At 48.9% G+C, this 65,106-nt stretch overlaps 2 protein-coding genes across 3 annotated transcripts; one reads left to right on the top strand and one right to left on the bottom strand.

The window, feature by feature from the left end:
- The first annotated feature begins 2,198 nt into the window (after positions 1-2,198).
- LOC135260945 (serine/threonine-protein kinase pim-1-like) lies at positions 2,199-7,001 on the top strand. The gene is made up of 9 exons (XM_064346700.1): positions 2,199-2,425; positions 2,761-2,805; positions 3,430-3,811; positions 3,958-4,137; positions 4,233-4,340; positions 4,572-4,664; positions 4,912-5,124; positions 5,471-5,812; positions 6,031-7,001. The coding sequence occupies exons 1-9, from the start codon at positions 2,231-2,233 to the stop codon at positions 6,120-6,122; spliced, it is 1,650 nt and encodes a 549-aa protein (XP_064202770.1). The 5' UTR covers positions 2,199-2,230; the 3' UTR covers positions 6,123-7,001.
- A 5,384-nt stretch (positions 7,002-12,385) lies between these two features.
- On the bottom strand, positions 12,386-63,359 carry LOC135260944 (CTD small phosphatase-like protein). 2 transcript variants are annotated; one of them, XM_064346697.1, is made up of 8 exons: positions 62,779-63,359; positions 29,921-30,078; positions 26,884-26,916; positions 20,851-20,952; positions 19,095-19,151; positions 17,839-17,931; positions 15,882-16,067; positions 12,386-13,679 (listed from the first exon to the last, which is right to left on the bottom strand). In XM_064346697.1, the coding sequence occupies exons 1-8, from the start codon at positions 62,852-62,854 to the stop codon at positions 13,554-13,556; spliced, it is 831 nt and encodes a 276-aa protein (XP_064202767.1). In that variant the 5' UTR covers positions 62,855-63,359; the 3' UTR covers positions 12,386-13,553. The 2 variants fall into 2 exon arrangements, with proteins under 2 accessions (XP_064202767.1, XP_064202768.1); XM_064346698.1 differs by lacking the exon at positions 26,884-26,916 and having other exon boundaries at positions 62,779-63,358.
- Positions 63,360-65,106: the final 1,747 nt, after the last annotated feature.

Genomic DNA, 65,106 nt, shown 5'->3' with positions numbered 1-65,106 from the left:
CCTTACTAGAACAACATAAATTGGTTAAGAGTAAACTAATACAATTTAAAAATTAAATAAATAAATTAGAGAGAGAATCCAAAACCGATCTGGCTCAGGAGGATATGCAAAGCATTACAGTCATCTTGTACAATACCAGTCAGACTGGCTGAAGTCATAACAGCTGCCACAGATGACGTTTATTTGCTCCTGCTATTACAAGTATTTTGAAACAGCAGTAGCCTATCCATCGCCTCAGCAGTGATTACAGGGCTACAGGACTGCAATTTGCAAATCGTATTGGTCATCTCACGCGGGAAGTGGGGTGGTGAAGTTGCCGCAAGCAAGTTCATTGGCCACAACTTCAAGGGCCTGTTCAACTACAACAGCAGATAAAAAAAAGTTAATTATTATTATTATTTTTAAACTCGGGTATTTTGGCCGTAGCTGGCCTGTGCGATTGTGCCGGATGGAGTTAAAACATTTAGTTTTGTAAACGTCAATTAGCCTATCACATTTGTCTTTGCAGATGACGCGTGGGCATGTGCTCAAATTTTAGCAGCTTCATCATGTCGCAAAAGTAAATTTCAGAAGAATTTTTCAAGAGCTCCATAGAATCAAAATTACGATGGACAAATAGTGATTCAATATCCTTCCGTTCTGTTCCTGTCTTTGACCCTATTTCAGCTGTAAATAAGACTGCAGCTTTGGGAAGTAGACCTACATCCATCTACCTTATTCTAAGCATGTGGGGCATGCTGCTCGATCTGCAAGAGGTAGTGCACCTAGTAGCGAGTTGTGTTGTAGCCTACGAGGCGGTGTGTGACGACGTAAGCAATATCGAGGATATACCGCGCCAATGGCCCACGTTTGGAGACGCTAGATGAGCACCATCAGCACCCGAGTGTTTGAGGTGACACCTGGCCAAAAATATCAAGCAAGGAAGGAAAGAACTGTCTATGACCTTCGCTGCGAGGCACTTTTTTATGCTTACGAGGCAGTGACATGACGCCTGCGGAGTGTGGTGAACCGGTTTCATTATTTTGTCACCACGCGTTCTGTAAAGCGTGTATAGTATAATGGTGAAAAACGTGATTTTTACACAGCACGTCATTCTGTACGTGGAAGCCGCTGCCAATTTCAGCACCCCCAACATAAAATTCCTTCCAGTGCAGCTGGTCCTCCTCCCTTCTGGAAAACTAACCTAGCTAACATAACACGTTTCAGCACACGGGAATACCATCTAATTAGGATAGGAAATGAAATTATGCTGGAACCCTGGTGTTGTGACGTCGGTTGACACAACCGGTAGCAAAGGGCAGGTAGTCAAGCAACGGTGTAGGCTACTGTTACGTAACAGAAAACATTCTGTGAATTGTATAAAGCCAAAGATTTTGATCGACCAGTCGTACTGTGCGAATTCCTTATTGCTTCAATAATGGATGAGCTATGGATAAGAAACGATCTGAGTTACGGAGAGATCGACATTCCCATCTCCACGACAAACTGGAGATGCAGGCGGCAAGGTTAGGATCTCAGTGGTTAGGATGGAATCATCCGTTAGGTGGCGTTGGGCACAACAGGTGTATGGTGCAACATGCTGAGCACCTGCTACTTTTTTTTCCTCCTACCAAATATATTAGCAGTCCAATTGTGACCCACTGAGGTAAAAGTAAAAATTAGGCCAATTGGCTGGTAGTGACTATCCAGCTGCAAACTAGTTAAGTAGTTCCTGAAATGGTTTAAGCAGTAAAAAAAAAAAAAAGTTCAGGCTGAAGTAGCATTTTCCAGCCTCTGATCATATAGCAATGAGCATTCAGTTTTATTGTGGAAAAGATTTTGTGACAAGTGTCTACAGTGCAGACTACACCGACTGTGTGAACGTTCATTTTGCTTCCACCATAGGAAATAGTTCCAACCTAACATAAAGATTTTGAACAGTCTGCATGCACATAACCTCTGAAGCATAATACTGTCTGGTGAACATGTATTGAGCACAAGAACAGAATGTCTAGGGCCTGGCTACTAGCCACTATAAAGCCAGCAGAAACATCTGTAAATATTAAAAATTAAAAATTACCTTCACAGCACACTGGTTCGGAGGAAAATTTGATTATTTATATATCTTCATGTAATTATTTATTTCCACATTTAATCATTTCAGGATTGTAGACATGTGTGAACTGAGAAATAATTTTAATCTTGTCAAAATTGCTCATCAAAGCCGGTATTTACAAAAGTTTAATCACAAATGCATTGCTCAACAGCTGAAAAAACGGAATTTAATGGTAAGTTTACCTACGGCATTAAGGTACTGTCAATGGTTTTCTTGCATACTCTTTATGTTGCAGGACATGTGGAGGATTACTACACAAAAGGATCACTACTGGGAGAGGGAGGATGCGGATCAGTATATGCTGGGACTCGCATCTCTGATGGACTGCCAGTAAGATGCCAACTTCTCCACTGCTTCTTGACCGATCCTATTCTCCTCTAGTAACATATTTCCAGTTAGTTCTTAGTATCCCTCGTATCCCCATTTATACTGACTTCCAGACTTGTTTTATGCATCATCCTTTGCCTTATTTCAAAAGGTATAATTTTAATATGAATATATAATATTATTTAACTGTGTAACATCAACATTAGCAAAACTTTTATATGGAATATATAAGCATATCTGCTGTCTTTTAGGTGTTTATGACAGTAAAACCACAAAGCATGAAGCAGTTTGTAAAGATTGCATTTGCACCTCTCATCTCCTTATCTTGGTTTCTTCAGGTTGCCCTAAAATATGTGGCGAAAGTAGAAGAAGACCTGCTTCTAGTGAGTAACACTTCAGCAGTTACATTTCTTCAACTTTTACCCTGTTGGCTGTCCATGATCACAATGACTCATTTGTCACAAAATAGGTTTTCCCTTGTATACGCTGTGCTGTAATGTCCTCAAATGTGTGCTGTGATGGACAATCTGCAGTATCAGTTCTCATTATTCACTGTTGCGCCACCTTACCACACACCCTGACTGCCCAGAATAACCTCAAAACACACCCAGCTCATACAACTTCCCAATATATATCCTCCTGAGACCCAGCAGAAAACAAGTTAAAGTATTTACATTTTTCACATAATACAAATGGCCTGGATGACAAAAAAACACATGGCTGTGAAAATATTTTCAAAAATGTTATTGATTTTATTTTTATTGAATGTCCTTGTAGTACATGGTTCTTGACATTGAGACCATAGACTCATGTCCCCTACAGGGAACAAAAAAGAATTGCTGGATGATATGAACTTAATTATAACCACATCCAGGTCATAGAACTGGCCCGTATAACCTCATTATATCCACACCCAGCTCATAGCCAGCTGCCCATTTGAACCTCATTATACACATACCCAGCTCATGCCCATTCTAGCCAACCTGCTTGACTTCCTCTCTCTACAGCCTGGACAGGAAGTCAGAACACCTCGGGAGGTGAGGCTAATGGGCCTTGTGAATGAGAACACGGGTCATCCTAACATCCTGCGGCTCTACGAGTGGTTCGATGCCCCAGACTGCTACGTGATGGTTCTAGAGCGGCCTGACCCCTGTAAGGACCTGGTGGACTTCTGCTACACCCAGAACAAAAAAGTGATGGATGAACAGCAGGCCCGGGCAGTGATAGACCAGCTGCTTCACGCCCTCCTGCACTGCCAGCATGCAGGAGTGTTCCATCGGGATGTGAAACCAAACAACATCCTGATAAACACGGAGACCCTGCGTGTCATCCTCATTGATTTTGGGTGTGGAACTTCCTGGAAGGACACGCCTTTCAGTTCCTTCGCAGGTCAGTGAGAGGTTCAGTTTACAGGGTTTGGAACTTGGGGAGTAAATTGACCATGATAGGCTTCATTTCCATAGCATGAATGAAACATTCATATTGCTGCTGCCATACCATAGGTGTCTGTACACTCCTCTCTGTCTATTCCTTAGGCACCACTGACTTCTCACCTCCAGAGTTGTTTGAGGAGGGGCTGTACCAGGCTGGGCCCTTCACAGTGTGGTCCCTCGGGGTCACAGTGTTTGACATCGTTTGTGGCTACCTGCCATTTAACCCGGACGATGGCCATGAGAGCATGAGCAGGGTCCACTTCCCTACAGGGCTGTCCTCAGGTGAGCTGAGTCAGTAGGAAACAGCAGGACTGTGTGTGTGATGTCACAGATTTTACCCTCCTTTTATCTGCTCTGTCGGGTTTTGCCGTTTACAGAAATCAAGGACTTCATGAGCAGGTGTTTGGCACCAGAGGTGAACGAACGAGCGACGCTAGAAGAGCTCCAGCGTCACCCGTGGCTCCACCCCACCTGCTTACAACAAGGTAGCCAAATTCTTGACCTCAGAACTCACTATAGATTGAAATAAGGGCCTCTTTGTACTGATTTTTAAAAAAACATGTGGACTATACTATTTTCCTGTTCCATTATCTGAAAAGATCTGCATTAAAATCCCATTATTTGCAGTGCACAGCTGTACTGGACTGATAAACAGCCAGATGGGTCTCAGTGTTTTATTGCACCATGTGACCTGACTGTATGATCTCTTTCGGTAGGATTCAGGAAGAGGAAGATGAGGAGGGAGGAAGATGGAGAGCAGAAAAGGAGCTCCTCTGACTCTCTCATTCCCGCAAAGTGCCTCCGGAAAGGTCAGGGTCACAGCAATGCTGTCCAAGAGTGGGACTTAGGCTCTACTGCACAGCTGTACAGCTGAAGCACATGGATATCCAGACTGGGACTCTGCATGGCTTTATAGAAGCTGACACATTCAAACAAGTCAGAAATACAATACTGAGGGGCCCTGAAGCCTAAATGGCCTACCCATTGCTCTCAGTGTAGTGCTGCTTGTATGATGGCTGTAGTTCTGCAGAGGCTAATAATGCGTCTGTTCCCCAGATCAAGATGAATGCCTTCAGCTTCTGGCATCACCTACTCCAGGAGGAGAAGGCCAAGGCCATGAAGGAAAGGGCCTGAGTGAACATGGTCCCCAGGCCCCCGTACTCAGCCTTGGCCAGACAGAGGATGACCATCTGAGCCACGGCCAAAGCAGTGAGCAGTTCCTATCTGCCTGCTCCTCTTTGCGGTCGTATTACAGCTGTCAATCCACAGGTAAGATCTATCATGTGCTACTGCATCATCAATGTGGGTGTGGTCTTTCACCAACCACTCCCATTCACATTTAAAACAACTTAAATATTCAACCTATGGCTTTTAAAGAAGCAGCAATGCGACTTATATTCAATGCGATGAACCTAGGGCCGCAATTAGGTTTTGCAATATATTGCCAAAAACGGGGAAGATATTACACTGACTTAGTTTTTGAAAAAAAAAAAAAAAGAATTCCAAAACTCTTCAAAGGGTATAGAGAAAGGAAAAGAACGTAAACTGCGTGTTGAGTTGAGAAAGAAAAACATTGCTGATCTCAAGTGTCCTTCTCCCTGTGTTTTATCTCAAGAGAGGAGAGGCATGAATGAGGAGACAGGCGTGAAGAGCCATCGGGAGAACCAGGAAATGGCAGCAAACTGCCTTACGAAAGGTCTAAACTCAAAAAATAGGATGCTTCCTGATGATATATGCTGTGTGATATGTGCTGTGCGTGTGTATAATAAGGAACGGAATGAGACTAAAGCACTGGAGGTCTCAAGACTGTCCTGTGTTCCGTCTCCTACAGCCTCAGAAAAGCCCCAGAAGGCTGGCGTGAGGAAGAGGAAGATGGGGTGTGAAGAGCAGGCAGTGGTGCATGGAAAGAACCTGGGTCCCTACAGCGGGACCAGACCTGCAAAGTGCCCACGGAAAGGTTAGTCACAGCAATGCTGTGGAAGAGAGGGAATTACACGCTGCTGCACAGCCTGTACAGCTGAAGTTCAGTAGGGACTAATAATGCATCTGTTCCACAGATCAAGATGAAGACAAGAAAATGAACATACTGTTGCATCAGTGTAACATGGTTTAGAAGCATGGGGATCAGATATCTTTAAGTTTGGCACTAACTTTAGTCCGTTTCTTTTGCTCCAGATTTGCAGGATATGGGCCAGATGATGCACTACTCTGCCTCGATGCCTCGGGCCTCCAGGACCATGAACCCAATGTCCTCCTGGGGTGGATAATATAACGTTGAGGCAGACTGGCACAAACAAAAACTAAGCAGCTTGGTCACTTTTCATCGCTGTTTAACTTTTGGTTTGACACCGACACATGGATATGTCACAGTCTGCTTGAACCCCATATTATCCTCCACCTTCCCAGCCTGCCTTAACCCTGTTTTAGCCCCGCCCCACCTCAGATGCAGTAAGTGCCAAAGTGCATGGTGTGCCCCACTGCAGTCTGCAGCCACATACACAAGCCACCATGCGGCAGGAAAGCTTGTGGACCGCACGTTTGTAAGCCTTGTTGTAGTACACATTGTACATTAAAAATATTCAGAATAATTATCCAAGGGACATACAATTAAAATGACAATAAGAAGTCAAATAAAACCTGGGGAAGTTTGGTGACTCTCCCTCAGGCAATATCTGTGGTGCTTTGTGCAGCAGCAGTTCTGACTTCCTGCTTTTCCAGGTGGATGAAGTTTCTGTGCTGCAGTCCCATCAAGCCAGGGAGGCTGTGCAGGAAACTGACCAGTGGAGGAAAGCCACAGTGCAGCCGGGTCCAGAGAGCTAAGCCCAGGCCTAGTTAAATCAAAGACAATGAGTTCCATTAGTGCTTATGACCAGCACGGCAGAGGTAAAGCACTATAACATACACAGGCCCCATGCACACATACATTCACACGCTTTGCTGTTTCTGTCTTCTGCAACTTTGTATGCTCCCACAATGCCAGCTATCCCTCTGCAGTTCAGCAGCTGAACTGCGCAGTCAGTTTAGCATGTAGTGTTCCTGTTGGCCATCTTTAATTTCAGGCTAACATGGCTTTTTATAGCACAAACGAAAAATTGAACGCAGACATTTCTAGAGGGGATTTGAGTCATTCCAAACCGTACCTAAAAGCTGTGCAGTTGCTCCTGAGAAGACGCACCCTTATTTCCCATAGGGTGTCGTGTGCAGGTGCCTTTCCACCCCTCTATGGTCCCCCAGGAATCCACAGGATTCCACGGGTCGAGGATCTGTGGGTCCTGTGGAGGGAGAGAATGGGGGATGCCTGTTTGTTATACCTATCAGTCTTTCTGTCCTCCAATTAGGAAACTGTAAAGCAAACTCTTAGGAGAGATGCCATCAGTCCAGTAAAGCTAACCTTCTCCTGGTCTCCCTGCCCAGGAAACAACACAACCTCTGTCAGTGTAGTTGACAGTGTGGCCATGTGGGGGCGCAGTGTGTAACATTTCCCACAGGTAGCTCTCCTGTAAGAAGGTGGCTCTGCAGGTCCCTGTCCACCCCTTCCAGATCCGCCATGATTCATTCCACACCTGTGGGTCAGGGAACTGTGGGTCCTGTTCCACTGTGTAAACAGGAGCAACTGTTACTACAGCCCTGATCAGACGTGATCCTCATCAGGTGCGTTTGTGTAGCATTAATGGTATCATAAAGACCGGAGTCATCTTCTTTCCTTACAGAACAGGCAGCTGTATACTTCTTAGCAGTAAAAGACTGGTATTTGTTATTTCAGGTAGCAATGTAATTATCATTCAAGTTCAGACATACAAGACCCCTTTAATCCCAGTGAAACACAGATGAGTGTCTGGATGAGCACTGATGTGTTTTTCTTCTTCTTCAGCAGTGTGAAGGAAGAGCACTTTCAGCACCCCGTTCTTCTGTTCAAGAGAACCTGCCATTGCTGACTACATCATCTTCATACGACTTGTCAATATAGAAATAATTCAGTCCAATAAAAAAATTAATAAAATAGAACTGAGGTGTAATCTTTGATTGCTAAATATAATAAAAACAGCGGAGTGCTCTATTTGTTCTGAATCTGTTGTGCAGTTTAACAGTGACAGGCTTATACATGGGCAAATAATAACCTGTGATATATGTTCTGAGAAGGACTCGCAACTCAAAATGTAATAATGAGGTGGGCTTCCTTAAATGACCTAATTGTGAGCTGAATTGCCTCAAGGATGCTTCCTTTGCTGTTTGTGCAGAGGAGACCAGGGATACAGAACAGACATGTTCCTATAGTCATGCAGAGCAAGTTTGTCAGATCAAAATATATTGTCCTTTTCTCAAAGGTGAATATCTAAAAATGAGATATCTGACAGGGTATTGGAGTACTTCCAAATCTCACCTATCCAGGACACATGAAACCACAAGTCATTTTTCAGAGTTGTGATGAAAATAATCCTGCCATGATGAACTGTGCTCCATTAGGGATCAGGAGAGAAATATTTGGCTATTAATTAAGTTTGTTTTTAGTCTGTGGGGAGACTAGTTCAGACAAAGCCAGTGGTACATTAACACTATGCTTTATTCTGGAATGTTCTAGCCTCAGAGATTGAGAATCTAATCTGGGGACTAGAGATTACCACTCACAAGGTGTCCACCAGATGGCAGTGTGAGATCTAACCGATCAAAAACGTTTAATTAATATTTTGCTCTTAATTATAACTCGACTTATATACAAATTAGACTTTTTTCCTTCTCAGTTTGACAAGCTCAGTAATCAACCCAGTAATTGAACAAAGTGGGAATTATGGGTGAAAAATAGGCTTTAAACGCTATCTCGTACAATATATTATATACGCGACCATCTGGAAATAATTCACTTTGATAAGAGTTAACCACAGAGACATAAACAGGACAGAATTCACTGTTCAGATGAAGAGAGAAGCATTGAAATAAAGGCTCACTTTCAAGGCAATATTTAAATTCTGCACTTATGCTGGCTATGTGAATTTAATAAAATATTAATAAAATGGACAAAACAGTGCTTTATGGAGGGACTCACCACAAATGAACCTGTTCTTTTATCTGATCCACTGATTTCTGCCATTTTCCCATCACTACTGATCAAGTGCTTAGTGTATCTGTAATTGTACTGAATTTTGAATATTGGGGACAGCCTTTTTAAAAACATATTATTGTTTCTTGCTATCTGTAATCAGTTTGTTTCACCAAACCTGATCCACAGCATTACATGCCAGAATGCAAGAATTAACTAGTCTGTCACCAGGTAACCGTTGCTGGGCAACAACTATTGCGTGTAAGCTGATTGGTGCTTGTTGGTGCTGTCAGGACAGCCTGTGTGTACAGTATTTGTAAAGGAATGGAGCAGGTGCTGTGACAATACCTTCCCACTAAGCCTAAGCCTTCAAGCAAAACACTGAAACACCAACATATATATATTTACAAATGTAGATCTATAGAAAATGTAGAATCTATTTTCTGCAGTATGCTGTCCTAAAATTGGCTGAATGCACTAATTTTATGTAAACATTACAAGGCCACAGGCCACAGATTTAGCTGACATTTAAGCTAAAAAATGGCATTTTTGTAAAATATGGTTTCAAACAGCTTAAGTAGAAAATAAAATGCAGAACTGGTCATATTACATATTCCCTCCACCTCTTATCAGAAATGCAGCTTCAGAGGAAGTGGTCTGTTCTTTTCGGTGTCAAGAGTCTCCAGAAACCTCTCTTAGGGCCAGTGGCATTTTATGTGGGACAATATGACTTTATTCTGAGACAAACTAACCCCCACAGCACACAGGCTATTCTGAGAGTCGAACAGAACACAACCTCACCCTCTCATCAAGTTATTACTCACAGAATTGTCTCCTGATTTCTGCAGCTACAGCAGTATAATGGTTGTGATAAAAGCATTTTTAAGGTGTACTTGACGGAGTCTATAAACTCAATTCAAACTATTCTGTTTCATTTGAAATGGTTGCATTAAACTTGGCAAGACCAAGACCAAGTTATTTTGTAAACATGCACTGATATAATACACCATACATACAGAATAGTGGACTATTTTGAGTTGCAGATTATTATCAATTGCTGTACAGGCCTTTCTTCTACATGGCCAAGACCAGTTGATTCAAGGGAAGAAATTTTTAATGAGAGAGAAAGCCAATAACTCACTTAAAACATTCATGACATGAGTGGGGAGAAAAGGCGCTTACCTTTCATGAGTCGGGACCTCTTCCAGCAAATAGACCCTCCTGTTAAAAATAAGACACTGCCGCAATGATATTCTCCATATAGACCTTATGAATATTTCAGATTTTTTGAGGGATTTACATTACAGGGGATAAATATGGAGAAACTTATGAAGGGGTATGTACTACTGCACAGAAATACAAAAAGCTCACTGACAGACTGTGATTCTCAGCCACTAATTATCCTCACTGAACTCCATAACATTTAGTTTAAAACCAAATAAACAGCATCAAAAATTCAGAAATGTCACGTACTTGAGGGCTAAAATTTGCCAAGAGCAACTGCCATTCAATAGATTTAGCCAGTCAGCTCAGTTCTCATAATCAACCACAATCAGTAAAAAGAATAAGAAATGAAATCATTCATTTGAAATTATGGACAAACCAAATCATCGCAAAATCTAACACCCATCCATCAATCCTTTGATACTTACTTCTGTACCTTCATTTCTCAGTCATCAGTTATAAACGTTCATTTTATTCACTGTTATACAAACTGACTATAGCTAAACCAGAGAAAAGGGGACCGTCATCAGTAATGCTGATACCAATACATATCCACTTGACTTTCTTTTCTTATCTTATCTCAGATCAATAAGTGCAGTGTGTCACAGTGTAAACATTAGCATGCAATGCAATGAAACCACAGCAAAGCAGGGCCATACACTTGATACACTCGTATCCCGCTCAAACTCATAGTTTAGTGTTTATTTCAGCAGTGTATGCAGTACAGTAAAAGGTTATTTGTCACAGAAAACTCTAAAATGTTCATTTCTTTTAAAAAGGTGCTTTAAATATGACATGTCTCTGAAAGATTTATGCAACAAACCAAGTAACATTTCACTGAAAATAACGCTGCAAAACAGCAGCACAGTGAAGCTCTCCCACATGCCTGGCTCTGTGTGTGTGTGTGTGTGTGTGTGTGTGTGTGTGTGCGCGCGCATCACACGTTTTTAACATTTCACAATCCTCAACACACCAAAATGTACCTTACCCCCTGGATAATACACATGCACACATGCGCACTCACACACACATACATACACATGCACACTCACATACAGACACACTGTATTCACACATACACAAACACACACACTCTCTCTCACACACTCGATCGTATTCAGACACTCATGCGCACACATATGAAATGTGATTCCAGTAAGTACCCGCTGTTTTACAGAGCCTGGAGAGAGAGCCTTACTGCGCTCACTGCAGAAAAAACACGGGTCAAAAACACGGGCATGACACCTCATTTTTTTGTTTTTCCTTTTTTCAAAACCATATACTGAGAACAGAAAGCGAAAACAGAAAGGAAACCAGAGCTGCAGGATAACTGATACAGGAGACGGGTGGGGAGGCGCGGGGGGCGGTCGCCAGGGCGTGGTCGCACCGGGGGGTGGGACTCTCAGACCGGGGTGTGACTCCGAGCCCAGTGGGGCGGGACTCTGAGCCTGGGGGCGTGACTCCGAGCCCGGCGGTGGTACTCTGAGCCTGGGGGCGGGACTCCGAGTCTGGGGGCGTGACTCCGAGCCCAGAGGGTGGGACTCCGAGCCCGGGGGTGGGACTCCGAGCCCAGAGGGTGGGACTCCGAGCCCAGGGGTGGGACTCTGAGCCTGGGGGCGGGACTCCGAGCCCGGGGGTGGGACTCTGAGCCTGGGGGCGGGACTCCGAGCCCAGAGGGTGGGACTCTGAGATCGGGGCGGGACTCTGAGCCTGGGGGCGGGACTTCGAGCCGGGGTGGACTCGAGCGGCGGACTCTGAGTCCGGGGGCGTGTTCCGCGCGCGACTGCGGCTCGTCCTGACGTAGGCACGGTGGTGAAGAACAGCTCCGGTGGCCTGTGGCCGACTCCATGCGGTGACTGTACTGCAGCAGCAGCACGGTGCGCTTAAAACAAGGTTCTAATTATAACGCTAAAAACCCCACACTGTCAGTCCATCCCCCCAACCCCCCAGCCATGACTAATCTGAAAGGAAAGAAAAAGAATGCAGTTTCCATAAAATGAAGGGTCATTTTAGCCAGGTTGGAAAGGACACATTTGCAATTGTGTTCTGTGGCTGAACTTGGGGAAGGCTGTTAAAGCTTCATGTTTACTACTAAAAACAAAACACTAAAATCAGTCTGGCGGAAAGGATTATCCAATTAAGAGTGTGTGGTTTTCACCTGACGTACCCAAAACCAAAACAGGAAAAAAGCACCAGATGAGCCCAGAAACTCTTAAAAGAAGTAAAAACACTAAAAGTTAAAAGGGTAATAAAAACATAAAAAGACACGTGTGGGCATTTAAATTTAATTTTAAGGTGTCCACGGAGAAAGAGCGTAATGCACATGCTTGCATTCCCAATTTAAATAGCGAAATAAACTAAACACACATTCAATTCAATGAGAAGCACTCAGCACCTGGCACGGAAAATCCAGTGTATGGCATCTTTTCAAATTAAAATTGGCACTCGGTCACTGAAGGGTTAAAGATATTTCACCCAGGCTAAATACAAGAGATTTTCATTGGGAGCCTGCAGTTAAGATAACCAGCAATATAATTTCACAATTGCAAATGCATTCTTCCCCTTCATCAAAGCCTACAAGGACGCTAAACACAATGCTATGTATAATGAACTAAATAAAGAAAAATCACTTCTATATAATGGCATGAGCTATAGCCAACTGAAAGAAAGACCATTTAAAATATTAAGGAGACATGTACCCAGCGTCCAATGATATTTAAAAAAATCACCAGCATAAATAACAGTGCTTTCTTATAAAGTTTCATATTTGCTTGTTTTAAAGCATATATACTCATTAAAAGACTGCAGTTCTCTGGAAATATGCTGCGTACAAAATGGAAGTTTGTTTTTCTTGTAAAAACAACATTCGAAAAGGCACTTCAATTCAGTAAAGAAAGAAAAAAACAGTACTTTAAACTACTGAAGATCAAGAACAGACTGCCTGCATAGCAACAATGTAAGGATCGAAACAACAAAAAAAAAAGATTCAACATTTTCCTCCTTTTCAAAAAAAAAAAAAAATGAACAGAAAAAAGGTTGTTTTTGGTAAATATAAAGAGCTTAACAGGATTGTGTCTCTTGGATAAAAAATTAAAGTTCCTTTTCTTTCAACTTCTTTCTCTCCAAATTACAAATATATATGCATTTTTTCTTTTCTTTTTCTGGCCAATAGGACGCACCCAGGTCAGGATCCATAAAATGTTAAGCGCACTGCAATCATTCTGTCCAATCACGGTGCAGTCAGAAGAGGCGGCGAGAAGGGCAGGGAGGGCGCTGCCGTTCTCCAGAGCGCCGCTCCGCAGCGCCCTCTACAGGCCGAGGCAGGAGAGGACCTGAGCCGTGCTGGAGAGGGGGCAGGGCTGAGGGGGCGGGGTCAGGCCGAAGGAGGTGCGGTAAAAACCAGCCGGAGGCGGGGCGAGGGAGGGATTTTGGGGCTCCGCTACCTGCCCCTCAGATTCTGTAGCACGCTGTAAACGTCCTCTTCCCTGCTCAGGCCCTCGAAGAACGGGAGGAGATCCAGCAGCTCCGTGTCCGTCATGTCATCAAACCACGACTGCACAGGGACCTGGGGGGCAAGGACAGAGGGCGGGAGTAACCCGTTAAAGCGTGAGATCACAAATGTGTTCTTAACTGAACATTCTAATGCCCATGTCACAGTCACTACTGGTAACTGGAAGCAATGGAGTTCCAGAACATTCTAAAAAAGCCTACTCGTCCGAGGGTTAAGCCCCCTGCTGGGTGGCAAGAGTGAGGCATCGGCTCATAAACCCACTCCCGGGGTTTCATAAAAAACCTGCTGAGCTGTTCCCCTTAAAGACATGAGGCCAGTGCTCTAACTGTGGAGCTGTGGAACTGTGTAATGACCATGTACCCCGTAGCAAAGCTCAAGTGACACTGCTCAGAACAGAGCTCACCACCAGTGCAGCCTGATTCAGCCTTATTCCTGCTCCTAAAGATAATGCCTGCCCCTCACTGCAGGTCTCCCCCACACTGGCAGAAGGGAATAGGCCCGGTCAACGACTACGCCTGCTGACAGTGCTTTGAGAAATGGGGGCATATTGTTATTTAGCATTCGTTCAAGGGTGAGTTGCTTGTTCCTCACTTTGTCGACACTACATGGCAAAAGTATGACATCCCAAGTTTCACAACTCATCCAAAATTATGGGCATTAATGTGTGTTTGTCCACCCTTTGCTGCTATAACAACAGAAAGGTAACAACTCTTCTGGAAAGGCTTTATACTCGATCTTGGAGCACTGCTGCAGGGATTTGCTTCCACTCAGCCAGAAAAGCATTAGTGAGGCCAGCACTGATTAGGCCTGGCTCGCAGTTGTCTTTTCAATTGATCCCAAAGGTTTTGGATGGGGTTGAGCTCAGGGCTCTGTGTTGGCCAGTGAAGTTCTTCCACACCGTTTTCAACAAAACCATTTCCATATGGACCTCGCTGTATTCCCGGGGGCACTGTCATGCTGAAACAGACAAGGGCCACCCCCAAACTGGTGCCACAAAGTTGTAAGCACAGAATCGCCTAGAATGGCGACAAGATTTGCCTTCACTGGAACAAAGGGGCCTAGCCCAAGCCATGAAAAACAGCCCCAGACCAAGGGGTGTCCGCATTACTTTTGGTCATATTGTGTACGTGTGATCTATTGAGAATGAAACTCAGAAGCTTGCACACTTTGTGTAACTCGTGACTGCATCAGGCCGGGCGTGGGGAGGGGGAGGGGGGTAGTGGCCGGCTGGACGCTGATACAGGGAGCTGTGGGTGGATGTGATGAAGGAGCGCAGCTGATCCACGCTTAGCTGCTGCGTCAGCCCGGATCAGAACAAGGCCCCGGGATAAAGCCATTTCATTAATGAGTGCGCGCATGCAGGGGCCTGGGGACGGAAAAGACTGCCGACTCTCTCCCCCGTCCTTTTTCTCATTCTTTCACTCTCCCCCTCCTCCTTCTGCTGGGCAAACCTTGATTAAAATAAAGGAGTCCCCCTTCCAGTGACCAGGGTCTACTGCCGTGCCCCGACACCATAAATCCACACAGTGTGAGGCCACCATTTGCACCTCTCCCCCGCATCACCACACTGATACTAAGGAATGGTTCATGCAATTAAAAACAACTGTAAGTGCCTGTGTGTGTAATGCGCCTTTGAACCCAGTAGGAGCACCATCTCCATTACAGTAAAGTGCAACTCAGTAAGGAAGAGTGTAGATTCAATATTTTTCACACAAACTGCTTTTGCCAAGTAAAGTACATTCCGATGGAGGACTGAAGTTACATAATATGCCCTGACACGTTCGGCAGCTTGCCCTGCTTTTACACTGCAATTTAATACAACCAAAAAACCACATAGTGAACACAATATAACAAATGAAATGAGATATGATAAATCACAAATGTGAAATAAAAAGTAGCTGAAAAACAGCAGGGATCTCTATAATAGCGTTCGTGTGGATGAAGAGTGCACTGTGAGGGCCCTGTGCAACACCCTATGAATTCCCTGTGAATGCCCTGTGCAGTTCCCTGTGAGTGCCCTGTGTGCGCACTCTGTGCGATGCCCTGTGGGTGCCCAGTGCATGCTCTGTGTGTGCCCTGTGTGATGCGCTGGGTGATGCCCAGTGCATGCTCTGTGTGTGCCCTGTGTGATGCGCTGGGTGATGCCCAGTGCATGCTCTGTGTGTGCCTTGTGTGATGTGCTGGGTGATGCCCAGTGCATGCTCTGTGTGTGCCCTGTGTGATGGAACCACGCTGGACCACGCCTGGAGGACTTACTGCGTTCTCAGGGTGAAAGATGTAGGACGCGGGCGAATTGTCCACGATGATGACGTTACTGAGCTCCCTCCCTAGCCGGCTGAGGTCTTTGACGTAGTTCCCTCTGTGGAACACACAGGATTCTCGGAAGAGCCGCGCGCGGAACACGCCCCACTGGTCCAGCAGGTCGGCCACGGGGTCCGCATACTGCAGCGGGACAGAGAGCGCGCGGTCAGAATCTCACACACAGCCACATTAACGCTCACGGCCAGACAAACACACATGCACATGGACACGCTAGTGCTCGCAGTCAGACACATGCGCATGGACACGCTAGTGCTCGCAGTCAGACACATGCACGTGGACACGCTAGTGCTCGCAGTCAGACACATGCACGTGGACACATTAATGCTCGCAGTCAGACACATGCGCATGGACACATTAATGCTCGCAGTCAGACACATGCGCATGGACACGCTACTGCTTGCAGTCAGACACATGCGCATGGACACGCTAATGCTCGCAGTCAGTGTCGCACACAGAATCATACACACGTAAATGTGGCCTACTACTCATGGTCAGGACCTCAGACACATGATCGTAACTGTGCATGGAATTGCTCACCATTAAAATCACTCATACAAATGCACATGATCAGAATCTCACAGAATCATTCATAGAAATATAGTCAGAATCACAAAAAAGTGCCTGGGTCTGAGACAAGCAATGCACACCATCAGATGCACACACAGCCACAGATGCAAACACACAGTCAAAGAACCACACAGAGTTAAAGATGCACAAACATTAAAAGATGGATGCACGCAATCAAAGAAGCACGAACATAGCCATAGATGCATGCACACAGTTAAAGATAACAAATATTAAAATATGCATAAACAGTAAAAGATGCATGCACACAGTCAGAGATGCAAGCATGCAAGGATGCATGCATACAGTCCGAGATGCACGCACTCAAAGATTAACTCACAGTCAAAAATGCATTCATACAGTCAAACATGCATGCACAGTCAAACATGTATGCAAACAAGGATGCACGCATGCAAGAATGCATGCACACAGTCAAAGATGCACACAGACAGTCACAAAGGCACGCACATAGTCAATGATGAATGCACATAGTCAAATATGCATGCATGCAGTCAAAGATGCACAAGCAGTCAAATATGCATGCACCTGATTAAAGATACAGGATGCAAACACAGAGGCACAAAGATACAATCAGAGATGCGCAAACACACAGATTTGGAAAAAAAAGAAAGAAGACAGATCAAAGATATTCTGGGCTTACTCTAAGACACACACGCAGACGCAGACACAAACCAAACCACAGAGAAGGTTACTGTAGCTCTAAGCAGGGCTAAGCACAGGACAGCCACTGCTTCACAGGGTCATATTAAGCCGCTGAGGGCCCTTGGTGAAGAGGGCCACGCTGTGCATACAGACAATCACCGTGAAGAGGAGAGGGCCAGCAGCGAGCCATCCTCAGCTGGTAATCTCTCACGGGCCTGTTCGGCTGCAGAATCCCGCCGGGGAGTTACCGCCGGCAGGAGCGCGCGAGGGCGGAGCAGGCGGGTGGAGCAAAAGGGCGGAGCGGACGGGCCCCGCGGTATCGGCTGCAAACGGGTCTGAGTTTGAGGCTCAGCTGCCTGAGCAGCAGCCGTACAGCTTCTGCAGCACAAACCCACTCCACAGCCAGAGGCCGGGAGCAGAGCAGGAAACGGCCGCTCCAGCGTCACTACCGCCAGAGACAGGGACCCACGCGCTAGCAGCGTCACACACCAGAGCACACGGGGGCGGTAAACAAGGAAACGGAGACAGAAACCACGCAAACAGGGAGGAACGCTGAGTTTTACACACACGGTGGACTGGACATAGAGCCAATGCTCCCACCAACATGGGCGTCTGTGATTGTGAGCCTTATTTCCGGTTTCAGTGTATTTGCACGAGCGCGGACCTTGGCTAGGCTGGCAGTGAAGAGGACGCACTCGAACAGCTCGCCCATCTTCTGCAGGAACTCGTCCACATGCGGCCTCTTCAGAACGTACACCTGCGGGGAGGAGCGGGCGGGCCGTGACTCTCGGGCACAGGCCAGCTGGACACGCACAGGCACATACTAACACGCGTTCGGCTACACGCATGCGCACACGCACACGCACACGCACACACACACACGCACACACGCACAGCAACGTCCACACAGACCAGGATTTCAGTGAACCTTAATGGGTATGAATGTAGTGTAGTACTTACGGAGCACAACCAGAAAGGTGTAAATTCATGTAAACAAGAGTATAAATAAAACAGAGGTTTAATATAAGCAACGCAAGTCACCCTAAGTGAGTGTCTGCTCACTATTTTTTATTTATTTTACCTTTATTTAACTGGAAACCTTTAACTGAGAACTAAATTCTCTTTTATGGTGAGGACCTGGGGAATCCCCTACTGGCCCACCAACGCCTTTTCCAGCAGCAACTCACTTTCCCAAGTCTCCCAGCCAGCAGGAAGCCAGCCCATGCCTGGGATACAGGTTGGCACGGCAGCATTATAGTAATAATACAGCTCAGATAACATTGTCTTCAGTATCTGTTTAGAATATGTTGCCTTTTCCCTGTATTTCGCCCCCTCTCAACTGCCCCTCACCCCTTTCTCCTCTTCTTCTACATCATCATCTTCTTCGTCTTCATTTATCAGAGGACAAGCAGCTGACCCCTAGTGCAAGTAATCATGAATAGGCCAACATGGATGCACACAGCCTATCCTGGATTACTTGAACCAGGTCACAGCCTGCAAACAGCCAACAGAAGCAGCACTTCCCGTCTCAAAAACTACTCTGGAGACCATTTAACATCCTCTCACCTTTTACTGTTCAATGGCCAGACCATTCACTGCCTTTCTATATGATCATGTCTGTGGTAAACACTAAGGTGGCCTTTAAAATGCCACAGGATCATGCTCCTGACGGACACAGTTTATCATTCAGCAGAATACGCTACCACAGCCAAAGGCCCAGGTGAAGATAAGACCAGGCCTAAGAGCAGACTTAATATTCTGAGCTTGGGGAGCCTCATCTTTGCACAGACTCGCTGTAGACGGCCCTGCTGCTGTAGGGAGGCTGACGGGGAGGGGGGGGGGTGGGGTTTGGGGGAGTGACAGCGCCTGTCCCCACATTAAAGCGAGAGAGCTCGGCGTGGCGGCGGGCTGGTACTCCACCTGATGAACGGTTCCGTCGATCTCCACCGGCACGATGAAGTCCGCGTTGCTGATTGGCTAAGCAGGCGGAGAGAAACACAGAGCGCGTCAGTGCACAGACTCAGACTGACTCTTCACACACTGCTCAGCAATCCCTGTGGCTGAGGGGGCAATATTCTGACAGAGCAGTAGGGGGCGCCTGCGCTCTTCAGAAGCCACACTGTGCTCGGTCACAGGGTAAAAAAAGCTCCCTTACCTCTCCTTCCCATCACAAAAACAAGCTCTCTTCAGAGGTCTCCGCTATCGATCGCTACAGCTGCAATCTGGATCGCAGCTTTTCACAACTGCTGCTGAACGCTGAACACAGCTTCACGAAGAAAAGCGAGGGAACTTCCTTTAGAAAACAAACCTTCCGACCCAGGTGAGAAACTTGCGCTGTATCCTCATCCAGTGATCTCTCAGGCCAAAAAGAAAACCCGAAAAAGCGCACCATGTTCATTAGGGTTCCTTTAATAGTGGTCTCAGCCTAAGTTAAATTAATTCTCAATGACTTTCACTAATCAGAGCTCACTATTCACTCACACTCACTTCGCCTCACTCCCCCCTCACTCACCATGCTCACTCGCTCACTCCTCACTCACTCCACTCACACACTCGCTCACCACACACCTCTCCCGCTCAGCGTACTCAGGTCCTACATCCGGCTGATCTGTGAGAGCAGCGGCGCTTCCAGGTTCACGCATCTCAATTAAAAGGGAAGAGCAGCAGGCCGGAAACCGAAGAAGCGATCAGCGGTGCTGGAATTCCACGCTTGATGAAGTGAATCTGCGGTGGGGCGTTCGCGGGCTTCCAGCACGGTTCCTCCACCCTGCACTCACGGACCGTGCGCGCATTTGAGTCTGCAGATTGACACACCCCAGTGTGTGTGTGTGTGTGTGTGTGCGTGTGTGTACTCAAGCGTGTATCGCTGCCCTCTCTCCCTCTCTCCCTCTCCGGGCCCCATTCTGACACAGACAACACCCTCCTACTCCCTCCTCCCTCTCTCCCTCTTTCCCACCCTCCCTCCCTCCCTCCATCTCCCTCTTTCTTTTTCCCTCCCTCTCTTTGCCTGTCGTAGACAACAGGATGGCAGGCAGACGTTTCACAGGCTCCCCTATTTAGAGCCCCCACCCACCCACTTCAGTTACACAACAGCTGTACAGAGCTGGGGGGGGGGAGAGGGGAGAGAGAGAGAGAGAGAGAGAGAGAGAGAGAGACAGAATTCACCTCAAAGGCCACCCACCCCTCCTAAGCCTGCTGCAACCCTTCAATTAACCCTCTGCTTTACCCACATGTGCAGGTCTCAGATTGACCTGCAGGGGGCGACCCTGGTCCCAAGCATAGGCCCCAGCACAGAGGCAGAACTCTCCTGCCTTGTAATCTTCCACAGGGAAAGCCACACAATCATAATGCCAACAGCCTCCTTCCCAAGGGGCTCGCTTTCTGATGCATATGGATGCAGGGATGTGCCCACTAAATAAAAGCATATATCTTACTCCACACAAGGGCTAAATGAAGAGCTGGAGGAGATCTTCAAGGTAATGAGAAAGCAAGTCAAGGGCTCAGATTTTTTTTCTTACCTTGCCACTATCTATTAATTCATAAGAAAATAATGATAAGTTGAAAAGATTATTGAAAAAAAGAGATTAAAACGAGTATCTGTTTGGCTGTGTTCACCAAGCTTTAAAATGAAAAGGGCTTCATTTGAATGTGTGAAATGGAAACGGGCTCGGTTTACCTTGAACGAGCTGTGCACCAGCGTCTCGTCCAAGTCGATCACCACGCACTTCTTGCCGTAGTCAGAGATGTTCATCTCAGACAGGAGGTATTTGGCAGGAGGCTTGAGAAGAGAAGAAACAACAAGAAGGTCAGGAGGTCACCACGCTCGAGGGGCGGGGGGGGGGGCAGGAAAGACAGAGACGGACTGAGAGGGACAGAGAAAGAGAGAGAGAAAACATGCAGGGGGATGAGTGAGGCAGAGGGAGAGCGATGGAGAGAGAGAGAGAGGAGAGGGAGAGCGATGGAGAGAAAGAGAGAGGAGAGGGAGAGCGATGGAGAGAAACAGAGAGGAGAGGGAGAGCGATGGAGAGAAAGAGAGGAGAGGGAGAGCGATGGAGAGAGAGAGAGAGAGGAGAGGGAGAGCGATGGAGAGAAAGAGAGAGGAGAGGGAGAGCGATGGAGAGAAAGAGAGAGGAGAGGGAGAGTGATGGAGAGAAAGAGAGAGGAGAGGGAGAGCGATGGAGAGAAAGAGAGGAGAGGGAGAGCGATGGAGAGAAAGAGAGAGGAGAGAGAGAGCGATGGAGAGAGAGAGAGAGGAGAGGGAGAGCGATGGAGAGAAAGAGAGAGGAGAGAGAGAGCGATGGAGAGAAAGAGAGAGGAGAGGGAGAGCGATGGAGAGAAAGAGAGAGGAGAGAGAGAGCGATGGAGAGAGAGAGAGAGAGAGGGAGAGCGATGAGAGAAAGAGAGAGGAGAGGAGAGCGATGGAGAGAAGAGAGAGAGGAGAGGAGAGCGATGGAGAGAAGAGAGAGGAGAGGGAGAGCGATGGAGAGAAAGAGAGAGGAGAGGGAGAGCGATGGAGAGAAGAGAGGGAGAGGAGAGCGATGAGAGAAAGAGAGAGGAGAGAGAGAGCGATGGAGAGAGAGAGAGAGGAGAGGGAGAGCGATGAGAGAAAGAGAGAGGAGAGGGAGAGCGATGGAGAGAAAGAGAGAGGAGAGAGAGAGCGATGAGAGAAAGAGAGAGGAGAGAGAGAGCGATGGAGAGAGAGAGAGAGGAGAGGGAGAGCGATGAGAGAAAGAGAGAGGAGAGAGAGAGCGATGGAGAGAGAGAGAGAGGAGAGGGAGAGCGATGAGAGAAAGAGAGAGGAGAGGGACAGAGAGAGAGGAATGAAAAGGGCTGGAGGAGACGGCGGTGTCCATCGCGGCGGGATGAAGGACGCAGAAGGCGGAAGCACTTGGCGGAGCGGCGGCGGGCCCAGCACAAGGACAGGCTTCACGCCGGCGGCTCCCCGAATGAAAGGACAAGGACAGCAGCCCCGCAGCCCGACCCAGCCCGGCGGCTCCCCGCCCACGGCCCGCCGCTGGCCAGGGTCAGCAGACGCTTTTCAAACGCCTTTCACTGTCAGCCAGGCAGCCAATATGTCACTCGCTGAGCGAGCAGCACAATGCAGGCCACTGTACACAACAGGAAACGCGTATGAAAACAACAGCCTGCAAACACCTGGGGCTAGGCGGCATAGCCGTAGCCATCGCAGTGTGTCACATAACGGTATGGATTTTAACGCCATGAAGGCTGTGTCACCTGTGAATGTGTGAATGTCTATGAAACAACAGTATTTGTGTGTTTGGGATACAACCTCACAGTCAAGTACCAGAAAATCAACACTAAAAACAGGTTAAAGAGCGGGAATCTAAAAAGTCAGGGAGGCTGACTCAGAGGAGCGCTTGTGATTGGTGCAGTCTGGCTCAGGAGCGCTTGTGATTGGTGCAGTCTGGCTCAGGAGTGCTTGTGATTGGTGCAGTCTGGCTCAGGAGTGCTTGTGATTGGTGCAGTCTGGCTCAGGAGTGCTTGTGATTGGTGCAGTCTGGCTCAGGAGTGCTTGTGATTGGTGCAGTCTGGCTCAGGAGTGCTTGTGATTGGTGCAGTCTGGCTCAGTAGTGCTTGTGATTGGTGCAGTCTGGCTCAGTAGTGCTTGTGATTGGTGCAGTCTGGCTCAGAAGCACTTGTGATTGGTGCAGTCTGGCTCAGGAGCACTTGTGATTGGTGCAGTCTGAGGCACAGAGATGCAGCTGGGGGGCATGTGTCTGTACCACAGCAGCAAACTGCATGTTTGACTCGGTTGTGTTTTGGTGTGTGTGTGTGTGTGTGTGTGTGTGAGTGTGCGTGCATGCATGTGTGTGTATTTGTATGTGTGTGTGAGAGGGAGGGTGAGAGAGACGAGTGTGTGAGTCCGTATGAGTGTGTGAGTGAGTCAGAACATAAGAGAGCTTGCGAGTGTGTTTCTCCCGTTTGGAAGAGAACCCTCCAGACATTTGAACTCCACGTTTCATTTCACAGACGAAACTGACGCAACAGCCTGCAAAGCTGGTGTTGACTTAAGCATGTCATCCTCTTAAAGGGGAGACGGGGGCGTGTGGGGCGGGGGCGGGGGCGGGGGCGGATGTCTGATTCGGGAGCGCGCTGGAGAGCGGGGCTGGCCCGCTGCCGCAGATGAGCTTCCTTTCACTCACGGGCCACATGTGAGCGGCCACACAAGACGAGCCGCAGACCCCCGGCCCTCTCATGTCCCGGGACCCCGCCCCAAAATGAAACGGGATCGGGCCCAACGGGCCTCTCTAAATTTATCAGGGTGGAGGGGTGGGGGCTGAGAGTTCTTCTCCACCTTCAGGGGCTTAACTCCTGCCTGGGAAACCCCCGCCACTTTCCGGTCTCTGCGACCCGATCCCTTACGCCGCCTAATTGGATCGATCAGGGAAAGCCAGGAAGAACAGAGGCAGCTTTAAGGACCGAGCGAGCCTGCAGGACTGCGGCTCTCACACACCGAGACACCCGACGCCAAGCCGGGTTTGAGTTACAGCACTAGAGCTGCCCCTGCCATCTGATCTGAGAAACAGCAAGAGGAAAACCACTAAAGAACACACTGCCAGTGTGAGCAAGGCACCATGGGACTGCCGGGTCCTCCACTGCAGTGAGACAGTGGAACAGGAGTGCACTGGATAAGGACACCTGCCAGGAAAGTGATGAAATATGCCTAAATAATTGATAAAGCAGGTAATAATCGACGTCCCAGGGCAAAGCAGCTGCTCTCCAACGTGCCTGCATGCAGACCGTGTTTATCTCTTCTATCAAATTATATCTGCTTGTCAGCGCTGCACTAGGCTGTGCCGAGCAGACGGGGTGCCTCGTTCCAATCTGAGACCCATCCGAAACTGAAATTAAAAATTTAAACTGGAGATCCATGCTGGCTGTTTTTACCACGGCTTCTCTTTGTGTTCCCACTGTGACCAGTGACATGTTGTCGGGTCACACTGGGGATGAGGATAACCAGGCGCGGGCCACGTCAGAGGTCCTCAGCCTGTGTACTGGAGAGCCACAGCATCCTCTGGGTTTTATTGCCACTCAGTATCTATCTGTCTCACAGACTGAAGCAGCTGGTTAAGCGACAGCGATCTCACCTGGGTATCAAACTGGCTGCTTATTATAAGCTGAAAAAGAAAGCCAGCTGACCCAGTAGCTCTCCAGGACCGGGACAGAGGACCCAGGGGGAAGAGTAACACCATGTTCTGGATGGAGAGTTCGGAGAAGGGTGCGCGCTCCAGACGCTCTCACAGCTCTGCGGGGCAGAGTGTTCTCCGCACGGAGCTCGCAGGTCCACACGCTTCCGCCCGTTCACTACCGCTACCTGCCCCTCTGACCGGCCTCACTCACACCGCTCTCCCCCCGCAGCTCTGCCTGCGAAAGCCCGGGTCTCAGCGTCCGCCTGAGTCCAGAGAGCCGGGCGGCTGACTGCGGCTCGCCGGGTATCTGCGGACGTTCAAGCCGGGGTTCATAATCGATGTGGCCCGGCTTTAAGCCACCGAAGTGGCGGCCTTATTCCTGCGTGTGAACCGACTGTTTGGGAGGGTCAACCGCGGCGAATCCAGGCGGGCGAACAGGCCGGCATCACTGGAGCTTCCTCTGCGCACACCTCAGCGCCGCCTGTCGATACTCCGCGGAGCTCTGACTTGTGAAAGCCTTTATTGATCAGTGTGGGTGAGAGCAGGCCTTTAAAACCCAGCACTGAGCACACCGCCGCGCGTCAGGTCCAGCTCCCCGCTCTCAAAGCGGCTTCCGCAGTCAGAGCGCTCATACCAGCTCAGGCGTTCCTCTCTACTCCAGCAATATGGCCGCTTCCATTTCTGTCAGTCGCCAGCTGCTGTGTGTGAGCGTTAATTATAGCATTGTAAACGGTGTGAAAGGAGCCTTTAAAAAGCACGTCATTTATGTCCTCTTAACAAGCGGCACGCAGGGCGACAGCGACATCCCAGGAAACACCGGAACAAAGCAACGTCGGCTGTGGAGGTAAACAGCCAAAATGGCGGCAGAGCTGAGAAAGTTCAGCAATTCCAAGCATCCCCAAACATGACGGCACAGGAGAGCTGCATGAGCCTGTATGTGACAGCACGCCCATCCCCTGAGATCACATGTGCATGCACAGGCAGCCAGCACAGCCCGCAACTGAAATGCATGAACACACGCGTACAAGCACGCACACACACGCGTACAAGCATGCAGACACACACACGCACACACACACACACATATACGCACACAGGCGCACACACATGAGTGCACATGCACCTGCACACCACACGTACACACGGACACACACACACGCACGCACACACACACACACACACGCACTCACACACACACACGCACACACATATATGCACACAGGCACACACACATGCGTGCACATGCACCTGCACACCACACGTACACACACACACGTACAAGCATGCAGACACACACGCACGCACGCACACACACACACACACACACACACACACACACACACACACACACACACACACACACACACACACACGCGCACACACACAGTATAATATTAAAAGACGTGGCGCCCCAGTCAACCTGCCTGTAGTTACACAGCCCTGTAGCTGAAGAAACATCCCAGCCTACTAAAACAAATCCATGACCAGCACGGAATCCTGCAGAACGAACATTAAAGGGATATTTTGCCTGCCTACATGAATGCTGTTTTAATGCTGGGGTTTTCACTGACGTAGAGATCATTTCAGCTGAGCGCACTGAAGACTGTAGCACAGAGAGAGAGAGACATTGTGATCAGGTGATCAACCTGTACTCACAGTCCTGATCTTAGAGCACAAAATGAGGAGGAGGCGGAGCCTCAGTCATACCCGGCCCCCGGCTGAGGGGTGGAGCATGTGGGCATAATGACCGTATACTCAGATCAAAGGCGAGGCCATACCCAAACGCTAACAGATGGCTCACTGCGTCTGAGACGTTCAAATTTTAAAAAATCTCAAAAAATCTAAAGGGATTGTTGGTACTGACCATAACCCAGCGAGGGAAGAAAATCTAGGCAGAGTGAGAAGATTGCCGTCTATCCTATGCAGTTCTGGTCATTTTTTTGAAGCTGGAATTACATTTCAGCAATGTGTTTCAACTGCAGTAAGCAGCAGTTTCAACAATGATTTGAGGACGCAGTGTAGATTCAAGGCAGACCAAATGTGACCTGCAGTAAGGTAAAATCGTGCAAAAACATGCCAAAGAGCTAAAGGCTAAGAGACTGGGGGAAGCTGCTGCTACATCATATCATATCACCCACCTTCAGAAAGGTGCAAATATCAGACTTCACCATAGATAGTAAGAGTAGCCCTCAGTCTAATGTAGCTACAAAAGATGTGGCATCCTGGTTTCTTCACTACACTGAATGAGAGTGACATAGTCAACAGTAAAATGGGCAGGGGTTTTGGCTGGGACACCAGACCTTTAATGGTAGAGAGGGCAATAATGCGTACGCACACATAGGGAAACACACGTGTGCACAGACACCCATGCACACAGGCGCACACACACACATGCACACACAGACGCGCACAAGCCCCCACACACACACACACACACACAGACACATGCATGCACGCACGCACGCACGCACACACACACACACACACACACACACACACACACATACACAGAAAGCATTCCTGCAGCATGCAAAGGGAAAATAAAGAAGGATACATACACTAGGGATGGGGATAACCTGGACCTGGTCACACTGGAGAATCAAACACAGAGACAGAGAGAGAGAATGAAAACCATAAAAAAGAGAGGACAAATGGACAGAGAGAAAACTGTGTACAACAGCACGGCACTCACAGAACAGTGATTACACACTCCACACTAAAAGACACGGTGACCTCACACACAGGCTCCTGTTCCTCCCGCTCAGTTTCAGCTCTTCAAGCGGAGAGAGAGGCATTCAGGTGGTCTGAGAGTCCAACTCAAATAATGTTTTTTTCAAAATAGTGTTGGTTCAGGGTAAAATAAAAACACTGTCTAAATAATGTAACAAGTACACAAATAAAAAAACTCTGAAGTCAATCAAAATCTGTTACTCGAGGTGAATGACAGCATTAGTGTATTTGTCACCCATTTCTTGCCACATGGCGTTTCAGGGTCTTCAGTCTGACTTTAGACAGGCTGGGAAAACAAGCTGTAAGGGCATCCATGCAAACATACTGTACCACACTGGACCACTGTGTGCCCCACTAGCTTCTACCTGGGCGGAAGACTGGCAGTGGTAAGTCCCTATGCTGTGTGCAGTGGTGCGTGTGCGCATGTAAGTGTGTGTGTGTGTGTGTGTGTGTGTTCTGAATCCGGAGGGGCGAACCCTGTCAGTCATGCTGATGGGACGGGACGGTCCGGTCCGGAACAGAACGAGCACAACCTGCTGCTGTTTCTCACAAGCCTGTCCCAGCACACTGCCCCAAGACGAAAGCACACATCACAATCAACCTAGTGTGTGTGTGTGTGTGTGTGTCGTGTGCATGTGTGTGTGTGTGTGTGTGTCTGTGTCTGTGTGTGTGCGCATGTGACGAGTGTGTGTGTGTGTGTGTGTGTGTGTGTGTGCGTGTGAGCGAGTGTGTGTGTGTGTGTGTGTGTGTGTGTGTGTGGTCGTGTGTGTCGTGTGTGTGTGGTGTGTGTGTAGTGTGTGTGGCGTGTGTGTGTGTGTGTGTGTGTGTGTGTGTGTGTGTGTGTGCGTGTGAGCGAGTGTGTATGTGCAGCTGCATGTGTGGACATGAGGGTGTGCATGGGGAGCCCGTGTTTGGACTGCAGGCACAGACACACTTTGGGAAAAACTCAGCCTGGAGATATCACTTATTCATCCTCCAGCAGAGTGCATCCTCATGGGCTAGCGTGAGCTAACCGCAGCCCCAGCTAAAAGGGGAGGGTTAGGGACGTCATCACGTGTAGGTGGGCCTTTCAAAATTAGAATTCAAACTAATAATATAACATGCTCTGGCTCAGGCATTAATAATCCATGGTAGTTGAGACCCCATTTCTTTCCTGGTACTGAGCAAGTTTCAGAGTAGGGCGATGTGCTTGTATTGATTTTTCCCATCAGGCTGTGTGCTATTTTTAACCGACGGTTCATCTGGTTCATTCTGAATATTTGCTGAGAAGCCCGCGGGCAGTACATGCACAGCTCTGAGGTATTTGGCTGAAGACAAGGGCTCCTGAATGCAGTGAAAACCCAGAGAGCTGTTGCCCTGGAGACAAAGACACCCATTTAATGGAGTCATTTCAAATAAAGGAATGGGCCTTTTCCCCCCCATCTTATTTATCTTTTTTTTTGGCAGACTCCCATTTTTTTTAAACTGTGAATAATGACATCTAGAACTATGGTCTGTACATCAGCTGCCATGTCGTGACAGCGGTGACCTCTGACTTAATGGACTGCAGAGTTTCTCAGGGCCGCTTCAGCACTTGTTTCCCAAGCTGTGTTTTTCCTTAGCACTGGCTTAGAACTGTTTCCCTAGTGCTACATTAGCACATTTTCCATAGCACTGTGTTAGCAACTTTTCCCTAACACTGTTTTAGCACTGCATTCCCCTAGCACTGCGTTAGCCCTGTGTTTAGCTAGCACTTCTTACGCTCTGTGTTTCACTAGCATTGTGTTAGCCCTGTATTTCATTAGCACTGCGTTAGCCCGGTATTTCATAAACACCGTGTTAGCCCGGTATTCATTAGCGCTGCGTTAGCCTTGTATTAGCATTGTCATTAGCATTGTGTTAGTCCTGTATATCATTAGTGCTGTGTTAGACCTGTGTTTCATTAGCACTACATTAGCCCTGTATTTCATTAGCGCTGTGTTAGCCCTGTATTTCATTAGCGTTGAGTTAGCCCTGCGTTTCGCTAGCGCTGTGTTAGCCCTGTATTTCATTAGCGCTGTGTTAGCCCTGTATTTCATTAGCGTTGAGTTAGCCCTGCGTTTCGCTAGCGCTGCTGCGTCTCAGTGACGCTCTGGGCTCTGGAGGGAGCTGTGCTCTATAAAGGTCTGGAGAGTTCTGAGAGAGAGGCAGCACTGCACAGCACACTGTCAGGGCGGGGCACAGCCCAAGCTGAGCTCTGCTAAACATCACAGAGTGGTCAGTGTGTGAGGGGGGTGAGGTACCCAGACAGGGCCATCCATCATTTAGGACATGGACAAGGCCTCATTTTATGGGGATCAGAGAGCGGCCAGTACTTTCCGAGCCGAGTGTGTGCGTGTGTGCGTGCGTGTGTGTGTGTGTGTTGTGTGCGCATGCGCTCGAGTAATCCAGGCAGAATTTTGGGAACGTGCCGACCCAGTCTGGGCCTGGCAGGTACAGTCCCAAGAGTTCAACGGGTTCAGAAATGTTGGAAAATTTGTGTGGTATTGACTGACGACCTAGTGCTTGGATTCTGTGCAAGAACTGAACAAAAAAACAATTGTATCTCACTGAAATGGAAAAACTAAAATAGTTTTAGAGCTGCATGTGAAATGAAACTTTTGCTACCACACACGATTCATACTGTGAGTATGAAAGGAACATCCAAACATCTTTCACCACTTTCACATATTACTGCCACTTCTCAAATGTAACCAGTCATTGGCATACATTATGGTGTGTCATTGGTGATGTCATCCATACACACTCTAGCCTATTGGTGATGTCATTGACACACACCCCAGCCTACTGGAGATGTCATTGACACACACTCCAGCCTGTTGGTGAGGCAGAGTTTGGACGGCTCACCTTAGGAACAGTCCCATTCTCCTCCACAGGTGGCGGTAGGGAGCTGGTGTTGTTGTTAGTGGAGGGTGGTTCCACATTGTAGTCACGGAAACAGCAGAAGAAGGCGCTGAAGAAACTTCTGTTCCGCTGCTTCTTTAAGCTGCTGTTCGACTGGGAAACTGAAATAAAGCAAAAACAGAAGGAATATCACTGTCTCTGTGGTGCTCACACAGACACACACACACACACACTCGCACACGCGCACAGAGCCCTGCTTTTCATATCGGCGCACTTCATCTAAAGAGAATACGACAACAGCGTTTTTACTTAATAAAACCACAGCAATCAACCATATCGCCAAAACTGTCACCTGCCACTGTTTGGCAGGAAGCAGCAGCCGCAATCTGGCGCGCGTTGCCGTAGTAACGCAGCAGCCTTTGCACCTTCCACCAGCACATGGGGTTCAGTCTTTCTGGAATTGCCACCTCTGACACACCCAAGCTGTAAAAACCGGCAGCGTATAAAGACACGGTTGTACACAGTCATATTAAACTTTCACGAGGCGGAAAGAAGCCCCGCCCCACCGCTGACTGCGGGAGGGCAGTTTATTAACAGAGCGACAGCAGGAGGCAGAGGGGGATTTACAGCAGACCTGGCACCACAAGCCATGCTTCAGAGATGGGACCCACCGCAGGTCACAGAGCAAGTCACGCCTTTCAGACAGAGCCTTGAATTACACCTTACTGAGCTCAATATCCTCCCCAGCACCTTACCAAACTTCCCTAGCACTTCACCACACAGGCCCAGCACCTTACAGGACTGCCCCAGAACCTTACTGAGCTGTCCCAGCGCTTTACCAAACAGCATCGGCATCTTTCTGACCTCACACACACTGTCTCACTACCTTACCAATCTGCCCCAGCATCTAACTGAACTCACACCCTGCTCCAGCACCTTACCAATCTTCCTCAGAATCTTAACAACCTCACACTCTGCCTCAGCACCTTTACCAAACAGCCCCAGCTCCACATAACTGCCAACCAGTTTTTAGGCGCACTCAGACACTACTTAGCGGGCCCAGAGACACCTCCATTTGAAATAAATGGACATGTAGCCTGTAGAGAAGACCTCAAGGGCACCCAGCCATGCAATCACAGGGAGCCACCGCGTGTCTGTCTGCTCCATCCTCCACCTCCCCAAACCACGTCAGCACAGCGATCGCCTTCAGTACGGCCACTTCCACACAGACACGGCCGACAGCCATTTTCACAGCGACGCCCACCCAGAGAAGAAGCCATTCTGCGCACCGAGCACGCAGCACCGATCCACTCAGGGCCCTGTCAGCTGAGGCAGGCTCAGTTTCATCCCATGTAAAAACCCTCCGGCCTGACTTCTGTCAGGTTTCATTTTCTAAATGAGTACTGCTTAGTACAGAGAACAGCAGAGATAAATCTGCATCCTCCATACAGAGGTATTTCAAAGTGCTGGCAGTTTTTCAGATCTCCCCCACAGGGCCGTCATGGTGTTAGAAACCTCCAGAGCTCCGGGTGCCGGGACACCGGGCCGCACCGGATCGGCAGCCCGCCCTGTCGGGCAGCGGGAGTGAGCGGCAGGGGCGCGGCGCGGCGCCGGACGGAGGTGACGCCGGGCTCCAAAATAGCCCTGGCCCTGGGGCCGCGGACCCTCCCGCCGCGGGGAGAGGATGCAGCGCCGCTTCCGCCCATTTTCACCCGCCGCCATCGGACAAGGCCGCGCCTGAGCTCCCGCGTCAGCAGCTGGGCCTGGAGCAACAGGGCCGGGGACGGGGCCGCCAGGGCCTTATCCCAGGGGGCCGCGGGCCTCCGCGACTAATCCCACAATGCAGTGCAACAGCGGCGTATCATCAGGCTCTTTCTGGGAAGCCTAAAACCTCTCTTTATTGTGAGATAAATGAGCTACCGAGGACCAGAAGGGCTAGCGGCAGCTCCCATTAGCCTCTCACAGACTGCATTGGTGCTCAGTTGTAACTTTCCTTAAAATGTTTCTGAGAAAGGGGCGCACATACACAGCTGACCTCGGTCTGCACTGAACGGGGTTCGGGAACCTGTTTTGGAAATCAAACACACATTCTTAAACCAGTTATTCAGATTTTATTCACTGGGCCCGTGCCTGCAGTGGAAATCCTCCTGTAACTACAGAAATACAAGCCCACTGTCACAAATCCTTACCACCGTACTAACAGCAGCAACCTTTTATTGCGTTTAGCAGTGGCAAGGCAATCAGTCCTCTATGAGACAGGAAGGCTTGATACAGAACTCTCTCTCTCTCTCTCTCTCTCTCTCTCTCTCTCTGACAGAATGAAAGAGTCTTCACTTCAGCTTGCCCCAAAGTTTGGCTTGGTCACCCAGTGCCCAAAACAGAACCACTGTAAAAATACATCAAATTTCAGACCCGGCACCAAAAAAAATATTAATAATAATAAAATAAGAAATAAAATTAAATAAGACAAATCACATTTTTCTGATGTTATGTTGCTGTTCACCACCGGGGCTTGAAGCCATCTGTTTACACTGCTGCTGACAGGGGCTGACTCAAATCACATTAAGGCCAATCCCTCAGAGTAATTAAAGGGGACTGGTACTGAATCAGGGCCGTGGACAACAGCTCAGCGTTCGCTGAGAACATCTCCTCTCCTGACGGGCTGACCTCAGATGCTACCGCCGCCACACGTTTACCACACGCAGCGGCAGGAGCCCCAAAATCAACATTCGTTTAAACAGACTGACATATTCTCACTCACTCCCAGACACGGCCATTTTCCACAGCTCCTCCATAATGACTGCAGCTGTTCAGCCACTGTCCCACCGCTGATGGACATCCTAACGCTGCGATGTGCAAACGTGTACAGAGCACGCCGTCGCTAACATGCTCACAAAAATCGTGAGACGAAAATAGTGAGCGAAGTCTCTGAAATGGCTTTCCTGGGACTGGGGGGGGGGGAACGCTGCACACTGACTCCACTCAACTGCCTGATATGGGATATACTGTTTAACACAAACCCAGGACCACTGGTCCAGGATCAGCTTTGCCCTGTCCTTATCCTATCCTTATTCCTTAGGAGCTAAAAGGGAAAACTGACCCTGGATCAGGGTCTCAGCGAGGGAGCGCTGATGCAGCACCAGGTTTCCCCTGTCCTCATCCTAACCTCGTTCATTCAGAGATAAGAGCTCGAGCTGATCACAGATCGACAGCCCTGCTCTCGAGATGATTTACATCCGGCTCAGATTTAGCCTCATTTGTTGATTTGTGAAAACAAAAAGAAAAAAAAACAATAACACCAGCGGTTCCCAACTGAACGCTAACGCTAACCGCCCCACAGCCGCGGCTGCCGGGCCTTCCTCAGAGCGAGCCGCGTGGGCGTCGCGGACGCTCGTGTCACAGGCGGTGCGCTCGCTGCTAATTATAACCGCGGCGCTCTGACCCGGGCCCCAGGCCGAGGGTCTGAGCGCGAGCGCTGAAGTCATCGCCGAAGCGGCAGCTTCAAAAATAGAGACGGTGGAAAAAACCCAGCGGCCTTTAACCCCGCCCCCACCCCGCTCCGCTATTGGCCGGCTGCGGCTCCATTTTGTTGGCTGTGCTGGGTTTTCCCGCGCTCGGCGGCGGGCTGGGAGAATGAGAGGGGGGAGAGGGAGGAGAGGGGGGCGGGGAGGCCCAGCCAATGCAAGGCCTGCATTCCTCTCCCTCCCTCTCCGGGCTCCTGAATCAACTCCCCCGCCCCCCCCCTTCCTTTCCCCTCCCGATGCAAACAGCCGAGCTGTGGCTTAGATCTGCCAGGCGTACAGAGAGGTCCCGCCCACCCCAGGCACGGGCAAACTTCCTCCCAACCCCCTCCACACCCACCCTGGGCCCCCGCAGCAACAGGAATGCAGCCTTCACCACGCTGTCGACTCGGGTACGAAGTGTGACACTTCTATCACCCGGGAAACCCTCCAAGTCCAATCTGCGGTGCTTCCCTGCCTCGTTCTCGGGGCTCATCCTCTCGCTGAGGGGAAGGTCTCCGTCACACGCTCTAATATCTAGCGGGGGAGGGGGGAGGGGGGAGGGAGGTTATTAAATCCATTACTCTAGCATTCCTGCATTCCTCTGCTATCATAACTATAAAACCTGTTTGGAGGCCCGGCATCTCACGAAGCAGCCAATCACGCTGCGCCATTTGATAACAGAGGAGGAAGTCAGCAGGCCAAAGCCCCGCAGGCACAATTCTGCACACGCTCAGTAGCGCACCTTCCGTTTCTCAACCAAGCGATCACGGTGCCGAAGGAATGGAGTGGCTCTGCAGCCCACTGTGAACAAGCAGCACGCTCAGGACCGAGGGATGAGCATTAGCACTGGTGCTCAGGAGGCTCCGATGGGAAGATGATCTGCAGAGCATGCGGGTGTTCAGACAGAAATAAGCGCAGGGCTGCGCGCAGAGCTGCTCTCACGTTTCGGGCACGCTCGCTGCTATCTTTAGACCAGTGATCGCCCTGTCCCGCAAGGCCGGGGGTCGCCATCCTGTGGGAAAGCAGAAGTCCTCCTGCGTAACGGACGCGAGGCATCTGTGGCGTCGCAGAAGGCCGTGTGACCACGCTGGCGAATGACCAGCCTGCGGAGGAGCCGTTTGAAACCAATCTGGAGCGAGCCTCCTCCTGGAGCGCCTGCACAGCGCCTCCTAGGGACCACGCCGCGTACGCCAGGTTTGCAGGACCCCGCGGGAGCGACGGCCAAACGGGACGGGGGAATAAAAGGAGGGAACAGAAAGGAAGGGCTACACGCCCAATCAAAACAGCTGCAGGGTCCCCTGAAGGAAACACAGGAAGTTCCCAGAGTTCCTGGCAGGAAGTAAACAATAACGATGGGATCCACTGAGCGGAAGAAAGCAGACCCGGCTGGACCCCCTATCCTCTCTGTTTATTTACGGAGCAGCGCAGCTCCTGGGGGGTGTGCACGTGCACGTGCCCGGCCCGGGGGAGGAGCGGGAGAGCGGCTCCGGGGGAAAGGCTACACGCTCGCACAGCTGAATAATTCAGATGGAAAAAACGCGGCCGGGCTGAGAGGACCCCGCCGATACCGCCGGGGTCTAAAAGGGGAAGCAGGAGTCAGCGCGTCTGTCCATAAATACACCACCGTGGGCCAGGGGGAGGGGCCTCTGCTGGGGGACGCATCGGACGCACGGGATCCTAGCGCTCCTTTTCAAGTAACATCTGAAAGACCCTTCCTCTCTGAACGGGGGAGTGAAGAAGCGTGGGGCGCAGTTACATAGAGGCCTGCAGGAAACGCAGTGTAGCCCTGCATACCCACGCCGGGCGCTGAGATTCCGTGTGGCAAAAGGCTCGACATGCAGCACCCTGAAAAACTGCTCGCCCCCAAACTGATTTTCACTATCACTGCATATCTGTCACACTGAATGGTTTCACATTGGTAGGTTTGTCTGAACTAAAGCAGTTCTGCTGAGATGAGTGGGCTACGATTCCTCCACAGTGATGTGAAAGACCGATACCAAATCAGGAAGGGGGCCAATACTTATTAATGTCACTGTAGGCTATATGCCGTAATCTTGCATCATAATGAAATCGATCATTTGGCAGGTGGCCTCACATTAGCAAGCGCGTGTTTACCACAGGTGCATCATGGGATTTTAAGTTCTGAATAACTAGGCTTTTTTGTCGACAAATGAATTATGTTCATGGGCACACAGAACAGGCATCACTCGCACATTCACACGTCCCGACTCCATGAACTAATGCGGTCCGCAGACAGAATGCATTGTGGGAAAGCTGCTCGACAGAGCGCCGATATTAAACTGGCGTCTCTGAGAACAGCACGCGCTCTGCGGCTTCCGATGACTCACTGGACCCGGCTGCTGCGCTGTGAATTCCGCGCCCGTGTGCCCTTACATTCCGTTTCCCGACGCCCGCGTCTAAATATAGACATCCGAACGGCGGGGTGCATCGCACGGTTCAGCCAATCTGCCTCGCACACGGAGAACGGCGTCTCTCATTCCACCGCCGTGGTTTAAGCAGGAGCTTGTGCCAGAGGCCCAAAGCCTCTTCAGGTGCTGCCCTTTTTCAGATCGCCTCTGCTCTAGAAATGTTTGCATCGTTTGCGGTGTGCAAAATCTACATTTTAAATTCTGCTGAGGGATGAATTCTGAACGGCTAATTCTTGCTTTTTAGGTCAGCGAGGAACGCTGCTGAGCACGATCAGACCCAGTGCAATCCGCCCGTAGGAGCAGACCGAATGATGGATGTGTGACAACAGCCCTGACACTGCGAGTGCGACAAGAACTTTCCGGAATTCTTAGCCAGTGACGCTATCTGTGGAAGCAAGGCACCAACAGGCCAGATAGTTCAACGTAGGTCGAAATCTCCACCAGTTGTCACCCTTGTTGGTTATCAAATGAAACTGGGCGGCCCCTCGAACCGCTGACCGTAGCCCCCCCAGTCTGACGCTGGAGCTCACGGGCCAGAGGAGGGTCCAGACTAAAAAGCTGGGCCGCGGAGAAAGCCGTGCCAATGACATCGCCTGTCAGTAAAGATAATGTCAGATGTCAGTCATTGGGTGAGCCCTTCCATACCCGTCCAATGGCGTGACGTTTCACACCTTCAGAGGTAAGCCATTGGATAGAGGAATTAAAGTGTGGGGTTACATCCAGGCAGCCAGAGATGCCTCTGCTGTGCCACTCATCTTATTATTAGAGATGGCTTCAGCTTGTTCCCTTCAGTTCGCCTGCCTGCTTGTCTTTCCCATTCTGCATTACAGTATGAGGCACTCGATCAGCACTAACGCCACTCTAATGAAAATTCTACGTCTCCACAGGACAGAAAGAGGAGAAAAAGGCCATTTGAAGCTTAAGAGTAGGTTCTGAATCATTTGAGTAAATGGCAGCCAGCAACCAGCACAGTCCATACAAGCGAGACCCAGCGAAACCCAAACTGCTGAAGGGAGAGAAGCCTGTGGAAGTCTCCCGGTGCCCACGTTTCCCTGGCTGGGGAACCGGGGAAGCCAGGCGCAGAACTGGCGGCTCTTCAGAACAGCGCGCTGCGTGTGCCGGTGGGAGGCGCGGAGAAAGCCGGCGGAGAAGGGCGAACACCTGCCGACGGCCCGGCAGCTCTCCAATTACACGCCACAGAGAGGCCGTCCCAGACGGGCAATTCACACCGGATCCCCCCCTGACCCGCATCCAGTCACACGCGTCACGCGTTAAAAAAGCATCCCATATACAACGTACATTCACGTTCGAACAAACATTAATACGCCATCTCTCAAATTCTACTGCTTGGAATTATCTCTCAAAATTAGTGCACACATCATAAAATTGTATCTACAGCAGCATGTTCCTATTCTGCAGTCACGCTTCACAAGGCATGTACGAAATGAGCAATAATTACCAATGAATAAGCAACACAAACAGAGTCGTATTGACATTCTGTTAATGAGTTAGGGTAATTCCCATGAAAGCATTTAATTTCCACCGGCGGTGACGTCTCAGGGGAGGAGCGGGTGGGCGTGGCCACAGGACCGCTCCATTGAGATATACGTAGACCTAGCGGAGGGCAGAGCTAAAGAGCACGCTCAGAACTCATTCTCCCAGCACCCCCCTCACTCGCAAAGTTCTGGAGAGGCAGGGATTTAATCACGCACCCCATGCTGGAGCTCAGAGTGCTTAAGGCTCCTCCTCACACTTCTACAATGCTTGCAAGACAACGCAGGCCACTTCACACCTACTTCCCCCAAATTAACAACTTCAAAGAAAGCTGGCTGCGAAGGATAGCACCCTTAATTACAACAATAAAAGGCGCTCTGCGGAAACCTTTCCCAAAACAGACAACTGCGCATCCCGTGCAACAGTTTAGCACAACACGTGCGTCGCCACGTTACGCTAACACAGAAAATTGGGCACAAATTAATTTTGTGAATGGGGATTTTCACAGAGCTAAAATAAAGGCATTGGGGGGGTAACAGATCCTGCAAGAATCTAAACAAGTGGATCCGGTTTCAAAGCAACGGAATAAAGACTAAATCTTTCTTCTAGGCCTGATCAGACAGAAAGGCTATCTATGATCTGTGCGTACCGGAAGCACATCACAACATTTAAGACGCCATTTTAAGATTCACTTCAGAGGAAAATGTTAACGTGCATCAAAATCTGGCAAGAAAACTGCCCACATCTCACCATTAGCAGCTCCGTTTCAGATGGATAACGATAGGCCTACTCAGTAACCAGATTTAAGTTTCACTTCCCCCGCAGAAGGTTATGGATTTACACTGTGCTGAATGTAAATGTCACCAGGGCTGGTTTTGTTTGGCTGCTTCTCTCAGGGGGACCAGGTGAGGCTTGAACCGGGGAAGGGCAAGGCGCTCACCTCCACACGCACCCAAAACTACCAGGTCCAGTGAGCCGCGCCCCAGGGTACAGCCTTTGGTGCTAACCGCCGGTGCTGCTATCAGCGCGGAAAACCTGGGGCGTCTAATGGCTCCACAGTGAGGGGCATTCTTCACAGCTTCATTTCTTTACCCCCAACGGGACCAGCATAAAATGGCATAGGAGAGATCAACTCATTGTGTGTAGCAGTACTCCTGTTGCCCATTACCATGTGTTAACAGCTAATCGATTAACTGTTAATCATTCATAAGACTGCACACCAGAATTATCCCAGAGCACACAGACATCTTGATATTCCTTAACATAATGCTTAGCTATTAAGGTAGGTAATGGCATAGGCATATAGGCTATGTTGCGTATGTTATGGCTAGGCTATATGTTACAGCCTTCAGGAATATTGCTTATTAGCAGTCTTTTTGGGTTTGGGTCTCCGGGCACTTCATTCTATTTTAGGCCTTACCTTTTTTTGTTACTGCACTTCAGGAGGTCTACTTTACAAAGTTGTGAACTTGCCACTATTTTGCTTAATGAACAGCCACTTACATTATAGAATACGAATTGGCCTATTGAAGAGATCGATGTGTTCTTTTTATTGTAAGACCAAGTTAGTGGTTACAAAGTGTTAGAAAGACAAAAAAAGAACTACTAAAGCAGTTCACTTGTTTATTACAAAGTCAAGCATTAATAAGTAATACCTTTTGTCTCCATCCTGGTGGCAGTTCAGCCAGCCTGTAATAAACAAGTCGGCTCAGTCTGTGAATCAGTGTTTGTTTTTTTGCCGTTATGGCTTTGATACACAATACAAAATACTGTTCTAATGATTGTTGAGTCTTAAATCTCTTTAATATGTACAACAATTTCATTGGTAGGCCTATTTTCAGGCATTTTCATAGGCCATATAGGCCTAGTAGATTTTAAGCTCATCAGTTAATCATTAATCGATTAATGGGTGCCAACGATCGATTAAAAGAACTGCATGGAATTTGCATCCCTACGCGTAATGCAGTGTTTTAGATTCATTCATAAGTGTGGCCGTCCCGGTCACTCCTGCAGCAGAGACCTAGGGGCGGGAGCGAAGCTCCCTCAGCTGTGCTTCACTGCCCGGAGTCACCCTGCTGGACTCTGCCCCCCGGGCCACCCCAGCCCCTTCCTCTGAGCGCGAGTAATGAGCACCCAGACCGAGCGCAGATCAGCGCTAACGAGCGCTCGCACAGCCGACTGGAGCTGCAGGGCGGCGGGGGCCGGCGCTTCGGGGGCGGGGCTCTGCTGGCCTGAGGGTCGTGGGTTCGCGGCCCAGGTTAGCCGCTGCAGCTGTGACTGCTGGGAGAGGCTGTGCAATTCCAAATTTGGGCGCCTTCCAGAGGGGCCCCTGACCCAGGGGGCAGCGACCCGTTGGCCCGGCCCTGACCCTCCCATCCTTTAAACGAGTCCCCGCCCCCTGCTCCCCAGGACCCGCCCAGGCTAGGGCGATTGGTTGCCTCCACCCCAGTGCATGCTGGGAGACCCAGATCAAGCAGGGGATTTCTGTAATGACCGTTTCCCCCTGACAGACTTCAGAAAGCCTCCGAATTAATCATATTTACCAGGGCCAGCGTGAAGGATTTACATCTTACATCACGCAAACACAAAGACGGACCAGCAGACAGAAAAGGGTTTCCACGCCATGCACGGCAGGCAAACACACACGAACATACACACACGCACGCACGCACGCACACACACACACACAGGCGCACACACACACACAGGCGCACACACACACACACACACACACGCAGGGCCCCATCAAATCTCAGCCTGCCCGGGACTCTGCCAGATCCGTGTAAGCTGACACTGCCGAGGCTGGCACACAGAACGCGATCCTGGTACAAAAACGCTGCTGTTCGGAGGTATTCGCTGCCGTGTGCTTTGTAGTGGGAGGCTGACACTCCTCATGCATTAGCCTACGTCTCAAAATAAGATGACAGGGATATGCCTGCTTTAAAGCTCAACACTGTGCTACACGGAGAGAAGAAAGCCTTTATTCTGATGCCATTTTTCCATTACACGAGCCACTGCATTCACACTGTAGCCCATTGTTACCAGTCAAAGGCGAAACAAGATGGTTACTCGCACGAACCAGGACTCTCTTCCCTGAGTTTTTCTGAGGTTCACCCATTTCCTGCCATCTGTGCATTTCAAAGCCACCTCTCAGTGCATATTTAAGCATTTCAACACTCCCAAATCCACACAATCTGCATGGGCGTTCCATCAAATCCCCACACACAATCTGCCCGGATTTGACTTAATCTGAAAGCAAAAGATTTCAGCTTTGAGAATGGTGTGTGTAGCTTGCAACAGGGGGTCTAACAGTTCTACTGTTATCTGTCTGCTTGCCTTTAATTGGCTTGGCTCGGTGTTACTGGAGAACCTGAGGTTAACCCCTAAGTTTGCATAACAGATCTTCATCCTGACGCCTCCTGTTCTTCTCCTGCCCACCTCCCTGCACGGCTCCGCCTCCTATGACAGTAATCCAGGTGAATGACAGGTAATGTCCACAATTCAGCTTCACTGTCCACTCACTCACTCGGTCTCTACTCCTGGCAGAAAGACTTGCGCTGACCAATCAGCGAGGAGGAAAAGCTCACGCTGCAGAGACCAATAATGAGGCCATCGCTACGCTTCATAATGAAAATGAATTAAGCGGTGAAGGGACAAATAAACAGGGAGCCATCCTGGGAATAACTGGGACACGCTGTTGAGGATGCTCAAGTACTCGAGGATGTCAACATCCTAAGAGCCTTTGTTAAGACAGAAGGAGAGTGTCTCAAAGCAGTGTGAACTTTAAAAGGCTGTATTTTTATCGCCGTACGGAGGGAAATAGAACAGTTCCCAGACGAGCGGCCACTTGCCCGGTAAATAATCGTTTTGCTGAATGGCTGCCGCAGGTCGCAGATAAGGTGCTTCTGCGCATAAACTGTACTGATCCCTGCAGGTTTAAGTACAGGCTCAGACTGTGTGTTTTGAGCCTGGGGGAGCAAGTGGTGAATTAGATACCATTCTAGTGTACACGCATACATACACACACACACACACACACACACACACACACACACACACACGCATACACATACACCCACACATATACACACACACACACACACACACACACACACCTCACTCTCTGTAGATGACCAGCTGCAGACACAAGACGTTCACTGTAGTATCTTTTTACAGCCACTTGCACTCAGTTCATAAGTGCACCGCGCTATACATAAATTATGCAGCTTAATCAGGGCTAATTTTAAGCACACCATAAATTTAATAAAGACAGACACCGACTACTTCCAACAGAATATGCCATTTTTTCCCTACCCTGCAAAATAGTGAATTCTCACTGTCTGGAGCGCATTTCAGACGATGCTGATGCTGGGCAACGCTGAAGCTGATCCCTTCCCTGTGACAGATGAAGCAGGTTAACCAAACTCCCAGGCCGACTCGGCTGTTCCACACCTAGGCTATATGACAAGCCATATAATACCCTTTTCTAACGAGACGGCTTGTCAGCTTCAGAACTTTCCCTTTGGACCGCTGATATGCCATCGGTTTCCCTCGCCGCTCCCGTCGCACTAACAGGCTCGTCCATCACCGTGGAAACGCGCTCGGTGCAGCCGTGTGCCTCGAGGGTGTATCGGCGGCGCGCCGCGCGCTTCCCCTGCTCTGGAGCGCGGCTAGCGCTCCGCCAACGCCGCCGCAGTCACGCCGCGCTCCGAGCGAGCGGGGCGGGGGAAACGGGTGAAGGGAAGCGCGGCCCCATGGGCGGAGCCGGGAGTCCTAAACACGGACCGGTGGAGACACGCCTCGGTGAGGCGGACATTATGACACGGCTGGGGCTGCTAGGCCAGACGGCTTGTTCGCAACGAGCTAATAAGGCTGCATTTCCCACCATCTTAACTGGCCCAAAGACACGTGCGGCAAGAGTGTTTCTCAGTTATGACTAAGCCTCAACTATCCCCAAAGAGCAGAACAAAGCACAAAGCAACAGCTAATCTTCAAACCCCTGCTTTTAAATAATTCAGCATGTTGCTCTTCATATTTCTCAAGGCCAAACTCAGCAAATCCTCAAACTAATTAATTTCCACAAGTTTGCCTTCACAGAAGCAAAGTCCTGTGAGGTTTGCAGTATCATCAAGCACACAGCACCTTGCAGTAAGCAAACATCTGTCAGCCAGTAAGACTGAGTGTGTAAGAGTGTGACTACGCTCACGTCTCAGGCATGGAAGTCTTTATTTACACGTCTATTATTTAACCAGGAAGTCCAACACAGATTGACTGACCTGGAAATGCAAAGTATGCCATTCTTTCTCCTTAAGGAGAGACACAGATCTCAACACACAAACCCACGTTAATCCAGCAGCTTCTCCAATAATACCACTAACAGTGGCAGAAACATACAGATTTATAACTTTATGGGTTCCGTCAACCCAGACTTACCTCTCAGTGAATTTACAAAAATGTCAATTAGCAACTTAAATAATCTGAACCAACCGTTGAAATACAGAAAGCTAGACTATAATGTTACATATGTCTGACTGTGTAGGCCTTTTTTATTTTTTATTTTTATACATGTGCAACACCTAACCTGTCAGTGACAGGATGCCTGCAGACCGGTTTACACCGGAACTCACAGTACTGCTGAGTCTACTGTAGCCGCAGAAACTCCCTTAATACGAACTACAGGTTATGAATATTTCAGGGTGTCTGCAGTCCGACCTGCAGTGAGCACTAGCACCTGTAGAGAGAGGGATTACTGTCACACAAGAGCAGCGTCCAGGACGCGGGCCTCTGGGTCTCAGGCGCACCTGCAGATAAGGCACCGCCTCGCATGCGTCCTGGCCTGCAGTGCACACAGGTGAGCTGCACCTGTGTGGGTCCCAGGTTAAGAGCGCGTGGGATTCGGAGGGAGGGCCTTGTTGCCGTGGTTTCCACACAGACAGAGCAGGATTGCCGCTCCGGCACGCTGTCCCTGTTAGGCCGCCTGCTTGGGCCCGGGGGACCGAGCGAGTCATTGGTCAGGAATGCGAAAGCGCGTCGGGGCGGGGGGGTCCGCCCCCGCCCTCGCTGAGCCACGCTTCGGTTCGCCTGCTGTGGGGAGCGTGCCCAGAAACACCCAATCCACGCGGCGCAGCGTCTCAGTCACATGTTCCTGTGCCGTGACACGACCCTCAGAGAGTGAGACAGCGTCTGCAGGCCTATTCAGCCAATGAGGACAAGCCAAACGGTAACGATCCTTCTGTTTCACATTTAAACAGACAACCAGACACACATTCAAAACTTCAAAATGGGGGTAAAGTACAAAAACATTATAAAGAAAACTAGCAACAGTAACTCAGCAACCTCCTCCTTAATAGTAAAACCCACTCAGGCTCACATCTACACCTTGTTGGATGCAATGAATATTATTTTATTAGCTACAACAAGGAACAATTTTGGCAAATAAAAAAATAACAATAATCTTTTCCCCTGCAATACAGTCCACAGGCACAATTCTCACATCAACCAATTAGTATCTGTCATCGTTTTATCCGTGAAGTCAGGGTGGAAAAGTAATCGCAAAGCAATTAGCGCCGCTGAAGTGAAGCGATTTATCACAACGGCGAGTTGGAAGGGGAGAGGCCGTCGCCCGCGTGTCCCAGCAGCGCCGTCCGGCTCCGTCTCTGGCGCGCGGCCGGGTGGAAGGCCAAAGGGACTGTGGGATTGTGTAAACACGTCTCTGGCGAGCGGCTCCGGGGGCCGGCCGCGGCTGTCCGCGAGGTCAGCAGGCCCGCCGCGCCCAGCGCGGAAAGCGGGCGCGGGCGCGGTGCTTCTCCCCCGCCGTCCCCCCAGCAGAGATCCCCTTCAGGGGGAAAAACCCAAAAAACACCGGCCCGCGCCGGAATGCACCGTGGAAAACACAGCGCCCTCCCACAGCCGCCGCCTCAGAGGGCTCCATTCCACATTTCACTGTGGTTTCCTCTTTTCTCTACAGAAGGTAACCTAAGCGCAAAGGCTAATGCTCTACGACATGAGTCATATCTAAAAACAAAACCAATGTCCCATTCCCCTTATCTCTGCGGATATAGCCTAGCTCGTGCTGTGATTTAGGCTACGCTTATCTTCTGTTCTCTTTGCTTTCTCTTCGCTACTTGAATCAACCTACTGAACCAAACTTTCCCCAACGCCTGGTGGTGGAGACCATGCTTTCTCCAGCGGAAAATCATTTCACTGACATTCGGGATAATTACATAAAATTCCGCATGCACTCGTCAGTTTACTTCAAACAGGAAATCCTTCTTGAGCTCAATAAGCTAAAATGTTTTCACCGTCCCCTAAAACACAACAGGATTATCCCTGTGGTAAATAACATTTCACAGGTGGACTGGCCACCCCCTCCCCCAAGGACAGCTTTCTGTGCACTAAAGAGCAATTGATTTTTTAGAGGACTCCCTTCTCCCTCAGTGCTGCAGCCGAGAGCTCCAGCAGCAGGGCTGTGGAGGTGTAATTATGTTCTCCATCGCGTGGCTTTGAGGCGGGCCTTCTGCTGACCGGGACGCAGTGGGGCACCAGGCCGTTCCCTGAGGAAGCGGCTGCAGCGTTAATAAGAAGCACGCTGTTAAGCTGTCCGGTTAGCCCCCTTCATTTGCGTCTGGGGATGATTACCATCGTAAATGAAGCCAGAATTCTGACTGCTGAGTTTCAGAGCGCGGGGTCACAGAGAAATAACAGGGTAGCAGACTGAGTGGGCCTGCTGATGAAAGGACCCGGCTCTGCACGTGGTGACGGGCGTGGTGATGGGCGTGTCGCTGCCGTGGCTCTGCGCGTGATGATGGGCGCGTCGCTGCTGTGTCCACGTTACGTTCCATCAGTGCGCCAAAGCTGATGACTGGCATTTACGAGGCGATCGGCGTTCGTTCCGCAGCGTGTTTCGAGGTCCCGCGGCCGGCGCGGACGAGCGGCGGGCCGGCGCAGGCGACGACCGAACCCCACGGCTCTGCGTGTCGATCCCAGCCCATCGCCCCGAGTCGCGTCTGCTCCAGCGAGAGCGCCGTGATCCCCCGCGGGAGCTCTGTCTAAAACCGCAGGCCTCCTAAAACTCCACCATCCCGGCCGTCTGAAAGCAGAACCGGAGCCGGAGCTCACCGCGGCGAGCGCTGCCAGCGGGGGCCGGGCCTCCAGGTGACGAGCAGGGCAGAGCAGCAGCACACAGGAGGAGCCCGCTGCTCCGGCCCCGGCACCACGCTGACACGTGTAAGAGCCGCCCGATGGCTCCTTCACTCTCTGAAGCCGAACCACAAAGACCACACGCTCTCGCTCTCTGTACCTGCTCAGCCAATGAAATGACCTGTACCTGGTACCTGTGGGGGGCCTGTTCATCTCTTCATCGTTTTTGTGGTAAAGATTTTCTATTGGGACACACATTAAAGAACACACACACACACATTTCAATTCTTTGGTACAACACAGCTAAGGCTACTGTACAGCATTCATCGCATCTTCCAGATATCTTCAAAATAACTGGCCAACTGTGGGACAAGAAAATATCCATACATTTGCAACTAGAAATATACACATTTCCAACTAGAAAGAATGCACTCATTAGACTACAGACCTCCACCAAAGCACAGAAATCTCTCCACGCATGAACATCCACAGCAAATTTCTTGCCAATCCAGTCATTGCTTTTTGAGACGTTTGGCCTGATGGCGGGGCCAGAAGTCAGGTCATGGGGTCACCAAAATAAATAGGTTTTTTCATCTTTGGAACTTGACCGTGCACAGGAAATTTCAAGTCAATATGGCAATTACTTTTCCAGATATGTCTGTCATGAACAGACGGACAAATGGAGGAATGGACAGCCGGATGGACATCACTGCATTACCTCCTTGGTGTATGAAAAAAGGGTACTCTGGTCAGGATTCATCCCTACACCGTCAGTATTGTTTAAAAGCAGGGATTATAAATCAAAGAATCTGCAAAGAATATAGCCTACCTGCTGGTTAGGAAACATGAGCAGTGTGTTGCACAACAAATAGCCTGTACAATTCATTATGGCAGCCCAAATGTTTTTACATTATGTGTGTGCATTTTTGCATTACAGCTGCAAAGAACTGTCAGAATGATTCATTTAATTATGGTATTATCTGGCTGTATAGTAGCTGTATATAGCAATATTATGCATGGCACCAGCCGTATGAGTGGCATAAAATAATCTGGCAGCAACCAGATTGATGTTATCAAACTTTTGACCAATATGCTTGAAAGCAGTTCTCACAAAACCACAGACAAACTTTCACCTTCATGTATTGCGTTAAAACAAGATTGTTCTTTTTTTTTTTTTTTTTACACAATATTTGCTGTGAATTCCAATAAATACCAAATGCCAAAAAAGGGTTTTGGCACGGAGTACTACCCAACAGCTGCTTAAATTTGATACTCAAATCAAGAGGCAATATTACATCAGCGCACAAATACAACTAACTTCCTTCCTTAATGCTTCCCACAGACTGTTATTGTTCAGGCACTGTGTGGTCCTGCATGTCCGCAGCTCTCTGACGCGTGAATGGTTTTAACTTGACGCACAGCTCAGCACAGCACACAAGCACCCTTTCACAGAGCAAGCGCTCAACGGGGCAGAACCACTACAGAAAGTGCAATGACTCAACTGTCACTTCCGCCAGCACAAGAATTACAGCTTTTGACACTCAGTGCTGAACAATAAAGGAACTTTTCTAAGACAAAGTTTACGCCCTTGACATTCGCATGAACATCTGGTCCCACCATAAAACAGGACAGTGCTACATAGCTCAACAATAATAATAATAATAATATTATTATTATCTAGGCTATATTATTGTGTACATGCAGAAAATAGAAGTAACCTGTTGTTCTCTCTCTCTCTGACTGTTTTCACTGAGAGCACCACTTATGAGTCAGGGAGCTTGTGACAGATGAGGACAGCTTCAGGGACACAATCTCACAGAGTCAACACGCTGTCCCTGCTTATGTCAACACACCTGCTGGGGGTGTAACGCCTCTCTTACGGGACTGACTGAGGGCGCTGGATGAAACAGCGTTTCTACAGCGAGAGCTCGACGCGCCAGAAATGCCTTGAATGCGCATTCCACCGCAGCGCCCTCATCTCAAGAGAACAGCCTCTTCCTCCTCAAAGAGCGACCTGGCGTTCCTTCAGAGATGCCTGAAGGTCGTCACATACCTGATCGTTCATTTAACACTAGCTGGCAAGCAAGGAGCGACATTCCTGTGTGTGAAAGTTCACTTCTGTGAGGAAGGCTGACCCTGGCGCATGCACGCACCCAGGGAACATCAGACCGCGTAAAACACTGGTGAAGAGAAATGAAAACCTGCCGATCAGTGACAGCATGGGAGCAAAGATTTATTACTGTAACATTTCGGGTGAAGTAGATACCGCTCTGTGCCACGCCTGACTGTCAAACCTGTGAAAGCCCAAAGCCCTACTGTGAAAGCCCAAAGCCCCACTTGTATCTCCACCCATGGGCTCGCCATAAAGCGTACAGCTGGACAGCGGTTTGAATTAAAAAAATTATATCTTCTGCTGCCCCCATTGCGTGCATAATGCGAAGGATTTAACAGGCAAAATAAATAAAATACACTCACTTTCCTGCTTTGCTGTACGGGGGAGTAAGCTACACGATTCAAAATTTGCGTTATTCTGTCGGAAGTGGATGAAAAATTGAAATACAGTTGAAAAAAATAATCTTATAAAAAAGCCTACCTATAAACATAGCACATTCAACTGTTCTCAAGTAGCCTACTGAAAACAAAGGAAAATGTTGCAATTTTAATTAAGTGATGCATTTTATGCCCTATTTGGAAAACACGCATCTGTACCTCGAGAGCTGGCCGGCACACCCATAGACATGAGCATACGATATGAGCTACTCTGTGTACCTGCCACAGGTGACAAGATGCACTACACACCTTCAGTCAAAGCCACACGGCACCAGAGGAGACAGCCCCGCGTGGGAGAGGAGTCAGTTCAGCAGTAACCTGAAGAACCTGGTCCACTTCAACACACCCCACGCCCGGAGGCACAAACCAACACCGTGCCACTGCCACAATCATATTCAGGTAAGGACACAGCCCTGGATTCAACCTGCTCGTGCTAAACTACAGGTCCCAGGGTGCATCAGCGGTGAATGTCTTTACCGGCGGGCGGCGACTCACTCAGGAGATGGACTTGCCTTCTTGTTGTACAAGCCAAACCTCATTTGCATGTGTTGGACGGGACATGTTCATTGTCCTTTCTCTAGTGTTTACCTGAGCACACCTGTGAGAGCTCAGGCCAGCTGCTTCCAGTGAAAGTCATCTGTTAACACAGGACTGTTGCTTTTATTTGCATTTTGAATTTGACATGCCCCGCTGTCTCTGGCCATGATGAAGATTAATGTTACAGTCACAGTACAAATAAGCACTGCAGCAATGAAAAGAATTAAAGGAGCCATTCTCTCATCCCGACAACACAGTTTTAGCGTTAGGGTCAGAGTGTGACCACTAACGACTAGACGAGAAGCGGGTGGGGTTTTCGCCATGATGATGGCAGACTTGTCACATGACAACTAAAATGTGTTGTTTGGTGTTGAACTGACAACATTAAATGACATGCCAGTATCAGGCCAAATGACCTACATGGTACGCTGTAGAAGTAAACGATTGCCCACCAATCGCCCCATCCCAGTACCGTAACTCTACTCGCTAGTGTGAAGAACAACATAAAATAATATCACAACGCAGACAGACGGCACGCCGTGACGATCGGTCGCATCGTCTACATTTTGCTCTTCTTCCCCGCAGCACAGACAGAGCCGGCCGGCCGTGCTGAGCGAATACTTCCACGACGAGCGCGCGGCGGCGGCGTACAAACAGGAAGGAGCCGGCGGGCGGCCGCGCGGACGTCTCCCGGCACGTCAGGGGGTCTGTACCCGGAGAGACCCCTCCCGGGGAGGGCCAGCTATGCGCGGAATGTGTAGGAGCGCGCCCAAAATAGCCTGCGCCCAAGCCAGAGAGCGCTCCGATTACCCAAGCGACAGAGGGGCCGGCCTGACCCACACCGCCGCTCTGCGTGAACCGCACAACCATGTGCCTCTCAAGCTGTTTGAAGAGAGAAATAAAAAATATTTATTTTCTTGTTCAGGTTATTCATTCCACGCTGTCCTTCAGGTTATCAGTGGTATTGAAGGTCAAGGCCAGCTGTCAATATTGGTCCTAATACTTGTGCTGACTTGAAATAGGGGGACTTGACTCATCGGGCACTGTTAAACAAAAGTCTTGAAATAAAAGCAGACCTTCTGAATCTTGCCTAATACTCAGTTTTTAAAAAAAAATACATATAGCCTATTATTAGTACAAACAACCAAATTTGCCACACCAGTCTCAATACATCTGCATTTAACGGTACCTTAAGAGCTTGGGAACTTGAAAATCCCAGCGCCACAATTCAACCTGTTAACAGTGCTATTCAGCCGAGGTGAGGGCTCTATATGAACTGATTTGGATGAAGCCAAGCAGCTGCTAACCTGAAGGGCTAGCACATGCTAAAACCTGGGCTAATCTGATTAAGGTAAACCCAAGCTCATCCAACGAAGCCTGGGTGACTTTGAGTTAATAAAGCAAAGCCATCCGGTTGTTCCTTATTTACTGCAATAGGCAGTTTACATGGAATGAAGCAACCATGAACAATTAAAAACAACCATGCCACCATCTCCAATGCAATCCTCACTGTTAATTTCATCTTATAATGCATCTTGTATGCATTCATCAAAATCTTACAAACCCAAGGGTAACTCAAGGGCAATACAGAATTCTTCTCTGAAATCACTGCACGCATGATACTTCCACGACACAATTTCCATGGTCTTCATTTCATAACATTTAAATTGCTCCTAAGGATACAGAAAAATAAAATACAGGTGAAATACGTGATACGGATGCAGGTGAAATCGTGCACTGCAGGAGCATTGTAGCCAAGCTGCCTTATCTGCAGACAGGAAACATTTGAGTCCCTGAAAAAAAAAAATTATCTGTCAAAAACCAGCAAAAACGCAAGGCTCTTATAATAACAGTAAGTCACTAAAAAAATCACACTTAAAAAGTGGCTTCCCAGTCCAGGAGGCCTCTTGACATTAGTGAGAAAGTGTTGGCTTAAATGGGGAAGTGCCGCATAAGGTTATTGGATTTCCCCACCTCATCCAGCCAGGCCCACGCTCACAACATTACTCCATACGGTTCTCAAAATAGCCGCGCTGCACTTTTAAATATTCCAGCCTGAATCCAAAGGCCACTGGGGTGAGAAGCTGCCCGTCTCTGATATGAGCTCTCTCTGGAGGGTGATGATACCAGGAACTCCCCACTCCGAAATAGTTTCGGTTTCAGCTCCAGAAATCAAAATCATGCTAAGTTTCAATTCAAAGAATCTACACCATGCTTTAACTCTACACCATCCATAACGTCAAACAACTCATTCAAGCAACTTTATTTTCCATTTTATCACAGCCTTCACTTCGGCAAACTGATAAATCTGGCTTTGAAAGAAAGCTGAGCATTTGCTTATGTACAGTTGAGGACAAGGTAGATATTAGTTTGATTTGGCTGAGCCCTAAAGCTATACAGTCACCAATCAGGAGCCACTAAGGAAAGTTAATGAGACGAAATGGGGTCTCTGAGGTGGTTAAATTTAGTGGTTTTAATTTTTTGTCTTCCCCAGCCCTCATCCTGACGGCCGAGCAGAAGGCCTCTCCTCCCAGAGCTCGTTTAATAATCGCTCCCTCGCTCTCTCGCTCTCTCTGTGAGCACAAGGTCAGGGAGTCACACGTTCTCCGGGACCCAAGTGTCCCGCTCTTAATTAGCGAAGCCGCGGGGGGTTGCCGGGGCCAGCGGTGCGGGGGTAAGAGTGCGGGGGGGGGTTGCCGGGGCCAGCGGTGCGGGCGTAAGAGTGCGGGGGGGGTTGCGGGGCCAGCGGTGCGGGCGTAAGAGTGCGGGGGGGGGGTTGCGGGGTCAGCGGTGCGGGGTAAGAGTGCGGGGGGGTTGCGGGCCAGCGGTGCGGGCGTAAGAGTGCGGGCGGGTTGCCGGGCCAGCGGTGCGGGGTAAGAGTGCGGGGGGGGGGTTGCCGGGGCCAGCGGTGCGGGCGTAAGAGTGCGGCGGGGGTTGCCGGGGCCAGCGGTGTGGGCGTAAGAGTGCGGGGGGGTTGCGGGGCCAGCGGTGCGGGCGTAAGAGGCGGGGGGGGGGGGCGGGGTTGCCGGGGCCAGCGGTGCGGGGTAAGAGTGCGGGGGGGGGGTTGCCGGGGCCAGCGGTGCGGGCGTAAGAGTGCGGGGGGGTTGCCGGGGCCAGCGGTGCGGGGTAAGAGTGCGGGGGGGGGGTTGCCGGGGCCAGCGGTGCGGGCGTAAGAGTGCGGGGGGGTTGCCGGGGCCAGCGGTGCGGGCGTAAGAGTGCGGGGGGGGTTGCGGGGTCAGCGGTGCGGGCGTAAGAGTGCGGGGGGGGTTGCGGGGCCAGCGGTGCGGGGTAAGAGTGCGGGGGGGGGGTTGCCGGGGCCAGCGGTGCGGGCGTAAGAGTGCGGGGGGGGTTGCCGGGGCCAGCGGTGCGGGCGTAAGAGTGCGGGGGGGGGGTTGCCGGGGCCAGCGGTGCGGGCGTAAGAGTGTGGGGGGGTTGCCGGGGCCAGCGGTGCGGGCGTAAGAGTGCGGGGGGGGTTGCCGGGGCCAGCGGTGCGGGCGTAAGAGTGTGGGGGGGTTGCCGGGGCCAGCGGTGCGGGCGTAAGAGTGCGGGGGGGTTGCCGGGGCCAGCGGTGCGGGCGTAAGAGTGCGGGGGGGGGGGCGGACGTGAGGCCGCATAAACAGACCGACTCCGGCAGGGCCCGCGATTCGCCGCACCCTCCCACGAAACTCGTCCCGACCGCCAAGCGCACATAAATCCCGCTCTTTCTCAATAAAGCGGAGAGCACGGAGGAGGTGGAAGTCTGCCGCAGGTGTGGGGGCGGAGCCTTGGATACCGGCAAACGACGCAACCCGCGGGGGACCTGCGTCCGTGACGAGATGAAGGACTCCATCAGAACGGGAGCAGCGTGGGCTGCTGAGACTCACTCTGAGGCCAGGCGCTAACGTGTGCCCACCCACTTTACTCAAACTAGGCCAGAGCCATACGCAGCCCGTCCAGGGACTCCCCGTTTCCAGTGTCCATGTCCTCAGCGTTAGATCAGACTCTCCAAGCGCAGGTCAGCTGCGCACTCAACTCGGAAGCAGATGTCACGAGTCTCCATGCGTTCATTCGCTGTGCAGTCTGCCAGCCTGCCCTGGCTCCAGCTGTCACAATCATTACAGCCCCGATGGAGGGCAAGAGCTCGTTAAACTCACCTGCGTGACCGTGAGCAGGGTTTTCACCCTACCGAGATGCACTGTGTGCGGATAACCTACATAATGCCAACTCAAATTCACAACAGTGCACAGAGAAACCTGTTGGCACTGCATAACCATGGTAAAATCACCTTTCAAATGTTACATTTATGATCCATTAAGAGAGGTATAGGGCTGTCCCATGTACAAATATGAACATAGCCTAACACCATTTAACGGCACCTACCTAATGAAAATTATGAATAAAATTTGAGTTGTCATGGGAAAAGATGGCAGGCTAGCCCTTTGGATGTGGTGGGGTCGCTGGTAGAGACGGGAAGTGGCAGGGACGTGCCGATAGGATGTTATCACGATGCTTGTGTCACTACGATACGCACTGTGATTAGGTGCCCCTTAAACCCAGCTCACATATTTTTCACCATTTCTTTTCCTCAATTCTTTTTTCCCCCTAGAACGTCAGTGAGCGTGTGCAGACGGCGGTCATATTGCACTGGCAGATGGTCAGGCTTGCAGCGCTGACTGAAGGCTGGGCTCCAGCATGGAAAGGGAGTCCAGGCCAATGCCAGTGACACTGACTCACTCACATTTGACAGGAGACTCGGTCCTGTTCTAAAGTCAAACTTAAAGACGGCTCATTCCGCCCTATGCAGTGGGTCTCGCCTTTCTTTAGCCGAGTCCTCTCTAACATGGGAACTGAAGCACAGCAGAATGAAGGCGCACACTGATCACATGACCACTGATTTTGTTTCTGAGACACACAAAACCTGAGGAAAGGCTTGCCTGGTTAGCCGAGCCCCACCATTATCCTCACTGGGGTCCTCTGGACCTTTATTTGCAGTTTTGGAGCTACATAGTTTGTGTGTGTGTGTGTGGGGGGAGGTTATGTATATTAATGCATTATATGAAAATTCTAATGTACACAAATATATCAAAGGGCAAATACTTCTCATTTTTGAGAGAAGATCCCCTAGCGCCCTTCGGTCACTTCAAACTGTCAGTCACACAGGCCAGAGGTAGTAGCGGGAGAGGAAGAAGAGCGTGACCTTGTTAAGTGCTGTGATTTAAAGCCCAGGCACGGCTGCCATGGCGACGGCCATACCGCCGCTGTCACGGAGGCTCTCTAATATTACCCACTGTACCCGGCGGCATGGGTGGGGGTGGGGGGTCGGGGCGCCCACCTGCCATCTGGCTTCACCCAGGGAGGCGGGTGACCTTTCCCAGAATGCCCCGGTGTCGCGACCTCAGCTGGCTCCACCCCTGGTTCCCGCCGGTGTCCGAGGGAAAGGTCGGCGCCTGAGGCGCGGGAACGCCTGCCGCATTCCTCCGCCGACCTCTCGGCCGGGTCGCGACCCTTCTGGAGCCTCTGCGGCCGGGCGCAGCGGCGGGAACCGCACCGGCGCGTCACCGATGCCCGTCTCCACGCCGCCGCGTGATTCCGGCTTCGGTGCTGCCGCGTCGCGGGACTCGTCCTTCAGCCGCACGGGCGTGGCCGAGATATCCTTGGGGGAACCCTTTTGTCTTGTGTTGTTGGCAGAAAGGGGACGGTGCGGGGAACGCGTTTGAGGGAAGGGGCTGAGAACGGGGGGCAGCCCCGCGGATCCCGCCGCGTCCGTCAGCTGAATCCACGGGCCGCCTCCCACCAATCGATCCAGATTAGTGTCGACACGCGCCAACACCGCCGCTAATTCTGAGAGCAGCAAATATTTACTCCTTGTAATGGCTGAAAGGAGCACTGCGTGAGCCGGGCTTTAATGAAGCAAATCCGGCCCCATCCTTTCCGGAACTCCCCCCGCAGACCTGCCCCCACACAGGGAAACAACACTGAGGGGCGGGGGCGGGCTCTCCTGAGCCACAGAAAGCAGCAGCTCACCACAGACCTGGCTGTCAGGCAGGCCTGCTCTCCTGCACACAGCAGCTGTCAGGGCTCCTCAGCCCTCTGTTAAAGGGCAGGCTGGAGGCTCCTGTCCTAACGGGCGTGTCAGCGACCGGGACATCCGCTGGCCGGACGCCCCGAGGCACGCGTCTCAGATTCGCTCGCTCCCTGCCCTCCTCTCGCCTAATCTGTCCTCTCGGGGCCCAGGGGCGCTCTCTCCTCACCCCCCCCCCCCCCCGCGCCTCATTTTAAGAGCCCCCCTCCCCCAACAGAGCCCAGCCCTCTTTAGCTCTGCACGCAAGGCTCATGTAATCCTCTCTCTGAGTTACGGGGACATCCCCTCAAAATCTATTATTGGAGGGGTTGCTGCCTGGTGTCAGCATCGGCGGGACGGAGCCAGCGCCGGCACTTTGGAAAAGCGTCGCTCAGCGGATGAAAAGGGCTTCACAATTACGCAAGAGCTCAAATTATAGCTCTGGACCGGGCTCCGCTTTAATAGCTCGTCTATGGAGTCGAGGCTCGTCAATCGATTCCCATTGTGACACGGTAAAGAGGGCCTCCCACGCATCAGCTCCGCTGCGTCACACAGAGCCAATCGCGGCCGGCGTCTCTCCCGGCCCGGGGACAGAAACGACAGCGCTTCCACCGGCTTTCTGGCTAAGCGTTATAATTAGGCTCACTGGAAAGACCCAGTGTTAGACATCTGTAAGGGAAACTGCCTGTGGCGCAGCAGCGTAATGTTATTCCCGAGGAAGAGCGCAGTAGGGCATCATTTTTCTATCTTACAAGGTGGCTATGGGATCATTTAGGAATTTCTGCATCTATCTTCGTACGGGCGTCCTGTTACTGAGAGATAATGTTGTCAACGAGCGCCCAGAGCCATCTGCAGCAGTAAAACGCAAGGATAGGGAGTGGAGGGACACAGGGGTGGGGGGTGGGGACCTCCTGCTTTTCATACATCACAAGGGCCACTATGTATGCACATGCACACGCACACGCACACGCACACGCAGACACACATGCATGCACTCACACGTAAGCACAGACGCACAGAGACACAGAGACACAGAGACAGACACAGACACACACACACACACACACACACACACAAACAGGAAGGGAAGCACCAGAGGCCAGTTCCACTCCATGTCCCTCACGCTGAGGCCCTTGATCTGGGACCGGCTCAGGCACAGAGCTCCCCTGGAGCCTGCAGGGATCACAGCTTCCTCTTCAAAGCCCTCTTTATTCAGGCCTGGGGAAGCGGCCCCTGGGACAGTCACACAGTGCTCAGTTACTCTGATCCCACACCCCTCCCCAAAGCCAGATCTCTGCTGATCCACCGGAGCCACGCGCGAGCTGTTAGCAACACGCCAGGTCAGCTTCCAGCCAACCTTCAATCCAGGCTGGCTATACGTGAGGTGGACTAGAGGAGATTTCACAGCAAACTGGCCCAAGTCAACAGTATCGCAACCAACCCCGGATATGAGGACAGGTTCACCTTGAACCAAGGTAAGTCAAGCAGCAGCAGGTGTGTTCGTCATGGGAAAATAGCCAGCCCTGAAAGTGCCTGAGTGCTACAGCCAGCCACACTGGGTCTCAGCATCAATATTTCTCACCGTAAAAAAATGCTGATATGCCATCCGATTGGAAAACCATTCTTTACAGCAAAGCAGCACTTTGGCCAGTGGTCTTACTCATTTGTTATCAAAGGCGTGGGCAGCACAGGGAGTGAGCTGCACTGGAGCACAAGGGAAAGCCATTGGATGAAATTTAAACTGCCACATTTAGGCCTAGTTGCATAACGATCAGATAGTGGCGCGTAGGCCTATATGTCAGGTTAAACCCGGCTGACACAATGGGCTTAACGGAACAGCGTCAGTGCTGCTCAAACCATGTCTTTCCCTCCGCACGCAATGTAAAACTGTGTGCGTAGCAGTGACAGTAAATAAAGCCCAACTGGAGATATGAGCAGCTGAAAACCCCACCCCCACAACCCCCCTCCCACCCTCTTCCTCCAAAAAAAACCTGGAAAAGCACTTACACAACTGACAAATACTGAGGCCAATTTTATTTGATGCAAAGTACCACAAATCTTGGAATCCTACACACCCGTATGTAATTCATAATCATAAGTTATGTTACTGCATCCGAGGTCAAGGGTCAGGGCCCATGGAGAAGGCCATCCCTAGAGGAGCCATCGCCACAGATGGATAAAAAGTAAAAAATAAAATTTTTTACTGCTGCAGCTAGATGAAAATGAGCGTGTGAGGGAGTACTGCAGACCCAGACATGACAAACTGGTGCCCAAATGGTAAAAATGAGCAAACGGCTCACGCCAAGTTTAAGGGACTGCTGTGGTGAAAGAAATGCTCAGAGACGTGCAGTAAAAACAGAACTCTGCAATACAGACATGGGTAAACACTTGGGGCGTGACACCCTTGATGCGTTCTTCTGCCAAGAGCACAGAGCGCTCTTTGTTGGCAGTTCCCTGGCTGGATTAATTCAGCTCTGTGTACCGGCTGTTTACACCGTTTTAAGGAAGCTCTTTAAGTCAGAGGCCCGAACACAGTCCTGCTACACCTCCCTCATTCCACAGCCATGAGATCACCTGTGTGCCAGAGAAACATCAACATCTAGCATAGCCCTGCACCTTAAGCCTTAAGGTACACCAAGAAATGCTGAAATGAAGAGAGCCAGTCACATCACAAAAGAAATGATGATCCCATTTCAAGAAAGTAGCAACAATATTGTGAACAATATATACCATTAATGAAAAACTATGTTTTTTTGAAGAGGTTATGAGAAGAACTAGCCTATATGATAGGTCATTAAGATCAGTGATGCCGCCATAGATCACAGTTCTGCTTCTCAGTGTACCCGCTAAAGACAACCTGCTTGTCAATTTGCTAGATGAACGGAGGGTGGCACGCGGATTTCAGAGGTGCGATGGCGCACACGTCCCTCGCCCCGATGACACTGACCCTGCGGGGCCCACAGGGGCACAGAGGGGTAGGTGAGGGTGCACGGTGCCAGCCGGCGGTTTCCTACCGCACACAGCTCCTCCCTGAAGAGCACGCAGCCCGTAAGGCCTCACACACTCAATCCTCACCAAGCTTGCGTCCTTGCCCGCGAGGTGCGGCGCGGGCCACGGCCGAGCTGGACGAGCCAGGTCTTCGGCTCGACTCCAGTCACGCGTCCCATAACCAAACACCGCAGGTACGGCCTTCCACGCGACAACGTCCTCCGCACAGGGCAACGTGCTTGGCCCGCCGACGATGATGGCACACCCTTTTCTCAGAGTTCCCATTTCTGCTTTTCACCAGACAATCAATCATCTCCTTCCCATCATCGCTGGTCTGCCTGTTAAAAGCATCCTGCTCTGAAAAGGAATAAGTGCATTTTCCCACTTTTAACTTGCAAAGTGTGGGCGTTGTTTTCTCCTCTATCAACAAGGGTCCACAAAGCCAATGTCAGCCAAGACCAAAATAGACATAACAGGAAACCGCAAATGCATTGGTAAGACCAGGCAAAACGAAAGCAAAAAAAAACAATGACGTCAGCACTGACGTCCATGCGCATTCCAGCGAAATGGTAGAGCAGTCGCCCAAACAGGCTTAAAAATGTGTTCTCATTCTGTCCTGTTGTGAAGTGGAATGCAGGAATAGAAATCACTGTTACGCTCACACAACACGTCATTGAGTATATGCACTTATCTCCTGGCAGTTAAACTGACAATGAACACCAACAGTATTGCTTTTGCAAAACAATTTGACAGTCTCTAATTCTAGAACACAGGTTCCAAAACACCGGTTTTCCTAGCAGGAAAGCAGAGACGGAGTCACAGCAGGGGAAACAGTCGCCAATGAAACCAGGAAAGGTTGGCTAATCACCTTCCACTGATTAGCCAACACCTTCGCTTCACATTTCAGACAACAATCAGGCAATGTGGTGAATGGACCGTTATCACCGATCCTAATGTGTGTGCCTAACCTAAGCCTCCAAGGCGTTAAAGGAAGTGAAACCAACAACAATGCAAAGAGCACATAGACACACCAAAAGAGTAAGAATGAAAGCACCCTGCAGAAATACCAAATCACAGAGTGCCACACCAAATTAAACACCGGAGATTAGATAGCATCCACTAAGTAAGGTATCCACCAGACTGCACTAGATAGCTATAGCCTAATGACACCAAAGTTTTGGGGCAATTTGAACAGCATGGCCAGGCCACAAAGCAGACTGTGACATTGGGACCTACCCCATCGTAATAAAAACAAAACGGTTGGCGTCATTAAATTTATCTACAACTCGCGCAAAACAATGGGCAACGTTTTCAGGGGCCCTGGAGTGACAGGGCAGCTGTGGAACAGGCATTCCGGCCAACATCCAGAGCTACATCCAGAGCTACTTTTTCTGTAATGGAAACAGGACACTTTGCCAAGGTCTGAAATATCATGCCACAGAACGCTGCCCACGTACGGTGTAAGCACATAGTAGCAAGGCATTGCAGCTGAATGAGGAGTGAGTGAGAGAGAAAGAGAAATGCAGGCAGAGAGAGCACCACTGCGGGAGAAATCTATTGCCTCTCCTCCTTTTAAGCTGTATGACCTATAAATGCAGTCCATTTACCTCAGAAAAGCAAGATAGATAACATAAACTTATAGGCTAACCTCTTGTTTTTTTAAAAAGAGAGCATCTTCTTTTGTGTGCCCTTCCATTACCCTATGTTTGAGAGTTTTGCACACAAACACCCAAGTATTGTTCTTAATCAAAGTTTCTCAAAGTACACAGATGTAAAAACTATTCACTAGAATGCTTGAAAAAACACTCTAAGAGGGGGCAGAACTGCTATTGCAAATTGTATCCCAATCTTTTTAAATCCCAGTCACATTGGAACCTTGGTCAAACTGGTTAGCCTAAGTTTTGTGCAACAAGTCCAAGTACAGAAAATTTAGAGACCATGCATTTAAAAAAAATATGCAAAACATAGCCTACAATATTTCGTCAGGAAATACAGTGTAGACTTGCAGATACATTTCAATTGAAACACTAAAAAATAATTTTGACTAAAGGTTTGTGATCATAGTTAAGCCTGACAAATTTTCTAAATGAAGGAACTGAACAGCCTGAAGGAAAACAGTATTCTTTAGATTAAATGCCCTTTAAGTCATGCTTCTTTACCATGAACGCAGAATAACTTGCGTTCAAATCCTTTATGTTATGTTGTCACACAGCTATGGAGTGAAAGCAGTACTTTTGCCTCAGACCAACATGTTGCATCACATAGGCTAAGACGGCTCAAATGAACAAATCCAGTGTGTTTCTCCAAATGAGTCACAAAACTTCATAAAAAGGTTACTCAGCAAAACTGAGGACTGTTCAGTCAGCAATGATTTGGAGGCACAAATAGCCTACATGCTACAGTTTCTCAAGGTTTCTCAGTCTATAGTTCTGCGCTACTGTAAAGCAAATGTTGCCTAGTACAACTAACAAATAGGCCCATTTCCTCAAAGCAAATATTTGTTAGCTAGCAATAGCCCAGTAACCTAAAATCTACATGCAACTGAACAGAAAAAAATCCAATGTTTCTTTATGGGCTCCTGCATAATCCATATTCATACTGGCACAGTTTGGAGCAGTGTATGTGATTAGGGTAAACATACCCTTGTACACGCACACATGCATGAAAACATTTGTAGCCAGCATCCTGTGTAATGTTTCAATCAAAAGCATCTCAAATTTCAAGTGAGCTATTCTGTCACATTTTCTCATATGGGTCATTATAATGAGTCCCAGGCCACAGCTTCTGACTAATAACAACATGCACCTAGGCAGTGAAACACACCTAAGTAACACAAGCTAGCCTATACCTTCCAAAATAACAGCACAACAGATATAATATAAACAGGCAAGGGCAAAGTATAGGCTACCTATTAAATACCAACTCAATAAGAAATCAGAAATAAAACATTGCTCAATGTATAAAATGATTTTGGAATGGAATGGATCACTTGCCAATTGGATATGTGATTTATGTGCACAGTCTCTTAATCAAACAAACAAACAAACAAACAAATAAATAAATCGTTGCAAAAGTCTTCAAAATGTCTGGAGTCAGAATTATTTTAAAGTAGCAGCCTAGGCAAGAGTGTCAGACTACAGTCAACCCGGAATCAAAGGAATTAAGAGCTATCAAGAGATTAATCTGGTAGATTTGACCAGAAATGCATCATGCAGTTCAACATCTTAAAAATGGGATTCCCTTACTGTAACAATCACTGTGCTATTACTACAGCAGGGGTAAGGAATATTTGACTTTCAATCCACAGGATGAGAACAAGTGAGTGAGTCAGGACTGGACAGAGAGAAAGTATAGGCTACTTCCCATTGGACAGTAAAGCTGTGCATAGCATAGTCAGGATCCCTGAATTATATTTAGGTGCTGATAATTTAATTTCTCTCTACAGGAATACAGACACACCAGGCTCTGCAAACCCAGTTTGAAATGCACTTGGAAACCCCTATACCAAACACAAAATGAATTTCTTTTAAGTCACCTAAGACCAATTTGCGTTCAGCAATATGGAAGACAAGGCACAAATAACCACTCCGCATTAGGAAACTGTATCCAGCCTGGATAGATGAAATATCACAGCTCGCTTTTTAAATCGCCCAGACGTAATTTTGCAGTAGTTCTCTGGGTTGTCTCTTCTTTGCAAACCAAACATTTAAAAAACGTGAATGAATTTAGACTACGTTAATTATGAGCAGACAGCGTTAATGTTACCTCGATTCACTTAGCTATCAAATTAAATAAATGTATTAGCTGTGTCAAATTAGGCTATCTGTATAAAATCTGAGTATCTTATAAAACCATCGTTAAGTTGCTAGTTAGTGAACAGCTATGCAAACAGAAATTAAAAGGCAACGTGTGGACATGCCACATTCCTGTCAATTCTCCGTTGCTAATTTAGCCAACGCTAATCAGCTAGCAAGCAAGTTACGACAGCTAGCATTAAGCAGCCACACACCGACTGAGAAACAAACATTATCTCTTCAATCGCTCGATGCAGGTTGCTAGCTAGCTGCAGTATGCCATACATTACCACAACTGTAAAGTGTAAAACGGATAGAATGAGGAAGACAACCAAGTTAGCCCACCAGCTAGAACTAAAAGTAACACAGTCCCTGTTACGTTAAATCACAATATGAGGTAACTTTAGTGAGCATTAATTATGGATGTAGCTGGACAGCAACTACACTACGGCTGGTTTAAACACCGCCTGGCTAGACGGATAAATAGCCAGTGCTGTTTCTCAAACTTTATCCTGAAAAAAGCTATCCAAATGTGTAAGAAGTCCAGCCGGCTTGTAAGCTAGCAACATGTGATGCAAAACATGTGGTTCAATGCTTGTAAATCTGCGTGCTATGTTACATCGATCTCATTTGCATGCAGTTAAACTAACTCAAAATAGCTAGCCGATTGCTAACTGCTGTTGGGCGTCGTACAACTGCCACACAACCTGGATAATGTTAGCTAACTTAATTTCTCATACAAAACTCTAAATATGAAGTTACACCAGCTCTATAAAATGAATTCTACACGTAGTCTAGCAAAAAATAACCACAAACGGACCAAATTAACTACATCATCCTCGGCTCTGGAGGCTAATTCTACACCTCACTCGCAGGTTTATTTACAAACCAAAAAACCCACCTCTGACATTTCTTACAGTCGCACAAGTTGGCCAGCTAAGTATTACATACTGGCCCTGAAAATAGCACTGTTAGCTTGCTCGGTAACTTAGCGTTCTCCTTACTAAATCCAACTGTTTGGCTAGATAACTTTAACCACCAGAACCCATACATTCATATTTTTCAACCTACGCTAGTATTTAAGCCATTAGCGAGCTATAAACTTAGAGTGGAGCAAGCGTCCTATGTTCGGACTTTTTGAAGTTCTCCAATAACGTGACAATAAAAATAACATAACACACAACTGCTATTTGGGTACTGGTGTTTAATACAAAGAAGTAGCTCAATGGCACTAAGAATTGTAGCCACATATTCACCAGGACCACCACAGCAAGCCCGGTACAAACTAGCTGAGTGCAAGAAGTGACTGGGGTCCATAGGAAGCTATTTACTGGACAGTATGTGTTAGCCGGCTAGCGAACACAAAAAGACAGTTAAACGCTCTTACCTTTTTCTTGACTGGAAGAAATGATCTCCTCCTCCTTTGGGTTAGAAACCTGGGTTATTATGGACGTGTGGTCCATGGAAACGGATGTTATTCCTTTTTAATTCACTTGTTTTTATTATCAATAGCTAGCTAACTAGCTAGCTAGCTATTTCTACAAGTCCAGCTAGCTTGCTAGTAGTGGTCGAAAACCAAACACCACCTCAGCGCAAGCACCCCCTTTTGTTCAGCATGAAGAATGCATAAACGCACACAAACGACAAAAAAAATAAAATAAATAAAGAAAAATAAAATAAACCCTTTGCCTACGGAGAGCCAAAGACTCGCTGCTGCATCGGCACACGGAGGATTGTTTTGACCAGGAGTTTTAAAAAAAAAGAAGCAGTCCTCGCCTCTGTTATCCACAGACTCTCAATTATTATTTTGCTAATGGTGTAGGACAGTTTAATGCTGCTTTTTTGGTGTATCTAATATGAAAAAATAATAATTGTTTCTATGTGCTCTTTCCAACATGGAGGCGGTGAGTGTTTGAAATTCACAAACAGATCCAGCAGCGGTAGAGCTGAAGGAGGCGGTTTCTAGGAACCCCCCCTCCCCTTATATTAAAAATAAAAGCTTGGTATGCGCGGTACAGCAGAGGATCAAGATATTTGCTTTTTGTGGCCACCTTCGGGTTAATATGGTAATTCCCCCCACGAAAGAACGGAAGAACAAATTTGCCGAAGTGATTGTTGCTGGGAAGCAGTTTTGCTATTTGAGAAACGCAAGAATGTTACAAGATTACCCAGTGACATCGTTTAACAATTGTTTACCAATGTCAAATACTGGATACAATTTGTTTTCGCGGTACAGTAGGCTACAGCGCCATTGTAGCCTATAATTTATTCGAGCAATATAGACGCCAGAGCATCCTATTTACCTGTCATGACTATTGCGATATAATACGTGTAGGCTACTAAGTTGTTTTCCTTATTTTATATCTAATTATATATTAAGTGTATTTAATGGTCACGTTATGCTAGCGTATGCCCCAAGACGAGAAGCTGAACTAGGTAGCCCAATTGGCTGCCAATCAGTAGCCTACGTCTATATGCGTGAGAATATGCTTACATGTAAGAATTATTTATTCTTTATTTCAGACATGTGATTTACAGCGAAGGGGGTAGGCTACGCAATACCACATTCGATATTTCCACAGTAGTCAAGTAACTGCAATTGACTGCTGACTAATAAGTCATTCAGTAGCCTACAACTGGTAGTCATGCTGAATTTAAAGCCAAAATCAATGAATAAATAGCCCAAGTAAATAAGTCACTGTCTACATTGCTTTTTCTCGGATCCTTCATTCTTCTGACAGGTCCCGCCTGAGTGCGCACAGTGGAACCAGCAGGCATTGTCGCACGTTGCAGTCAAAATACACGTAAGCTACATTACTAAATAAACAGGACAACTATAAAAGTTATAGTCTGGCTGTCAACTATTTGATTGTCTCGAATTTCTCTTGGGTCACATACGGCTATAGTTTTGGCCCAAAAAGCCATATTGAAATACAAAATAAAATGACACTAGAATTAAACCTCATGGATCTCGAGTTCAGCTTAAATGTTGTTTAATCGCTTTCAAAGAAAACATTTTTTTTGCCTTTATATTGCCCTTTTCTAAGGAACATCATTTCATGTTCAGTCCCAAAAATGTGTCAGTCGGTGGATTTAAGAAATTAATGAATGCAGTGAACTGTAGAATCGGCTGCTCCGCAGTCATTTCTTCTTATCCTGCCATGAGACATGATCGTGAGACATGAGGTTCAGGGCGCATTAACAGTGCCTAATGACTTCGTATCTTTTGATATCATAATCTGTCATATGTTAGATTTCAAGATTACTCTCGCCACTTGATGTGGTTGCAAATGAAATTAAGCATGTGGTTATTTAATTAATTTCAACTGATCATTTCCGCAGTTGGCTAGGTCCACAGTCATCCATTTTGATGTGACTGTGTTTGGTCAATGTTGGATTGAAAATATGAAAGTTCCATTCGGGAAGTTCCATGTACTGTTTGTCTGAGGGCCTAAAGTATTAACTTATCAGCAGTTACAAAATCGTACAGTAGATGCCCTCTTCCAAAACTTCTAGATGACAGGGTCAAAAACTGACTTCTTCAAATGAGTGGTTATGTGTTGTCTGTTTTTGTTACAGCAGGAAAAAAGGATTTTGATTTAAACAAAATTATATTGCCTTATTATCAAATAACAGGTTTATTACTCACAGTTTATTACCCAAAAGAGATAATTTCTTACTGGATTTCCACCTGCCACATTACATTTGGTAAATT

This window comes from Anguilla rostrata, chromosome 8 (assembly GCF_018555375.3).
Source record: "Anguilla rostrata isolate EN2019 chromosome 8, ASM1855537v3, whole genome shotgun sequence".
NCBI lineage: Eukaryota > Metazoa > Chordata > Actinopteri > Anguilliformes > Anguillidae > Anguilla > Anguilla rostrata.
This window is presented reverse-complemented; position numbering and strand designations above follow the sequence as displayed.

Coding starts and splice junctions, on each gene's coding strand:
- LOC135260945 (XM_064346700.1), top strand. CDS start 2,231: ATGCATTGCTCAACAGCTGAAAAAACGGAATTTAATGGTAAGTTTACC. Junction 5,125..5,470: donor TTACAGCTGTCAATCCACAG/GTAAGATCTATC, acceptor TTTTATCTCAAG/AGAGGAGAGGCATGAATGAG. Junction 5,813..6,030: donor TGCAAAGTGCCCACGGAAAG/GTTAGTCACAGC, acceptor CTTTTGCTCCAG/ATTTGCAGGATATGGGCCAG.
- LOC135260944 (XM_064346697.1), bottom strand. CDS start 62,854: ATGGACCACACGTCCATAATAACCCAGGTTTCTAACCCAAAGGAGGAG. Junction 20,953..26,883: donor AGGTTATCCCCATCCCTAGT/GTATGTATCCTT, acceptor TCTCTTCTCAAG/CCTCCTGCCAAATACCTCCT. Junction 17,932..19,094: donor TCGACGGAACCGTTCATCAG/GTGGAGTACCAG, acceptor TCCTCCCCGCAG/GTGTACGTTCTGAAGAGGCC.